The 67,012-nt window shown below is 44.1% G+C and overlaps 2 protein-coding genes across 2 annotated transcripts in view; both read left to right on the forward strand.

Moving 5' to 3' along the window:
* The window catches only part of nr2c1 (nuclear receptor subfamily 2, group C, member 1), a 48,119-nt gene extending 25,976 nt beyond the window's left edge, over positions 1-22,143 (forward strand). Inside the window, exons 8-14 of the mRNA XM_060902956.1 lie at positions 6,874-7,058; positions 12,413-12,554; positions 13,149-13,270; positions 13,480-13,619; positions 14,331-14,468; positions 14,679-14,784; positions 21,555-22,143. Coding sequence (XP_060758939.1) covers positions 6,874-7,058; positions 12,413-12,554; positions 13,149-13,270; positions 13,480-13,619; positions 14,331-14,468; positions 14,679-14,784; positions 21,555-21,729 — 1,008 coding nt within the window. The 3' untranslated portion in view covers positions 21,730-22,143. The remainder of the gene's footprint in view (positions 1-6,873; positions 7,059-12,412; positions 12,555-13,148; positions 13,271-13,479; positions 13,620-14,330; positions 14,469-14,678; positions 14,785-21,554) is intronic.
* An 8,985-nt stretch (positions 22,144-31,128) lies between these two features.
* Positions 31,129-60,110, forward strand: ndufa12 (NADH:ubiquinone oxidoreductase subunit A12). The gene is made up of 4 exons (XM_060903611.1): positions 31,129-31,233; positions 38,792-38,874; positions 42,948-43,035; positions 59,832-60,110. Exons 1-4 carry the CDS (start codon positions 31,145-31,147, stop codon positions 60,010-60,012), a joined length of 441 nt encoding a protein of 146 aa, XP_060759594.1. The 5' UTR covers positions 31,129-31,144; the 3' UTR covers positions 60,013-60,110.
* Positions 60,111-67,012: the final 6,902 nt, after the last annotated feature.

Here is a 67,012-nt window from a genome sequence, read left to right on the forward strand (position 1 = left end):
CTCTGAAAAAACTTGGCGTTTGGATTTCCCGGCATTGGTTTTCGTGACGTCGCGTGCGGGACGCCTCCCTCTGAATCCTACGCCAGCGCTGGTTTGTTTATGAGAAAACGACCTGGTGGTTTTCTGCAAATTTCTTCAACGTTATGGCGTAATTATTAAAATGGTTAACAGATGTATCGTAGGAGGGTGTAGCAACACCAATCTTGATGGGATTAATACTCATCGTTTCCCAAAAGACCGGACAATGAGAGAGAAATGGGAGCGCTTGGTCTACACAGGCTGTGCACTGAAACCGTGCAAAGCTCGCGCAGCCTGCTGGCGCTTCCGCAGGTGACGTCACGAATCTGGCTCCAGACTCCCTTGGGATTTTTCCAGACGCGTTTTGTCATTTTATTTTTTTCTGCTGCAGACAGATGGCCTTCTGGATGAGTGTGTAAAGGGACATTCTTTCATATAAAAAAAACATGAAATTGGTCCAGAATATGCACTTTAAGCTACATTCGGGGTTTTTTGGTGACAAGTTTCCAATAAAAAACATCATCCTAACCAACAGCTAACACGAGTAGAAAACACTGACTTGAAACTTTAGTGTAAGGTTTGTTTCATGTTCATAAAGCATGTAGAAATAGAGATGAAGTAACACTTTTTTCTTTAAATAATGAATTTTTATTTCCATGTTTTCTTTCCAACACAGTTGTAAATTACAATACCAGCCATACAGATAGTTGTAACACGGCATATTCCAGTGGCAGTGTTAATTACATACATAACTAGATAGAACTCGACGCCACCGGCGTCGATGAGGATGCCTCCGCCTGGTAGACTACACACCTTATTAAGTTGTGATTTGGGGATGGACATTTGACCTCACAGTAATCTTGACCTGTGACCTTTTAACCTCAAAATCTAATCAGTTCATCTTTGTCCCAAAGCGCACAAATGGTGAAAGTTTGGTGAAATTCCTTTCATTAGCCTTGGAGATATTGTGTTCACAAGGTTTCCGGACAGACATTTGACCTCACAGTGACCTTGACCTTAGACCTTTCGACCTCAAAATCTAATCATTTCATGTTTGTCCCCAAAGTGCACAAATGGTGAAAGTTTGGTGAAATTCCTTGCATTAGTCTTTGAGATATGGTGTTCACAAAGTTTGGGGATGAACATTTGACCTCACAGTGACTTTGACCTTAGACCTTTCAACCTCAAAATCTAATCAGTTCATGTTTGTCCCCAAATACACAAATGGTGAAAGTTGGGTGAAATTCCTTTCATTTGCCTTGGAGATATTGTGTTCATAAGGTTTTCGGACAGACATTTGACCTCACAGTGACCTTGACCTTAGACCTTTTGATCTCAAAATCTAATCAGTTCATGTTTGTCCCAAAGCGCACAAATGGTGGAAGTTTGGTGAAATTCCTTTCATTAGCCTTTGAGATATCGCGTTCACAAGGTTTTGGGACGGACGCACGCACAACCCGAAAACATAACGCCTCCTGTACCTTAAGGTGGCGGAGGCATAAAAACGTTCACACACAATATACAGTCCTGTGCGAAAGTCTTGGACACCTTTTTTTTTTTCCGTACAAGCTTTGTTATAAAATTTCTGTTTTATGATTTCTACATTATCGAGACATTAGAGTCCAAACGTTCGTTTTCCAGCACAAAATTAAATGTTATGGGGGAAAAAAGTTTGTATCTGAGCAGCATGTTACATAAGAGAGCACTTTTCCGATTAAAAAAGAAAACATAATGAAGGCTGCTGGGTTTTGGGGCAAAATCAAGAAGCGAGTGCGACAGTCAAAGTGTCCAGAAGAACTGTGGCTGGTTCTGGTCCAAAATCGACCCCCCCACCCCCCCTTGACGGTAGAGGAAGTCCGCCACGACCATCCGCGCCCCCGGCCTGTGGATCACCTTGAAGTTAAAGGGCTGGAGTGCCAGATACCAACGGGTGATCCGCGTGTTGGCATCCTTCATGCGGTGGAGCCACTGGAGGGGCGCGTGTTCCGAACAAAGGGTGAAAGGGCATCCCAGCAGGTAGTAGCGGAGGGCGAGGACCGCCTACTTGATGGCTAGGCACTCTTTCTCGATGGTGCTGTAGCACCCCTCACGCACCGACAGCTTTCTGCTGATATACAGCACTGGACGGTCCTCCCCCTCCACCTCCTGGGACAAAACAGACCCCAGCCCTTTGTCCAACGCAGCCGTCTACAACATAAAGGGGAGAGAAAAGTCAGGGGAGTGTAACAGTGCCCCCCACACAGTGCCGCCTTCACCTCCGAGAAAGCCCGCTGGCATTGGTCCGTCCACTGGACCGGATCTGGTGCCCCCTTTTTAGTGAGATCAGTCAGCGGGCTGGTGACGTCCGAATAATTAGGTATAAACCTACGATAGTAGCCAGCCAGCCCCAGGAACTGTCTCACCCCCTTTTTGGTCTTGGGCCTCGGGCAGGCCGCAATCGCTGCTGTCTTGCTAATTTGGGGACTCACCTGCCCATTGCCCAAGTGGAAGCCCAGATACCGTACTTCCACCCGCCCAATCGCACACTTCTTCGGGTTGGCCGTGAGACCTGCTTGCCTCCACGACCTAAGGACGGCCCTTAGGTGTTCTAAATGCCGCGGCCAGTCATTACTATAGATTATGATATCATCTAAGTACGCGGCCGCATAGGTGGCGTGGGGGCGGAGGACCCTGTCCATAAGCCGCTGGAACGTAGCGGGCGCCCCAAACAGCCCAAAAGGAAGTGTAACAAATTGGTGTAAGCCAAACGGTGTGGAAAAGGCCATTTTTTTTCTCGGGATAGTGGAGTCAAGGGGATCTGTCAATAACTCTTTGTCAAATCCAGTGTCAAGTAAAAGCGAGCCGTGCCTAGTCGATCCAGCAACTCGTCAATACGAGGCATTGGGTATGCATCGGATTTAGACACCGCGTTGACTTTTTTCTATAGTCTACACAGAACCGGACCGACCCGTCGGCCTTGGGAACCAAGACCACCGGGCTGCTCCAGTCACTGTGGGACTCCTTGACGATGCCCATTTCGAGCATGGCCTCGAGTTCTTCCCGAACCACTTTTTTCTTGTGTTCGGGTAGCCTGTAAGGGCGGCTGCGCACTACCACCCCTGGGAGCGTCTCGATGTGGTGTTCTATGAGGCCGGTGCGGCCAGGCAGGGGCGAGAACACGTCCGAAAATTCGGTCTGCAACTGGGCAACCCCCGTGAGTTGGGTCGGGGAGAGGTGGTCTCCACAGGGGACTGGAGAGGTATGCAATGTCAGTGTTCCCTTTTGAACCTCCGGCCCCAGCTCCGCCTTCTCTGGAACCACCAACGCCACGGGGACCTCCTCGTTCCAGAGTTTGAGCAGATTGAGGTGGTAAATCTGTAGCGCCCCACCCCTGTCCGTTAGCCTCACCTCAGATGTCCCCGACTCGCCGTGTGACCTCAAAGGGTCCTTGCCACTTAGCGATCAATTTGGAGCTCAATGTGGGCAACAGTACGAGTACTTTATCTCCCGGTGCGAACTCCCTAAGGCGCGTACCCCTGTCGTACAGGCGGGTTTGCCGTTCTTGGGCCTGCCGCAAATTCTCCTGGGTTAGGTGTGTGAGTGTGTGGAGTTTTGCGCACAGGTCAATAACGTATTGAATTTTATTTTTCCTCGGGGAAGGTCCCTCCTCCCAATTTTCTCGCAGTACATCTAGGATGCCGCGCGGCTTACGCCCATATAATAATTTGAACTGGGAGAACCCCATGGAGGCTTGTGGGACCTCTCCCACTGCAAATAACAGGGGTTCGAGCCATTTATCCCAATTGCGTGCGTCCTCGTGAACAAACTTTTTAATTATATTCTTGAGTGTGCGATTGAACCATTTGACTAAACCGTCCGTTTGTGGGTGATAAATGCTGGTGCGGATTTGCTTAATTCCCAATAACCCATACGGTTCGCTCAGTGTGCGTGACACAAACGAGGTGCCTAGATCAGTCAGAATCTCTTTGGGGATTCCGACTCGGGAGATGACGCGGAAGAGTGCCTCTGCAATACTGCGTGCTGAGATATTGCGAAGAGGCACTGCTTCCGGGTATCGCATTGCATAGTCCACCAGAACTAAAATAAAGCGATACCCTCGTGTTGACCGATCTAATGGCCCGACGAGATCCATCCCAATTCTTTCGAACGGGGTCTCGATTAATGGTAGAGGGTGCAAAGGCGCTTTTGGAATGGCCGTTGGGTTTACTAACTGGCATTCGCGGCATGCTGTACACCACCTACGGACATTGCCGCGAATCCCTGGCCAGTAGAACCGGGCCATTATTCGGGCTAGTGTCTTATCCTGCTCCAAGTGTCCAGCCATGGGATTAAAGTGAGCCGCCTGGAATACCAATTCCCGGCGGCTCTTTGGAATCAAAAGCTGTGTAATCGGCTCCTTAATCTGAGTGTCCTGCGTCACTCGGTATAATCTATCTCTCATAATGGAGAAATAGGGGAAGGACGGGGTGGCGTTTGGCTGGAGCGTTTGACCATCGATTACTCTCACTTGGTCAAACACATGCCACAGAGTCTGGTCCCGTGACTGTTCTAATGGGAAATCCGCGAGGGATTGCCCGAGAGAAGGAGGAGTAGCCTGCGGCTCCTCGCTCTGACGCGGAGATGACAAACGGCTCTGTGACAGCTGCTCCCGCCAATGCCACACCGGGACCTCCCCCTGCTGAACTACGGCAGGCCCCACTCTTCACTAAATGCCTCATTAACTCCCGAAATCCTGTCCAATCAGTCCCCAAAATTATCGAGTGGGTAAGGCGAGGATTAACCGCCGCCTTTACACTAAATTTTTTCCCCTCGAAAAAGAATGTGGACTGACACTAAAGGGTAGTTGTGAACATCCCCGTGCGCACACAACACCTTCACCAATTGTGCTCCCCCCAGTGCCTCGTCTTGCACCAGGCTTTGGTGGATTGAGGTCTGATTACATCCAGAGTCCACCAATGCCTGATATGTATCCCCTTGGACACTCACTGGTATGCGATACGCTCCGGCCCGATCGAGGGCGGCTCCTGGCGCGTCGGAGATCCGGACCACTGCGCCCACCTCCATTGCCAAGCACTGCTGCTGGAGGTGCCCCGGCTCCCCACAGTGCCAGCAAACCAGCCCGGGCTTTCTCTCTGCACCGGCGCTCTGGGGCTCACTCACCTGAGGGGGGGAAGAGACAGACACAGAAGCGGGAAACGGGAGGGCACCGTGGGTGCGGTGCGCCGGCTGGGGTGGAGCCAGCCCCCGCCTCCGCGGTGGGGGAACGGGGCGAGGACGAGTCACAGAAGGGGGGGGGGGGAGAGAGGAGAGGGGAGAAGAGGAGATCTGCTGTCCTGCCGTCGGAACAGCCGCCAAATGGTCCTCCGCCAAATGGTCCTCTGCCAGCTCGATGGCCTGATCCAGCGACGCCGGGCGATGGCACTGGACCCACTCCGCGGTCCCTTCGGGTAGTTGGGCGATGAACTGTTTTAGTACCACCAGATCGACGATTCCCACGGCATCACGGTTGTCAGCCCTCAGCCACCGCTAGCAGGCGTCCCGGAGTTGCTGGCCAAACGCGAACAGCCGGCCAATTTCCTCCAGGCGCAGAGCGTGGAAGCGCTGTCGGTGTTGTTCGGGGTGCGCCCCACACGCTGGAGGACGGCCCAGCGGAGGTCTGCGTAGACCAGCCGGCTGTCGGCGGGGAGCTGTAGCACGGCCAGCTGTGCCTTGCCCGTTAGCGGGGGGAGGAGGCGCGCCGCGCGTTGTTTTACCGGCCAGCCCGAGCCCTCTGCTGCCTGCTCAAAGAACGTAAGGAAGGCCTCGGGGTCGTCATGCGGGCCCATCTTCGTTAGGGTGAGATGGGGAGGGCCCGTGGAGGTGGTGGACCCCGCCGACGCGAGGAGGTGCCGGAACGCCTGACGATCTTCCTGCTGCACCAGCACCAGGGCCTCAAACCTTTACTCCTGCTCCTTCCGGAGGGCGACTAGCGCCTGGTGCTGGCTCTGCTGGGCCGTGGCGAGGGTGTGGACCAGGTCCACGAAGGGGGAGGACTCCGTGGGGCTGTTCTTCTCTGTGCTCCGATCCTGGGTTTCGGCACCACTGTTGCAATTCGGACAGGTGGGTGGAGCACAGAAGGACGGCAGGCCAGAACCGAGTTCCCAAAAACTCTTTATTTTGCACTTTTCAGTGTAGTATTCACTCTTCCAGACACACACACACACACACACACACAAGTCATCTGGTTGGGGAGAGAGCTCTCTTCCTCTGCTCTCTCTCTCCTTATATAGGGCCCGTGCCCTATATATCACTGGGGAAGACACACAAACACACGTTAACTGACATCAGGTGCAGTGATTCTGCTACTTACCTTCCCTGACTCCGCCCTCCGGTCACAGACCGACGCTTGACCACGCCCCCGCTGCCGCACAGTTATTGGAATTTCTTTGCTGTTATTTGTTGTATAAACAGATTGAAGAAAAATCCTCAGAGTTTCTTTGTGTACGTGTTTGAGGGGGAAAAAAGATACCAGATTGAAAGACTTGGAAAGGTTTTATCTGTAGGCAAAATCCAGAGCACACAAAAATGGCCGAAATAGCTTCTGACCCCAAGAGTTATAGGAATAATACGATTTCGTTTTGGATAAATTGTTCCTTTAAACCCTAAAATGATGCTGGAATTGAACATGAAATTGCTTCAGTGTGTTTCATTGACATGCTTATGACCTAGTCGTTAATTTTATAACCAGAGAATGGACAAGTCTCTGTTTGTGGTTCTTTCTCAGTGCTATTTATATGAAAGAAATGCCATTGTACTGCATAATCTCGTGCAAAAGTAGTGTCATGAATGTACAAGCTGGTGTGTCTCTTCGTACAGAATGATGAATCTCAGGGCGATCTCAGCACGCTGGCTAACGTGGTCACGTCTCTGGCCCACATGAGCAAAAGCCGTGAGGCGACGGACAGCAGCGCAGACCAATCAGGACTGGAGAGCATGAGCACCGAGTGTGGCTCTGTGACCGACGTCCAGGCGGACGAGCGGAGTTCCAGCGACATCACTCAGTAAGAGCACAGACGAGTCGTACCCTGTAACGAAGGGACGGGAAAACCCTGAGCAGGGTGCTGTTAGTCATCCGTGTGGTGTTTATTATTATTATTATGAAACTTTATTCACATACAATCAGAGGTGGACAGTAACGAAGTACGTTTACTTGAGTACTGTACTTAAGTACACTTTTTGAGTATCTGTACTTGAGTATTTTTTTGGAAACTTATGACTTGAACTTCACTACATTTGAAAGGCAAATATCGTACTTTTCACTCCACTACATTTCTATCAAGGTCCTTGTTACTATGAAGCCGCTTTGAAAGTAGATGTTTTTTGTTTTCTTTGATAAAACCTGTTTGGTTTTTTTGCAGGCGACACTGAGACAGACCATCAGTAATCACTCGGGTCACGTCACGTCCATAGACTGGATAAAATCAAGTTCGATGATTTTTCCGCAGCATTATTTAACACGATCAGTTGATGGCAGAATGGAAGGAGGCGGATTTTCTGGGGAACGCACACACCCATGGCCATAACTAGAACCCATGTTTCAGTTTTCTGAAAGGATTAAAGATTCGTTTCGTTTTAAACGTTTGCTTTGTTTGCCGAAAACAAACCACATCACTACCTATAAAAATTCGCCATCCAACCTGCGGGAGCATATTGACGTATATAAACGTTTTATTCCAAGAGAAAGCTTGCAACGAAGGTGTTTGTGCTTTTAGAGCTAGCGATAACGTTGCAATAGCTACAGTATGCAGTCTGGTTAATCAAATGACTTTCTGTGGATTTTCCCACCAAGGTGCCGTAGCCTTGTCCACGGCTAACGTTAACACACAGCTAGTTAACTTGGACACTGTTAGTTAGCATGTAAAAACAGAGTTACGCTAACATGAATAACGTTAACTTATCTGAAGTCCTTTCAGAAATATGTTTCAGCATAATCTTACCAAATAGACAATGTAGAAATCTTTCTTTTCTAGTAGCGTTAGCTACCCAATATGATTTCGAGTTTGAAAAGAGTTTGCTAGCATGTCAGGTGGAGCTTCACTAACTAGCTAGCTTAACGTTAAACCACCATGATGCCGCAGCATGCGTTCATTTTATGAATTCACGTTTCTGTCTTTGGTAACGGCATTAGGTTTTGTAAGCGTTGTGGCAACAATGCAACGATGCATCAACAGAAAATGTACTTTTAATACTTAAGTATTTTTAAAAGCAAGCACTTCAGTACTTTAAGTAAAAATTTGACTGGAAAACTTTCACTTGTATCAGAGTCACATTAGACCAGTGGGATCCGTACTTTGACTTAAGTAATGAAGTTGGGTACTTTGTCCACCTCTGTCCACAATATATAACATGAGCGAAAAAATTTACTCAAAGTCTTAGTACAGTTATATATCATAGAAAAAGAATTTGCGAACAGTAGTTCCTACAATTATTGATGTAAGGTGCGTGTGGCTGTTGAAATAGTAAAAACGTTCGTGTCAACATCCACCCATGTCAAACTTTTTGTTAGAACAAGAGAATGATACAAATATACATAGTGGCTAAATACACGAGACTTATTTACACACAACTCTATGCATACTTACACTAGCTCATAAACCCTGAGCCTATAACTTATCATAGAGTTTTTAGAGTGTAGAGAAAGAAATGTTTATTGTTGATTGAAAATAAGATATGATTTTAAGGCTGATTTAAATAATGGAAGTGATCCTATGTTTTTGATTCTTGTGGGAATTCCTTCCCAGAGTTTGGAGACGGAAAATTGAAAGGAAAATTTACAATAATTTGTCTCAGCAGGTGGACAAACAGTATTCCCCTTAGCTGAGAATCTGGTGTTGTAAGAATGTTGCTCGTTAGCCATCCTGAGCAGATTTCTAAATATTTTAGGAACTAGGAAGTTATTATTTACAAGTTTATACACTAGTACAGATGTATTTAAGATTCCAAGGATATTATTATTAGTGCTGTCAAAAATGTTGCGTTATTATCACGTTAACTTGACTCAATTTTAACGGCGATAATTTTTTTATCGCGAGATTAACGCTCTGTGACATGATGTAGGTTTTTCATAAGCTTTTGAAACTGCTAGGAACTTGGAACAGAACAGAGACTTTGCTTAGAAAAACGATAGCAGCTAGACTGTAATGCCACGCCCCGCACAGCCAGAGTCCTCTGCCCTCCCCCCAAAGAACCAGCGCGGGCAGCTCGCGCTGCCGCGCCTCGGGACGAAGAGCCACGGTGCTCGGCTTAGGTTTCGTTTTCCCATCGGCGGCTCCAGCCCGACTTTGCAGTGGCTGTGACAAGACGTGTTATACGGAGCCGTAGTAACTCGTCCCCTCACTTTTAATTACCCGAGCGCACGCCTTAACGTAAAGCGTGCGCACGGGTTATAACTCGTGCGCGCGCATTAATATCTCGTGCACACGCCTTAGAAGTCGTTCCCACGCTTTATTTTTTTATTCACCATGTCCCCTCTACGGCTCCGTAGTGTACTGCTCTGCAATTAAAAAAAAAAAAACATTGGTACAAAGCAAGCCCATTCACTTTTTTATGCTGATAAGAGAATTACAATGGTTTTTCATGTGACAAAAATGTGCGATTAAATTGCAATTAATCGCGAGTTAACTATGATAGTCGCGACATTAATCGCAATTAAATATTTTAATCGCTTGACAGCACTAATTATTATATAAAGGAGCAGCATGTTGCCTTGTACTGGCAAAGAAAATATTTCAAATGCGCTTATTTTGTATTGTTGAAATCCTAGTTCGGTTGGATTTATAGGTAACACCCCATGCCAAAATGCCGTAAGATAAATATGGGTAAATTAAAGAAGGATAAACATGTTTTAAAGTCTTCAGATTAACATGTGTACTATCTTAGTTTACAGATGATTCCTATATTTTTGGATATTTTGCGATGGACTACTTTAATTTATTGCTCCCAGCTTGAGTATTTGTCAGTATAGACTCCTACATACCTGATTATAATCCTTTTGTTGAAGGTTTGTTACACAGATATTAACAGGTTTCTTTGCACGGTGACTGAAATATAACATTTGTTTTCTTGAAATTAATAGTCAACTTATTAGCAGCACAATACTCAGTAACTATCTTCAATTCATTAACCACCCTTTCTACAGTGGTGCTTGAAAGTTTGTGAACCCTTTAGAATTTTCTAGATTTCTGCATAAATATGACCGAAAACATCATCAGATTGTCCTAAAAGTAGATAAAGAGAACCCAGTTAAACAAATGAGACAAAAATATTATATTTGGTCATTTATTTATTGAGGAAAATGATCCAATATTACATATCTGTGAGTGGCAAAAGTATGTGAACCTCTAGCAGTTAATTTGAAGGTGAAATTAGAGTCAGGTGTTTTCAATCAATGGGATGACAATCAGGTGTGAGTGGGCACCCTGTTTTATTGAAAGAACAGGGATCTATCAAAGTCTGATCTTCACAACACATGTTTGTGGAAGTGTATCATGGCACGAACAAAGGAGATTTCTGAGGACCTCAGAAAAAGCGTTGTTGATGCTCATCAGGCTGGAAAAGGTTACAAAACCATCTCTAAAGAGTTTGGACTCCACCAATCCACAGTCAGACAGATTGTGTACAAATGGAGGAAATTCAAGACCATTGTTACCCTCCCCAGGAGTGGTCGACCAACAAAGATCACTCCAAGAGCAAGGCGTGTAATAGTCGGCGAGGTCACAAAGGACCCCAGGGTAACTTCTAAACAACTGAAGGCCTCTCTCACATTGGCTAATGTTAATGTTCATGAGTCCACCATCAGGAGAACACTGAACAACACTGGTGTGCATGGCAGGGTTGCAAGGAGAAAGCCACTGCTCTCCAAAAAGAACATTGCTGCTCGTCTACAGTTTGCTAAAGATCACGTGGACAAACCAGAAGGCTATTGGAAAAATATTTTGTGGACGGATGAGACCAAAATAGAACTTTTAGGTTTAAATGAGAAGCGTTATGTTTGGAGAAAGGAAAACACTGCATTCCAGCATAAGAACCTTATCCCATCTGTGAAACATGGTGGTGGTAGTATCATGGTTTGGGCCTGTTTTGCTGCATCTGGGCCAGGATGGCTTGCCATCATTGATGGAACAATGAATTCTGAATTATAGCAGCAAATTCTAAAGGAAAATGTCAGGACATCTGTCCATGAACTGAATCTCAAGAGAAGGTGGGTCATGCAGCAAGACACCGACCCTAAGCACACAAGTCGTTCTACCAAAGAATGGTTCAACATAATAAAGTGAATGTTTTGGAATGGCCAAGTCAAAGTCCTGACCTTAATCCAATGGAAATGTTGTGGAAGGACCTGAAGTGAGCAGTTCATGTGAGGAAACCCACCAACATCCCAGAGTTGAAGCTGTTCTGTACGGAGGAACGGGCTAAAATTCCTCCAAGCCGGCGTGCAGGACTGATCAACAGTTACCGCAAACGTTTAGTTGCAGTTATTGCTGCACAAGGGGGTCACACCAGATACTGAAAGCAAAGGTTCACATACTTTTGCCACTCACAGATATGTAATATTGGATCATTTTACTCAATAAATAAATGACCAAGTATAATAATTTTGTCTCATTTGTTTAACTGGGTTCTCTTTATCTACTTTTAGGACTTGTGGGAAAATCTGATGATGTTTTGGGTCATATTTATGCAGAAATATAGAAAATTCTAAAGGGTTCACAAACTTTCAAGCACCACTGGATGACCGAAGGATCATTATGCAAAGAGAAAATATTTGTGTCGTCTGCAAACAATTTGAATTTCAATTTTTGAGATACATTCGGAGGGTCATTTATATCCAGGGTGTTTCAAACAATTTGATATCATTTCACAATCTAATAACTTTGCCAATTCTCTTTCAATTGACCTCAAAATTTTAACAGCGTGTGTGGAAACCGGTCAGAATTTTATGTTTAATGTATTTTGTTTTTATCTTTTTAGGTATAGAAATACCATTCACTGGAAAAGAAAAGGTGTTTTGTGTGTTAGAGTACGCTCGAGCACAGTCGAACAAGACTGTGCAGCGCGCATTTATGAGAGAATTCTCTAAAAATGCACCAACTGCAGTGCAGATTTGGACACGGCACAAAAAGTTCAAAGAGGAAGGCTGTCTGTCTCTCAGGCGGTGCGCATATTGAAAATTTGTGAAATCGTTTATGGAATCCACATACCTTTTTGAGTTTCTCGTTCAAATAAGCCTGTTCAGTTTCCTTTGCCTAGACTATGTAGTTTCTGGGATATTTACATCTCAAATAATATCTAATTTTTTGAAACACCCTGTATAACAAAAAAAAAAAGTAATGTGTGTGTGTGTGTGTGTCGACAGAGCCTTCGACTCTTTGGCCAAAGTTCTGCAGCCAGAAGATGGGAACGGTTATACTGAAGAGGGGAGCGTTTCTGAAGAGCAGAGCGCCACCATGCTGGAGCTGGAAGGGCCACTGCTTTCTGACATGCATGTGCCTTTTAAGGTCAGGGGTCACCATCTTTCTCTCTCTGTCTCTGTCTCTCTCTCTCTCTCTCTCTCTCTCTCATATAACCAGAAACAAACCTGGAATTGAAACTGGCTGTGAGAGCTTATTGGACAGGTGATGGGAAAAGTTTACCTTTTGGGATTTTTAATTTAATTTTATTTATTTTTTTACTACAAGACTGGACCCAGCCACATCACGGAATGTGATGTAAACCTCATGTGTTACCATAGTGATATATGAGAGAGTATTTTAATTAAAAGTAAAATGAATTAAGCTATTGTAATTAGCGTGTTGTTAACCTGAGATTGAAATGTGTAAAAATATTGAGCTAGGGAGGCGCCGTGGCTCAGTCGACTAAGGCGCCATACCATAAATCCGGGGACCCGGGTTCGATTCCGACCCGAGGTCATTTCCCGATCCCTCCCCGTCTCTCTCTCCAGCTCATTTCCTGTCTCTACACTGTCCTATCCAATAAAGGTGAAAAAAGCCCAAAAAAATCTTTAAAAAAAAAATGTTGAGCTAGAATTTAAAATATAGTCTGTGCCACTAATCATGACTAATGGAAAGGTGTGTGTGTGTGTGTGTGTGTAGCTAATGATGCCCTTGCCTGTGCCGGAGTTTCTTAATTTGAACTACATCTGTGAGTCGGCCTCTCGCCTGCTGTTCCTTTCCATGCACTGGGCGCGCTCCATTCCTGCTTTCCAGGCTCTTGGGTGAGTATGTGTGAGAGAGAGAGTGTGTGTGTGTGTGTGTGTGTGTGTGTGTGCGTGCGTGCATTTATTTCTGTCTTCTGTTGATCATCTCGAATGACTTGTTCCTTAATTTTATCTTCTTTTGTTCATCTGTTTGCCCTCATTCTTTCTTCCTCTGCTACCTCTCTCTCTCTCTCTCTCTCTCTCTCTCTCTCTCTCTCTCTCTGCAGACCGGAGAATGGGATCACTCTGATAAAGGCATGTTGGAATGAGCTGTTTGCTTTAGGCTTGGCTCAGTGTGCTCAGGTCATGAACGTGGAGATGATCCTCAGTGCCATCGTCACTCACCTGCAGAACAGTCTGGAAGAAGGTAAGAGGTCCCACTTCAGCACACCGTACAGTTGGCAGAGTCTCACCGCAAGAAGGTTCCAGGTTCGAACCTCATGGCCGGCGAGGGCCTTTCTGTGTGGAGTTTGCACGCTCTCCCCGTGTCCGCATGGGTTTCCTCCTACAGTTCAAAAACATGTAGATTAGGTAAAAATACCCAGTCACTGGCACAAGCCAGTGTATACTTGGTGCCAGTCCCAAGCCTGGATAGATTGGGGAGGGTTGCGTAAGGAAGGACGCCCAGTGTAAAACCTATGCCAAATCACATATCCGGATTGGGATGATCCACTGTGGCGACCCCGAACAGGATCAGCCGAAAGAAGACGACGTTGTTAAATGGTACAGCGTTTGCACCATCATTGGGGATCATCATCGTCCCCTCGGTCATTGGAGGGAAAACAAGAGATTGATGCACAATGCGAGTGGAGTAAATAGAAGGTCAAAATATTGTGCCACAGTGTGTTGGAGTAGTTTTTCGAACAACACTTCGCAGTTTGGGACCTGACCTGTCTTTGGATTTGTACTGTGTGAATGAACTTAGCACTCCCAAAATATTTAGGTATTTTTAAGATGTCCTCAGTTAATAAAATGCATTGAGCGAGCGATATCTATCTTGTATAATCCTGGTATTTCATTCTGAAGGAAACCCGTATGATGATGGACTGCTGAAAATGTGTGTTTTTGTGCGCGTTAGAGAAACTCTCTGCAGAGAGAGTAAAGCAAGTGATGGAGCACATCTGGCGAATGCAGGAGTTTTGCAACAGCATGAATCGTGTGAACCCTGATGCCTACGAGTACGCCTACCTCAAAGCCACGGTCCTCTTCAGCCCAGGTAACACGCCAAATCTGTGTCAGTCTTCTTCACGGAAGATGGTTTTTATCTTCACACTAAGTTTATCAGTGAAAATGGACGTGTAGGAGCATGTCGAGTGATTGGATACTTTGATGACTTTACGATTGGCTGATCAGAGTCAGCCTTAAACATGAAATAAAGATCGTGGAGAGAAATGAAGAGATGATTGATTTTGTGTGTGTGTGGTAGATTATGCCGGAGTGGACAGCACTCTTCAGATTGAGCGCTTCCAGGAGAAAGCTTACATGGAGCTGCAGGACTACGTCAGCAGGGTGTATCCAGAGGACACTTATCGGTAACTTGCATACTCTGTACTTGTAGTAGAGCGCCTTGTCTAGGTATTCACCCTCTCTTGAACTTTTCCTCAGTTTGTATTGCTATAACCTGGAGCTGAAATGGGGTCATAGGTCATGAATAGGAGGAAAATCTATACAGACTTTTTTAAATAAAAAATTGTTTACAAATAAAAAAACATACAGGTTTATTTAAATTAGTTCCGGTGCAGCTAGATGCTATAAGGAGTCACGGGATTAGACTTAAGCTGGGCATACACTGTGCGATTTTTTTTCAGTCGCGGTATTCAGCTGCTGCTCACACTGTACAAGTGAATCGCAGGGGTAAACAGCACACAGCTTACGATTCCTGTTCTCACATTATACGATCCGATGCTCGGATGCGATGCTCAGGATTTCAAACAGGTTTGATTTTCATCCGATCGATCGGGAGGAGGTCGTGAGGTGTTAATGGCTTGTCGTTACCCCATGTATACTACACGATCCGAGATCCAAAAATCGCACAGTGTATGCCCAGCATCAGACAAAACTTTATTTATCCCCGAAGGGCAATTAGAAGGGCGAAGAGCGGTACATTAAAAGAGCAAGAAAATAAAATCACAAAAAGAATAAAATCACAAAAATGGGTGGAGAAAAAAAAAAACAGCGTATTATGTACAATATACAATGGCAGGCCTGTTGCCAGTAACAAAGTATAAGAAAAATAAATAAATAAATACAATTTTTTGAAAAAGGCAGCAGATAAAATATGGCAAATAAATAAAATGACGCGTGGATAAAATTAAAATGACAATATGATTAGAGTGACATTGTAGTTAAAGTGACAAGGTGATATTGTAATATTGCACATCAGGACATGTGATATTGCACTAGAGTATTGTACAGAAGACTTAAGTTATTGTAACTGTCTTAGACGTCTTAGAGTTCAGGAGGAGAATAACACTTGGAACAAAGGTTGCTCTCATCCTCTGGGTCTTACAGGCCGGACAGCGGAACCTGCGGCCAGATGGCAGCTGCTCAAATGCCGGGAACAAAGCACGAGTCGAGTCCTTAAGAATTCGACGAGCCAGGCCGCTAGCCTGCTGCTCCTACACAGTATTCAGGTGGCGAGCAGGAAGTCCAATAATCTTAGAACACACCTCTTAGATTAGATTAGATTAGATTAGAACTTTATTGATCCCTTTGGGCGGGTTCCCTTAGGGAAATTAAAATTCCAGCAGCATCCTTACAGGATAAACAGAGAATAGAAAATAGAGAAAACTTCTAGATAAATTAAGTATTTACATATTTTTTATATTTGTATATGGGGAAAAAAAAAGTCCAGCAGGAGAGGTATTGCACATTGTCCAGTATTGCTTTTTGTCAGGCTAGGCTACTGCTCCTTCCCTTCCCGTCCTCTGTCCTCCTGTTCCCCCTCCTCCCCCCCAGAGAGGAGTTGTACAGTCTGATGGCGTGAGGGACAAAGGAGTTTTTAAGTCTGTTTGTCCTGCACTTGCGAAGGAGCATTCTGTCTCTGAACAGGCTCCTCTGGTTGCTGATGATGGTGTGCAGAGGGTGACTGGTATCGTCCATGATGTTCAGTAGTTTGTCCATAGTCCTCTTTCAACTGACAAAGGTGGCCCAGGACAGGCAGACTCAGAGATCCTTTGTTGCTGCCGTGGGTGTATTAAAAAAGGGAAAAAAAAGCAACCCCTAGATGCTCCAAATGTCAGTGACCAGGTAAACAGGGCATTCACCAGAGAAACAGAAACTCTGAAGGAGCTGGAGCGATCCACTGCTCAGGTAGAAGCCGTCTACAGGACAAGCATAGCCTGGACGCACAACAAAGTCGGGCTTTACGGAACAGAGAAGTGAAGTCCCATTTTGGACAATGCCAAAAGGAATGTTTGAAAAGATTCTCTGGCCTGACTGAGACTAAAACTCTCTTATTGGCTTTGGTACAAACACTATGTTTAGCAGAAACCCAGTACTGCTAGCCTGGGAAATCCCATGCTGCTTTGCACAATCGTTCCGATCTGAAAAGACAGCATGGAAACTATGGTCTAAAGGCTCGCCTGAGTTAGGGAGCCAATCAGAGAGTGGGGAGGGGTGGAAAGACGGTGACGCGTACTACTCGACAAACGGAAGCTTGTAGTTTATTTGGGACTGTTTACGGATCACATTTAACATGGCGGCGAGCGATACGAACCAAACTTTCGATCAAGCTTTGTCTTGCACAAACGGCAGTAATCGTTCGGTGCCATTGTTTTCCTATTTTTGTTTTGCCTTCTCTTTCTCTTTCCTTCTCTTCTTCGCCTCTTCGTCGCTCTAACTACGTCACCGGGTACAACTGCCATGATTGGCCATGGGCTACGTATACGCCAAATGATAGACATTCACAACGTCCAATAAACGGCCGTTGACAATTGTAAACCACACCTCCCCTACGAGAAATTCAATAGGCGGATTCCAGACCATATTTCACTTGTGATATGGTCTGGTGTTAACCAGACTACAGTACTGCTGTCCATCCGGGGAGCATCATCCTTACAGTGAAGCATGGGGTTGGTGGCATCGTGTTGTCGGGATGCTTTTCATGAAACTGGTTAGGATTGAGGCTAAGATGGGTGGAGTCAAATACAGTGCATTCCCTGCAAGAAATGTGAGACTGGGGTAGAGCTTCACCTTCCAACAGGACAATACGGTTCAGTTTCATGGATGCAAACGGCGCGCCTTTTGGCAGATGCCGCCTTTTTCACGGCTGTCTGAGGGACTTGTGTGAATCGTGCAGATCCGATGAGGGTTTTTTTGGGGGGGGGGCGTTGGAGTGTCTGATTTATAATTTCATCAAAGTAATTTCTGTATTAAAATTACTAAATAAGCAAATGCCGTTACAGTCCATGAAACATAGGAAGTATAAGTATGAGAAGAAAACAGTAAATCAGAAAGCTGTGCGCGTAAAGCCAATTGGCTGCGCGCCATTATCTGCTGCTGGCTGCACTTCACTGCACGCGCAAGGATTTCCATCAGTCCAACGTAAGTTACGTAAGTTATGTAATTGGCTTTACGTGCGCAGCTTTCTGATTTAATGTTTTTTTCTCATACTTATACTTCCTATGTTTCATGGACTGTAACGGCATTTGCTTATTTAGTAATTTTAATACAGAATTTACTTTGATGAAATTATAATCAGACACTCCAACGCCCCCCCCCCCCCCCCCCCCCCCAAAAAAAAAACTCATTGGATCTGCACGATTCACACAAGTCCCCCAGACAGCCGTGAAAAAGGCGGCATCTGCCAAAAGGTGCACCGTTTGCATCCATGAGTTTGAAAAGGAAAATGATTTCCACCCAGACGAGTGTTTTAGCTCCGTGCCGGAAATGAGCTCCGTCTATACTAACACGCCTGAAACCGCATATCACATGAAAAGGGTCACGTGATACGGGTGTGACGAATCAGGGAAGGATATGTCGTGACTGATTAGACCCGATCAGGAAGCGAATGTGGGTGTCTGCATCATCATTTCCAAAATCTTTGTTTCTGCCCATCCAGACTAAATTGCAGCCCTGGAGTAAGCATCTCAGGTGAAAATCCAAACTCAATCCAAATTGCTTGAAACTGTTCTCAGTGAATTCAGAATTGAATGCAGAACACCATACTTTTTACAGAATTAAAATATCTTTATCCGTTCATGAAATGTTACAAATCAAAGATTGAAAAAACGGCTTAATTTTTACAAAACTGCCGTAATATTCTGTATGAGGATCGCGTGGGCCAAAATAAGTAGGTAAAGCTATGAAAACTCACTTCGAAGTCTCCCGTAAATTATAACATCAAAACTAGCAGATGGAAAATTTTGCTGAATCCTTCATCAGAAACGGTGAGAGCGAGAGAACATCCCTATAAAAGTTATCTGACTGATATTCACGAGTAATCCAGTCGGAAACCAATCAGGAGAGAGAGAGAGAGCCTGACCGCTTTCCCATGACTCAAAAAGTACCGGCAGTTTCCCGACGTCCCGCGAGTAGAGAGTGAACTCCTGTTGTACCAACTTAAACCTGCCGTTACTCCAAAGTACTGAACAGATCTTAACCAGATACATTTCTTTGGAAAGCAGAGATTATAAGCTTTTTAATGATAGAAAATATTCAAGAGTTAAGCAATGACAGATTTGGAAACTCAGATGAGCATCCGCATGCACAATTTTCACACCACGGCCAGCGAGCGTCTGATACGCCTACCTGGAGTTTTCAAGATAAAATGATCCCAGCAGCGTTTGGAAAAGTCTCTGTTTTAGGAACTTGAAAACTCCGGAGTAGTGTGGACACCAGGCGTAAATGTAGCAAAAGCGATCCGTTTTAAAACTAAAATGCATTAATGTGGACGTAGTGTAAGTATACTGTTAAAACTACACTGGAATGGTCTAAAACCAAGAATCTGAATGTGTTCAAATGGTTCAGTCAAAACCCTAAAGTCGATCTGACTGAGAATTTATGGCAAGGGTTTCGCTGGTCATTAATGTCGCAGCCAATCAGATCGCGCCGTATCCCAGAAGACTTGCAGCTGTAATCGCAGCCAAAGTTGGCTTTTGCAAGTATCGCCTGAGGGGGTGAATACTTATGCAACCAAAAATGTATGCTTTAAATGACCTCTCTCTCTGTTGCTCTTCATCGCTCTCCTCTCTCTCTCTTCATCGCTCTCCTCTCTCTTCATTGCTCTCCTTCTCTCTCGCTCATTGCTCTTCTCTCTCTCTCTCTCTGTCGCTCTTCATCTCTCTCCTCTGTCACTCTTCATCGCTCTCCTCCTCTCTCTCTGTCGCTCTTCATTGCTCTCCTCCTCTCTCTCTGTCGCTCTTCATTGCTCTCCTCCTCTCTCTCTGTCGCTCTTCATTGCTCTCCTCCTCTCTCTCTGTCACTCTTCATTGCTCTCCTTCTCATCGCTCTCCTTCTGTCTCTTCATTGCTCTCCTTCTCTCTCTCTGTCGCTCTTCATCGCTCTCCTCTCTCTCTCTTTATTGCTCTCCTTCTCTCTGTCACTCTTCATCGCTCTCTCGCTCTTCATCGCTCTCCTCTCTCTTCATTGCTCTCCTTCTCTCTCTGTCACTCTTCATCGCTCTCCTTCTCATCGCTCTTTCTATCGCTCTCTCTCTGTCACTCTTCATTGCTCTCCTTCTCTCTCTATCGCTCTCCTTCTCTCTCTCTCTCTCTTCATCGCTCTCCTTCTCTATCACTCTCCTTCTCTCTCTCTCTTCATCGCTCTCCTTCTCTATCACTCTCCTTCTCTCTATCGCTCTCCTTCTCTCTCTATCGCTCTCCTTCTCTCTCTCTCTCTCTCTCTCTCTCTTCATCGCTCTCCTTCTCTCTCTCTGTCACTCTTCATCGCTCTCCTCTCTCTTCATTGCTCTCCTTCTCTCTCTCACTCTTCATCGCTCTCCTTCTCATCGCTCGCTCTCTCTCTATCACTCTCTCCGTCACTCTTCATCGCTCTCCTTCTCTCTCTCTCCATCGCTCTTCTTCTCTCCATCACTTTCCTTCTCTCTCTGTCTCTCCATCGCTCTCCTCTCTCTATTGCTCTCCTCTCCCCCCTCCATTGCTCTCTCTCCATTGATTTCCTTCTATCGCTCTCCTCTCTATCGATCACTCTCCTTGTCTCTGTCTATTGATTTCCTTCTCTCTCTATCGCTCTCCTCTCTGTCAATCTCCTTCTCTGTCTCTCTCTCGCTCTCTCTCTTTCCCTTTCTCTCTTGCTCCATTGATTTCCTTCTCTCTATCATTCTCCATCTCTCTATCGCTCTCCTTCTCTCTCTCTCCATTGATTTCCTTCTCTCTCTCCCTCTCTCCATTGATTTCCTTCTTTCTCTCTCCATTGATTTCCTTCTCTCTCTCCCTCTCTCCATTGATTTCCTTCTCTCTCTCTCCCTCTCTCTCCATTGATTTCCTTCTCCCTCTCTCCATTGATTTCCTTCTCTCTCTCTATTGATTTCCTTCTCTCTCTCTCTCTCTCCATTGATTTCCTTCTCTCTCTCTATTGATTTCCTTCTCTCTCTCCCTCTCTCCATTGATTTCCTTCTCTCTCTCTCCCTCTCTCTCTCCATTGATTTCCTTCTCTCTCCCTCTCTCCATTGATTTCCTTCTCTCTCTCTCTCTCTCCATTGATTTCCTTCTCTCTCTCTCTCCATTGATTTCCTTTTCTCTCTCTCTCTCTCTCCATTGATTTCCTTCTCTCTCTCTCCATTGATTTCCTTTTCTCTCTCTCTCTCTCTCTCTCCATTGATTTCCTTCTCTCTCTCTCTCCATTGATTTCCTTCTCTCTCTCTCCATTGATTTCCTTCTCTCTCTCTCCATTGATTTCCTTCTCTCTCTCTCTCCATTGATTTCCTTCTCTCTCCCCATTGATTTCCTTCTCTCTCTCTCTCTCTCTCTCTCTCTCTCCATTGATTTCCTTCTCTCTCTCTCTCTCCCCATTGATTTCCTTCTCTCTCTCTCTCCCCATTGATTTCCTTCTCTCTCTCTCTCTCTCCATTGATTTCCTTCTCTCTCTCTCCCCATTGATTTCCTTCTCTCTCTCTCCATTGATTTCCTTCTCTCTCTCTCCCCATTGATTTCCTTCTCTCTCTCTCCATTGATTTCCTTCTCTCTCTCTCCCCATTGATTTCCTTCTCTCTCTCTCCATTGATTTCCTTCTCTCTCTCTCTCTCTCTCCATTGATTTCCTTCTCTCTCTCTCCATTGATTTCCTTCTCTCTCTCTCTCTCTCTCTCTACACTGATTTCCACCCCCCCCCCCCACCCCCAGACTGTCGAAGTTGCTGCTCCGTTTGCCTGCTCTGCGGCTGATGAGTGCCGCCGTGACCGAGGAGCTGTTCTTCGCCGGCCTCATCGGAAACGTCCAAATCGACAGCATCATTCCCTACATCCTCAAAATGGACTCCACCGACTACAACAGCCAATCAGCCGGCACCACAGAGTGACTCGAACCCCGCCCACAAACACTTCAATCAGCCTCAGGGCCACAGGGCCTGCTGACCGACTGCACCATCATCTCGCTGTCCTCAAAGTGACCTTTTGACTCTGATGTACAAAAGGAGCAGCCCGTAAGGCGTTGCCTGTAGACTGTGCATGGACGGAGAAGGTCAATGTTTTACAAGCTGGTGCATGATGAAGACTGAGGATGTTGTCATTTGTATGGATCACAGCCGCACTTTGTTTGTTTGTTTGTTTGTTTCAGATAATGATGCCTTCATGAGAACCGATGTTCTTGATATGGACAGGTTTGGGGAAAGGAAGTGGCTGTAAAATGTGTGAAAGGACTCGAATAAAGCTTTATCATGCTGTATGTATATGAATTGTGTATATAAGTGTAATAAATGTCACTCTTATACAGATATTTACCCTTTTGTTATCGTTGCAGTGTAATCACACTAAAATATGACACTCCCTAAAAGAGTAGCTCTGTGCTGCTAGTGATGAAACATGCCTTGCTGAATCATTCGTGCATCTGAATGAAAGTTTGAAGTAAGGAATAAAACATACAGTAGTGCTTGAAGGTTTGTGAACCCTTTAGAATTTTCTATATTTCTGCATAAATATGACCTAAAACATCAGATTTTCACACAAGTCCTAAAAGTAGATAAAGAGAACCCAGTTAAACAAATGAGACAAAAATATTATACCTGGTCATTTATTTATTGAGGAAAATGATCCAATATTACATATCTGTGAGTGGCAAAAGTATGTGAAGCTTTGCTTTCAGTATCTGGTGTGACCCCCTTGTGCAGCAATAACTGCAACTAAACGTTTGCGGTAACTGTTGATCAGTCCTGCACACCGGCTTGGAGGAATTTTAGCCCATTCCTCCGTACAGAACAGCTTCAACTCTGGGATGTTGGTGGGTTTCCTCACATGAACTGCTCGCTTCAGGTCCTTCCACAACATTTCCATTGGATTAAGATCAGGACTTTGACTTGGCCATTCCAAAACATTCACTTTTATTCTTCTCTAACCATTCTTTGGTAGAACGACTTGTGTGCTTAGGGTCGTTGTCTTGCTGCATGACCCACCTTCTCTTGAGATTCAGTTCATGGACAGATGTCCTGACATTTTCCTTTAAAATTCGCTGGTATAATTCAGAATTCATTGTTCCATCAATGATGGCAAGCCGTCCTGGCCCAGATGCAGCAAAACAGGCCCAAACCATGATACTACCACCACCATGTTTCACAGATGGGATAAGGTTCTTATGCTGGAATGCAGTGTTTTCCTTTCTCCAAACATAACGCTTCTCATTTAAACCAAAAAGTTCTATTTTGGCCTCATCCGTCCACAAAACATTTTTCCAATAGCCTTCTGGCTTGTCCACATGATCTTTAGCAAACTGCAGACGAGCAGAAATGTTGTTTTTGGAGAGCAGTGTCTTTCTCCTTGCAACCCTGCCATGCATACCATTGTTGTTCAGTGTTCTCCTGATGGTGGACTCATGAACATTAACGTTAGCCAGTGTGAGAGAGGCCTTCAGTTGCTTACAAGTTACCCTGGGGTCCTTTGTGACCTCGCCGCCTATTACACGCCTTGCTCTTGGAATGATCTTTGTTGGTCGACCACTCCTGGGGAGGGTAACAATGGTCTTGAATTTCCTCCATTTGTACACAATCTGTCTGACTGTGGATTGGTGGAGTCCAAACTATTTAGAGATGGGTTTGTAACCTTTTCCAGCCTGATGAGCATCAACAACGCTTTTTCTGAGGTCCTCAGAAATCTCCTTTGTTCGTGCCATGATACACTTCCACAAACATGTGTTGTGAAGATCAGACTTTGATAGATCCCTGTTCTTTAAATAAAACAGGGTGCCCACTCACACCTGATTGTCGTCCCATTGATTGAAAACACCTGACTCGAATTTCACCTTCAAATTAACTGCTAATCCTAGAGGTTCACATACTTTTGCCACTCACAGATATGTAATATTGGATCATTTTCCTCAATAAATAAATGAGCAAGTATAATATCTTTTTGTCTCATTTGTTTAACTGGGTTCTCTTTATCTGCTTTTAGGACTTGTGTGAAAAACAGAAATAGAGAAAATTCTCAAGGGTTCACAAACTTTCAAGCACCACGGTATGGAGGAAATAATCAAGAGCAACAGTTTGTCAATAACAGTGTCTCCTAAAGTGTTTTTTTTTCCTCTTATACCACAGCAATTTACAACCTTTTACATTTTATATTTATGTCAGAACAACACATCGTGCTTTTAACCATTTAAAATGGTCCCCATGTCTGCGTGCTGTCAGGAATGTTATAGCAGCTGTACAGTTTTCCCTTTTCCTTTTCTTGAAGTTAATAAGGAAAATAATGTATCTTATGTTCAAGAGAAACAGGAAAGTGTGAAATCCTCTGTCTTGAAGACTCCCATGGATGAAACTTTACTAACAAAGTGCTGATGCACAAGACTCCTTCTGTAAATGTTAAATAAACAGCTATTTTCAGAAAACTTAACCATATCACATGACTATGCTTTTTTTTTTAATCAAACAAGTTGTTACTATAGAAACGATTATGTATATGAAGGAGCGCATTAACAGGCCTACCGTATAAACCTGTGATTTGCCTTGCAGTCTCAACAACTGTCAGGGCTGCTGTTACAGAAAATTAATCAACACCTTCTGACCAATCCGATTCAGGAATTCAGCAGCGATGTGGTGTAAAATAAAGAGTAATATAAATTTTATTTAGTTGTGTTTTGTTAAGATTTTATTTTCCGAATGGATATAGCGGTTCAATTAATTATAATTTTAATTGTATTTCTACCTACAGTATCATCCTAATTTCAGTTCAGCAGCAAATTAAGCATATGGCTGAAAGATTAGCAACCAAACAAAAAACCTGTTTTAAGAGCTAAAACACACACGCGCACAAAAAGAACTAAAAATAACAGCTGTGTAATATGCAGAACGATATTTGTGTCGGGCGGCACGGTGGTGTAGTGGTTAGCGCTGTCGCCTCACAGCAAGAAGGTCCGGGTTCGAGCCCCGTGGCCGGCGAGGGCCTTTCTGTGTGGAGTTAGCATGTTCTCCCCGTGTCCGCGTGGGTTTCCTCCGGGTGCTCCGGTTTCCCCCACAGTCCAAAGACATGCAGGTTAGGTTAACTGGTGGCTCTAAATTGGCCGTAGGTGTGAATGTGAGTGTGAATGGTTGTCTGTGTCTATGTGTCAGCCCTGTGATGACCTGGCGACTTGTCCAGGGTGTACCCCGCCTTTCGCCCGTAGTCAGCTGGGATAGGCTCCAGCTTGCCTGCGACCCTGTAGAACAGGATAAAGCGGCTACAGATAATGAGATGAGATTATTTCAGTTTTTCTTTGTACAGGAAATCATATATCAGACGCTGTCCGGGAAATAAGCCATTGACCGGGAAACATGATCAACCCTGGTTTAAGAGTACTTATCAATATACTTGCACTCAATTTAAACTAAAATCATGTAGTTAAAACAGACAATCATGCCCATTTTGTCAGTTTGTGAAAGTGGGTGTGACGTGTGTAGATGATCTACGTTGTCAATTGTGCTTAGTCTTCGGTCAATAAAAATAGCTCTTGACCAAACTAGAACAATAACATCTGTCTTTTTATTTGCATCCCTCACTGCCAGGGGCGGCACGGTGGTGTAGTGGTTAGCGCTGTCGCCTCACAGCAAGAAGGTCCGGGTTCGAGCCCCGTGGCCAGCGAGGGCCTTTCTGTGTGGAGTTTGCATGTTCTCCCCGTGTCCGTGTGGGTTTCCTCCGGGTGCTCCGGTTTCCCCCACAGTCCAAAGACATGTGGTTAGGTTAATATGGGACGGCCTGGGGCTGAGGTGCCCTTGAGCGAGGCACTGAACCCCCGACTGCTCCCCGGGCGCTGTTAGCATGGCTGCCCACTGCTGTGTGTGTGTGCGCATGTGTGTGTTCACTGCTTCAGGTGGGTTAAATGCAGAGAGGAATTTCACAAGTGTGTGATGAATAAAATTGTTCTTTCTTTCTTTCTGCCCCAGGTTCTGGTCCTTCTTTCATTTAGGCTCCTGAGGCTAATTTACTCTGTTCAATTTTCTTTTTGAATTTGAGCAGTTGAGCTTGAGCTCTCAAATTCAATATCGAACATGTCTCGACTTTGGCTTTAATCTAGTCTGGAGCATTTCCATCGAAAATATGTCTGACACAGTCACCGTGTTCATCACCGATATCAGTGTCAGATTTTCAGCAAAAACAGACAAGACGATGAGACAGATTTTCTGTTTTTTTTTCCTTTCGCTCTTGCAAGCCATCATAAAATGCTATAGGGGGTCCACACAAATGGCACTGTGTGCACACGTGTAAAAAGGATCACACACTGTCAATACTCAGGTGAAATGTCCATCCATAACCTTTGACCTGACAGTTTGTACAGTTCACTGCTGCACATTTTTCTTGTAATTTTTTCTCACCAACTACATAAATAACTTGTCTAGTTTTGTGGAGCTTCCGGTAGCCCAAATGACCGTTCCACGCCGCGATCTGAGTGGTAAGATGGCAGCCATATGGCTTCACACTGATGAACCTGTGAACTCTTCAGATTTTTACGTAGAGCTCATTGGCTGTGAAGCATCCAAGTGGCCATTTTACCACACCCATCGTCTCGTCTCATCTCATTATCTGTAGCCTCTTTATCCTTCTACAGGGTTGCAGGCAAGCTGGAGCCTATCCCAGCTGACTACGGGCGAAAGGCGGGGTACACCCTGGACAAGTCGCCAGGTCATCACAGGGCTGACACATAGACACAGACAACCATTCACACTCACATTCACACCTACGGTCAATTTAGAGTCACCAGTTAACCTAACCTGCATGTCTTTGGACTGTGGGGGAAACCGGAGTACCCGGAGAAAACCCACGCGGACACGGGGAGAACATGCAAACCCCACACAGAAAGGCCCTCGTTGTTGGCTACTGGGCTCGAACCCGGAACCTTCTTGCTGTGAGGCGACAGTGCTAAACACTACACCACCGTGCTGTAACTCTCTGTTCCATCCTTTATTTGATGAGTTTCATTTCATTTTTTCATTCTGTACAATAGAATGTTGTTTTGTTTTTTGTTTTTTAATTGGTGATCTGGAACAGTATATGAGGGTTCACATGCCTCTGGGCAACAGGAAATGACTTTACTTTTGTTGACTCTGACCCACATGTTGTTTCCACCTCTGTATAAACCAGAATTGTTCTGTCATGTTATAATGTACACTTTGTGTTGTTCTCTGTTGTGTATGTATTGTCTATGTAGTTTCTATTTGGTTGAATAATAATAATAATAATAATAATATGTGCAGTAATCTTCCTGAATTATCCATTTTATCATCCATGATGATAAAACGTTGAATACTGTAATACTAGTAGTAGTAGGCGGCATCCGTCAGTCTCGGGAGACTATGGAATTGCATTCAGAGCTGGCGTCCTGAGCAGCGGCGGTTGTGACAGTCCCGCTGGCAGCTCATGCAGATAAAAGCTGTGGCAGTCTGTATTGGTGGTGGTGCTTTCCTGCACTGCCGTTTCTCTTCGTGTTTGTTGGCGAGGATTTCTTCAAGCACCACAAGGCTCTTCCCCACCTCTTTCCTCCACCTCTCTCTGTCTTGCACTACTTGCCTCCAGGCACTTGCATCGATGTTTAGAGCTTTCAAATCCCGCTTCCACACATCCTTATATCTCAGGTGCGGTCTTCCAGTGGGACGCTTGCCTGTTGCTAGTTCGCCATACAGCAGGTCCTTCGGTATTCTGCCATCCTCCATGCGTTCCATGTGCCCTAGCTACTGTACCTCATCCTTTGCTGTTTTAGCAGGCCGTACATACTGGACATACCGGTGCGTTGTAGCACAGCAGTGTTCGTGACGCGGTCTCTCCAGGTGATGCCTAGGATGCGACGGAGGCAGCGCATGTGGAAGGTGTGCAGTTTCCTTTCCTGGTGGGCTTTCAGCATCCAAGACTCACTGCTATATAGGAGAGTGCTGATGATGCATGCTCAGTAGGCATGGATCTTGGTTTTTAGCTTGTTGTTGGTCCATACCTTGGAGGACAGCTTGGACATCGTTGTGGCAGCTTTCCTGATGCACTTTCCCAGTTCAGAGTCCAGAGAGAGAGTGTCTGCTATTGTTGAGCCAAGGTATGTGAAGGTGTTGCCTACATCCAGAGTATGTTTGATTTTGATTTCAGGGATTCCCTCGGCACCCTGAGCCATGATTTGTGTCTTTTTCAAGCTTATGGTGAGGCCAAAGTGGTTGCAGGCACCACTGAAGTGAGTCATCAGGCTCTGTAGCTCTTCAGCTGAATGAGCACTGATGGCAGCGTCATCAGCAAACAGGAAGTCCCGGAGGCATTTCGTCTGGACCTTAGTCTTGGCATGAAGTCTTGAGAGGCTTAACAAGTTTCCGTCACTTCTTGTTCTGAGATAGATGCCCTCTGTGGCAGAGCCAAAAGCGTACTCCAGGAGTACAGAGAAGAAGATGCCAAATAGCATGGGAGCGAGCACGCATCCCTGCTTGACACCACTACGAATCTCGAACGCTTCTGAGACAGAGCCGTCGAAGACCACTGTGGCTTTCATATTCGAATGGAAGGATTCAATGACGCTGAGGACTTTGGGGGGGCATCCAGTCTTTGTGAGGATCTTGAACAGTCCTTCCCTGATGAAAAGGTCAAATGCTTTTGTCAGGTCGATGAAGGCCAGGTACAGTGGACGCTGTTGTTCACGGCACTTTTCCTGCAGCTGGCGTACAAAGAAGATCATGTCAATGGTGGGTCACTTTGCTCTGAACCCGCATTGTGGCTCAGGGTAGACTCGCTCAGCAAGGACCACGAGCCTTTGTAAGGTGACTCTGGCAAACGGTTTTCCTACAATGCTGAGGACGGAGATACCGCGATAATTATTGCAGTCGGAATGGTCGCCTTTGTTCTTATATAGAGCGTCACAATGTTAGCATCCGTCATGTCTCATGAATACTGGACATTATGATTAAAACACGGCGGCACGGTGGTGTAGTGGTTAGCGCTGTCGCCTCACAGCAAGAAGGTCCGGGTTTGAGCCCCGTGGCCGGCGAGGGCCTTTCTGTGCGGAGTTTGCATGTTCTCCCCGTGTCCGCGTGGGTTTCCTCCGGGTGCTCCGGTTTCCCCCACAGTCCAAAGACATGCAGGTTAGGTTAACTGGTGACTCTAAATTGACCGTAGGTGTGAATGTGAGTGTGAATGGTTGTCTGTCTATGTGTCAGCCCTGTGATGACCTGGCGACTTGTCCAGGGTGTACCCCGCCTTTCGCCCGTAGTCAGCTGGGATAGGCTCCAGCTTGCCTGCAACCCTGTAGAACAGGATAAAGCGGCTAGAGATAATGAGATGAGATGAGTTTTTCCTGCCTTAGTCGATTTATTTCCGTTTCACATGCATGCAGCTGTTGTAAAGTTCAGTGTGTGTGTGTGTGTGTGTGTGTGTAGAACTCACTCAAACTGTAGGTTCATTACTACACTCCAGCTCCATGGTGACATTTTGCACAGGACTCGGCTCTTCTGATAACAGAAACAAAGCTACAGTGCTCTCTGCTCTTAATCTCTTCTGTTCTTTCAGGATATATCCTACATGTCGCTTCTTGTTGGTTTTTTTACTGAGTTATGTCTGAGATATTTGCTTGGTGCCCAATCTGGGTTTTCTGTGTCAAATAAGGAAGCTGGTTCACCTGTAAGAAAATCAAATACTTTCATGAAGAAGCTAACTCAAATGCGAGCAGAAATAAAATAAGATTCTTATGCAAGCTCTTCCATACTCACTTCTGACTTTCTATTTTTTTAAATGCAAGTTCTTACCTGAAATAAAATTATCACTACAAACACAGGCATTCACAAACTTCTCTGGAGTTTTCAGGCTTAGCTCCTCTCGTCGTATTCTCTTTAACCATTCATTTCTTCGTTGTTCTTGAAGCATTTGCTTCTTTGTTACTATTTTTCTTGATAGTGGGGAGATGGTAATACCTTTTATCTATTTCTCTATTTGAACAATTAAAAACAGTGCAAAAATGAATCATATTTAAGACAGATTAAGCCTTGCTTACACGAAAGACGGTGTCTGATTGTCCCCCAGGTGAAATTATGACGTGTTGCGTGACGTCATGCGCAAGGGGTCTATAGTGTTCTCACTGCCCTGTTCAGCTCCACAGAGTTATTATTACACCTATTAATAAAAAAAAAAAGGAAATTGCAACAAGTGCACATAGAATCCCAGTGGGACAATAATCCTGCTGCCCCATGTTTGAGGGAGGAGCAGTGGACAGGACAGTTAAGGGGATTACCAAATTGGCATAGTTTAAAAATGATCTGTGGTCACAAGATCTTGTTGAATAAATTTCTGCAATAAAGGCAAAGTATAAGTGCATCATTGTGTCTGTGATGTGCAGAACCAGGGGTTAAATTGGGCCGGTGCTGTCCGGGGCTGAGCCCCGGCACATAAGCTCGGAGCGGATGGCATATGATCACGCACACATCAAAAGCAACAAACCCTTTTCACGATTTTCAGTTCTGAATAATTAAATATCGTTTTATTAATCAATAAACCCATGACTTTTATGAGATAGATCATAGTTTTCCTGATAACAAGACGACCTGTCAAAGCTATTTAGAACAGAACTTGCGATCAGAGATTCTGGTTTCTGGAACACTGCGTGGGTTGCCAATTCCGCTTTTTATAAGCGACTTTGGGGCTTTCTTTTTTTGTGAGCTCACTTTAAAAAAAAAAATCAGAAGTCGTGGTTTGCGGGTTTTGGGGCTTGTGTTTCAGCGTTGTGACTTCTTTATAATTTTCTCCGTACACCGTCTCCCCTTTTACCTGCATACGATCCAATCATTATCATATTTTTTATTATTAAAAACAAAATATCAAATAATACTGAAGAGGGGAAAATAATACTGATCTAAATATGTTGTGTTTTTATTTTTAGACAGTATGTGTTTTGCTAACCCCTGGCACTAACCACTACACCACCGTGCTGCCCGACACACATTTGTTTATACATTAATTTATAGACGCGTGCGTGTATAAATAACATGTCCAGTTTGTGTTTTTCCTCAACATTTAGATGAATAACATGTCCAGTTTTGTGTAACTTCCTCGGCAGAGATCTGACCGAAGCGATCCAGTGTGAGTGGTAATATGGCGGCCAGATCGCGTCACTCTGGTTGACCAATGAGCTCTCCAGATATTACACACATAGATAACAGTGGCCAAACTGCAGAGACTGATGGCGAATGTAACCAATCAATGCACAGAAGATGCGCCCGAACTAGCCAATCCCAGCACACTGAGCGTCATATTATTAGCCAATCAGCGCGCCGGAGGCGGTGTTTGTTCCAGTCCAATATGGCGGTGTATGTTAACTTAGTCCGGAGAGCTGTTGGCCAAATCACGGGTCACGGTGGGGTGAAGGGATTATTCCTGCAGTTCTTCAGGTGGGTCTGGAAACATCAGCGTCCTGTGAATATGTGGAGAAGAAACTGGAGATTGAAAGTCGAAAAATCAGGAGAATTAAATCAGGAAACTGTAATGACCTCTGTGTAGTGTAGTGTAGTTGCTAGCTGTATAGTGTAGCATAGTTGCTAACTGTCTAGTGTAGTTGCTAGCTGTGTAGTGTAGCGTAGTTGCTAGCTGTGTAGTTGCTAGCTGTGTAGCATAGTTGCTAGCTGTGTAGTTGCTAGCTGTGTAGTGTAGCGTAGTTGCTAGCTGTGTAGTTGCTAGCTGTGTAGTTGCTAGCTGTGTAGTTGCTAGCTGTGTAGTGTAGCGTAGTTGCTAGCTGTGTAGTGTAGCGTAGTTGTTAGCTGCGTAGTTGCTAGCTGCGTAGTTGCTAGCTGCGTAGTTGCTAGCTGTATAGTTGCTAGCTGTGTAGTGTAGCGTAGTTGCTAGCTGTGTAGTTGCTAGCTGTGTAGTTGCTAGCTGTGTAGTGTAGCGTAGTTGCTAGCTGTGTAGCTGCTAGCTGTGTAGTTGCTAGCTGTGTAGTGTAGCGTAGTTGTTAGCTGTGTAGTGTAGCGTAGTTGCTAGCTGTGTAGTTGCTAGCTGTGTAGTTGCTAGCTGTGTAGCATAGCGTAGTTGCTAGCTGTGTAGCATAGCGTAGTTGCTAGCTGTGTAGTTGCTAGCTGCGTAGCGTAGTTGCTAGCTGTGTAGTTGCTAGCTGCGTAGCGTAGTTGCTAGCTGTGTAGTTGCTAGCTGCGTAGCGTAGTTGCTAGCTGTGTAGTTGCTAGCTGCGTAGCATAGTTGCTAGCTGTGTAGTTGCTAGCTGCGTAGCATAGTTGCTAGCTGTGTAGTTGCTAGCTGCGTAGCGTAGCGTAGTTGCTAGCTGTGTAGCGTAGTTGCTAGCTGTGTAGTTGCTAGCTGTGTAGTTGCTAGCTGTGTAGCGTAGTTGCTAGCTGTGTAGTTGCTAGCTGTGTAGTTGCTAGCTGTGTAGCGTAGCGTAGTTGCTAGCTGTGTAGCGTAGCGTAGTTGCTAGCTGTGTAGCGTAGCGTAGTTGCTAGCTGCGTAGTTGCTAGCTGCGTAGTTGCTAGCTGCGTAGTTGCTAGCTGCGTAGTTGCTAGCTGCGTAGCGTAGTTGCTAGCTGTGTAGCGTAGCGTAGTTGCTAGCTGTGTAGCGTAGCGTAGTTGCTAGCTGTGTAGTTGCTAGCTGTGTAGCGTAGCGTAGTTGCTAGCTCCGTAGTTGCTAGCTGTGTAGTTGCTAGCTCCGTAGTTGCTAGCTGTGTAGTTGCTAGCTGTGTAGCGTAGCGTAGTTGCTAGCTGCGTAGTTGCTAGCTGTGTAGTTGCTAGCTGTGTAGCGTAGCGTAGTTGCTAGCTGTGTAGTTGCTAGCTGTGTAGTGTAGTGTAGTTGCTAGCTGCGTAGTTGCTAGCTGTATAGTTGCTAGCTGTGTAGCGTAGCGTAGCTGCTAGCTGTGTAGCGTAGCTGCTAGCTGTGTAGCGTAGCTGCTAGCTGTGTAGTGTAGCGTAGTTGCTAGCTGTGTAGCGTAGCTGCTAGCTGTGTTGTGTAGCATAACTGTGTAGTGTAGTTGCTAGCTGTGTAGCATAGCTGCTAGCTGTGTAGCGTGTGTGCGTGTGTGTGCACACCTGACCTCGCCTCACCTGACCTCACCATCATGTCTGTATGAGCATGTTGGACATCCCTTTCCAAAATCACAGGCATTAATATGGACTTGGTTCTCCCTTTCTCCTCCGTAATGTCCTCCACTCTCCTTGAAACCTTTTCGACAACATCTTTGACTTTGTGCTCATTCAGTCAAAGGCGCATTAGTGACGTCAGGTGCTGATGTTGGACGAGAAGGCCTGGTTCACAATCGGCGTTCCAGTTCATGCCAGAGGCGTTCGATAGGGTCAGGGCTCAGTGCATTCAAAGGCATTCGAGTTCTTTCACTGTAACCTCGGCAACCCGAGTCATTAATCATGCTGGAACAGGAAAGAGTCTTCTCCGAACAGTTGGCACAAAGTTGGAAGCATTATTGATAATGATGATAATAATAATAAGTTCAACTTGTATAGCACCTTTTTTGCACCCAAGGTCGCTTTACAAAAAAAAAAAAAGGTAGTCCATCAAAAAGGGTCAGGATGTAATTGCAGTGGTGTAGCTGCCCACAATCCTAACAAAAGGCGCACACAGGTATGTCCCAAACCGCCTGCACGGCCACTGGGCAACACGGAGCGTTGGACAACCCTGATGTTAAAACTAGCAACGAGCTCACTACAGTCCGTAGCGAGGAGCACAGGCATCACCCATGGTGGACCAAGGCCTGAAGGAAACCGCTGTCCAAAACTGGGTCCAGAGCCACGTCACAGCCTGCAGACAAACTGTTCAAACAAAGAACAAAACTCAAACCATACAATCACAAAAAGAAAAACAAAGGGGGGGGGGAAAAATCTTAAAATATCTTTGTATGTTGCAGCCTTAAAGGGCATATTCTGGACCAATTTCGTGGGTTTTTTTTTTATCTGAACGAATGTCCCTTTACACACTCATCCAGAAGGGTAATTTTGCACAAGGCCATCTGTCTACAGCAGAAAAAAATAAAATAACAAAATGCGTCTGGAAAAATCCCAAGGGAGTCTGGAGCCAGATTCGTGACGTCACCTGCGGAAGCGCCAGCAGGCTGCGCGAGCTTTGCACGGTTTCAGTGCACAGCCTGTGTAGACCAAGCGCTCCCATTTCTCTCTCATTGTCCGGTCTTTTGGGAAACGATGAGTACTAATCCCATCAAGATTGGTGTTGCTACACCCTCCTACGATACATCTGTTAACCATTTTAATAATTACGCCATAATGTGGGCGGCACAGTGGTGTAGTGGTTAGCGCTGTCGCCTCACAGCAAGAAGGTCCGGGTTCGAGCCCCGGGGCCGGCGAGGGCCTTTCTGTGTAGAGTTTGCATGTTCTCCCCGTGTCCGCGTGGGTTTCCTCCGGGTGCTCCGGTTTCCCCCACAGTCCAAAGACATGCAGGTTAGGTTAACTGGTGACTCTAAATTGACCGTAGGTGTGAATGTGAGTGCGAATGGTTGTCTGTGTCTATGTGTCAGCCCTGTGATGACCTGGCAACTTGTCCAGGGTGTACCCCGCCTTTCACCCGTAGTCAGCTGGGATAGGCTCCAGCTTGCCTGCGACCCTGTAGAAGGATAAAGCGTCTAGAGATAATGAGATGAGACGTGATAATGTTGAAGAAATTTGCAGAAAACCACCAGGTCGTTTTCTCATAAACAAACCAGCGCTGATGTAGGATTCAGAAGGAGGCGTCCCGCACGCAACGTCATGAAAATCAGTCCCGGGAAATCTGCCAAGTTTTTTCAGAGGCAGAACAATTCGCCCCAAATAGCATGATTTCAACTGAATTTTTCTGGTATTGCGCAAGGGAAAAACATTGCACAGAATGTGACAGATATTTGACCAAAGTTTAATATAAAATAGGAGAATTACACTGATCTTGCTCCTGAATTTACCCGTGATATGCATTTTAATATTACCATTTCCCTTCACTGGAAATGGACCCTGAAAAACAGCCCCAGGTCTTTATTCCTCCTCCAACAGACTTTACTGTTGGCACAGGAGGTAACATTTCTCCCGGCATGTACCAAACCCAGATTCGTCCATCAGACCATCTAGTCAGATAGTAAAGTGTGACTCATCACTCCAGAGAAGACGTTTGCACCGCTCCAGAGTCCAGTGGCGGTGTGCTTTACACCACTCCAGCCGATGCTTGGTGTTGCACACCGTGATCTTTGGCTTGTGTGCAGCTGCTCGGCTGTGGAAACTCCGTCCGTGAAGCTCTCGGCACACGGTTTCACGAGGCAGTGTGGAAGTCTGTAGTGAAGGTTACAACAGAGTAGGAGGTCATTACACACTATGCTCTTCAGCACTCAGCAGCCCTGTTACAGTATGTGAGTTTGCCTGCTTTAATGGTTCATTGTTGAGATGTTATAGTTCAAACACAGCTACAGTGTCTTGCGAAAGTATTCATCCCCCTTGGTGTTTGTCCTGTTTTGTCGCATTACAAGCTGAAATTAAAATGGATTTTTGGAGGGTTAGCACCATTTGATTTACACAACATGCCTACAACTTTAAAGGTGCAAATTGTTTTCTTGTGACACAAACAATAATTAAGATGAAAAAACAGAAATCTGGAGTGTGCCTAAGTATTCACCCCCTTTCGTATGAAACCCCTAAATAAGAGCTGCTCCAACCAATTCACTTCATAAGTCATGTAATTAGTTGATTAAGATCCACCTGTGTGCAATCAAAGTGTCACATGATCTGTCACATGATGTCTGTAGAGATCAACCTGTTCTGGAAGGACCCTGACTCTGCAACACTACTAAGCAACAACATGAAAACCAAGGAGCCTCCAAACAGGTCAGAGACAAAGTTGTGGAGAAGTATGGATCAGGGTTGGGTTATAAAAAATATCCCAAACTTTGAATATCCCAGGGAGCGCCATTAAATCCATTATAGCAAAATGGAAAGAATATGGCACCACTACAAACCTGACAAGAGAAGGACGTCCACCAAAACTCACAGGAGGGCATTAATCAGAGATGCAACAAAGACACCAAAGATGACACTGAAGGAGCTGCAAAGATCCACAGCGGAGATGGGAGGATCTGTCCAAATGACCACTTTAAGCTGTACACTCCACAGAGCAGGGCTTTATGGACTAGTGGCCAGAAGAAAAAAAGTCATTGCTTAAAGAAAACACGTTTGGAGTTTGCCCAGCAGCATGTGGCAGACTCCCCAAACACATGGAAGAAGATTCTCTGGTCAAATGAGACTAATGCAAGTTTACATTAGACCGTATCTGTCTCGTTTTCTTCGCGGATGCACTGTCCGTTTACATTAAAACGCCTGGAAACGCCGGGAAACGGGAATCCGCCAGGGTCCACGTATTCAATCCAGATCGTGTCAGCTCCGGTGCTGTGTAAACATTGAGAATACGCGGATACGCTGTGCTGAGCTCTAGCTGGCGTCTCATTGGACAACGTCACTGTGACATCCACCTTCCTGATTCGCTGGCGTTGGTCATGTGACGCGACTGCTGAAAAATGGCGCGGACTTCCGCCTTGTATCACCTTTCATTAAAGAGTATAAAAGTATGAAAATACTGCAAATACTGATGCAAATACTGCCCATTGTGTAGTTATGATTGTCTTTAGGCTTGCCATCCTTCCACTTGCAAGTGGTAAGTGACGCGCATGCCTGACATGCACTGAGATCACACACACAGCGGCTCAGTCCCGAATCACTGCTCGTGTGCTTCACTCGCGCGCTCTGTGAGCTGCGCAGGGCCGGAGTGCGCACCCTCCAGAGGGCACTCGCTGTTCAGGGCGGAGTGATTTGGAGCACAGGATGCCTGCGGAGCCGAGCATATCCGTGTATTGGCGTTGCTGTGTGCACGCGAATCGTGTATTGGTGTTGCTGTGTGCACGCTAATCGTTTTAAAAACGTTAATCTGATGATCTGCTGATACGGTCTAATGTAAACCCCACCTAAAATTGATCTTTTTGGCCATCATGGGAAATGCCATGTGTGGTGCAAACCCAACACCCTGAGAACCCCATTCCTACAGTGAAGCATGGTGGTGGCAGCATCATACTGTGGGGATGTTTTTCATCCGCAGGGACAGGAAAGCTGGTCAGGACTGAAGGAAAGATGGATGGCATTAAATACAGGGCAATTCTGGAGGAAAACCTGTTTGAGTCGGCCAGAGGTTTGAGACTTGGATGAAGGTTCACGTTCCAGCAGGACAATGACCCTAAACATACTGCTAAAGCTACATTGGAGTGGTTTAAAGGGAAACATTTAAATGTCTTGGAATGGCCTAATCAAAGCCCAGACCTCAATCCAATTGAGAATCTGTGGCAGAACTTGAAGATCGCTGTCCACCAACACAACCCATCTAACTTGAAGGAGTTGGAGCAGTTTTGCCTTGAGGAATGGGCAGCAATCCCAGTGGCTAGATGTGCTAAGCTAATATGCCCCTTTTCCACCAAAGCAGTTCCAGGGCTGGTTCGGGGCCAGTGCTTAGTTTGGAACCGGGTTTTCTGTTTCCACTGACAAAGAACTGGCTCTGGGGCCAGAAAAACCGGTTCCAGGCTAGCACCAACTCTCTGCTGGGCCAGAGGAAAGAACTGCCTACGTCAGTCGGGGGGCGGAGTTGTTAAGACCAACAACAATAATAAGACCGCGAAAGATCGCCATTTTTAAGCGACGAGAAGCAGCGGCTGTACAAACGAAGTCATCCATTATTATTATTATTGTTGTTGCTGCTGCTGCTTCTTCCGTGTTGTTTTTGCTTTGATATTCGCGCCAAGGTTTATCCAAGCGTAGCGACGTAACTGACGTATACAACGACGTAACTGACGTGGCTTCCCTTAGCACCACGAGCTATGGAAAAGCAAACTGGTTCTCAGCTGGCTTGCAAGTTGAACGAGTTGTGAACCAGCACCAGCACTGGCCCCGAACCAGCCCTGGAACTGATTTGGTGGAAAAGGGGTAATAGAGACATACCCCAAGAGACTTGCAGCAAAAGGTGGCTCTACAAAGTATTGACTTTGGACGGTGAATACCTATGCACACTCCAGATTTCTGTTCATCTCATCTCATCTCATCTCATCTCATTATCTGTAGCCGCTTTATCCTGTTCTACAGGGTCGCAGGCAAGCTGGAGCCTATCCCAGCTGACTACGGGCGAAAGGCGGGGTACACCCTGGACAAGTCGCCAGGTCATCACAGGGCTGACACATAGACACAGACAACCATTCACACTCACATTCACACCTACGGTCAATTTAGAGTCACCAGTTAACCTAACCTGCATGTCTTTGGACTGTGGGGGAAACCGGAGCACCCGGAGGAAACCCACGCGGACACGGGGACAACATGCAAACTCCGCACAGAAAGGCCCTCGCCGGCCACGGGGCCCGAACCCGGACCTTCTTGCTGTGAGGCAACAGCGCTAACCACTACACCACCGTGCTGCCCCCAGGTTTCTGTTTTTTATCTTAATTATTGTTTGTGTCCCAAGGGAAAAAAACAACGTGCATCTTTAAAGTTGTAGGCATGTTGTGTAAATCAAATGGTGCTAACTGTCCAAAAATCCATTTTAATTCCTGCTTGTAATGCAACAAAACAGGACAAACACCAAGGGGGACGAATACTTTTTTGCAAGACACCGTATAGATGACCGGGGCCGATCTAGCAGGACACAAATTTCACAAACTGGCTTGTGATGAAGGTGATGTCTTTTGACTGAGCTCTTCAGTCTGACAGCATCTCCTGCCAGTGTTTTGTCTGTGGAGAGTGTGTGGCTGAGGGTTTGATTTGTTGGTAGTGGATGTGCCTGAAACGCCTGAAGTCGGTCGTTAGGAGGGGTGTCCACATACTTTTGGTGTATTAATTATATCATGTGTTGCTAAAATAAGCAACTGTTTGCTTACGCAGCCTGCAAGAGCTCATACAGTCCGGCTGTAGATTTTTATGTATTTTTATTTAATTACAGGGTAAACGATGTGAAAACAGGAGCTCTGGTCGGCGTCGACAAATACGGCAACAAGTACTACGAAGACAAGATGTATTTCTTTGGTAAGCTTCCTAATACATAAATATTTGCTACTATGCTGTTGTGCATAAATATTTGCACCCTGTTTTGAGCTTTCCCATATTTTGTAGTGTAACGTTCTGAATATGCACGTGTCGTGATTATTAAATGGCGTATCACGTTTTTTAGCGTGGATGTTGATGCGTATCATGACACTTGCAGGAGAGATTATGGGGGAAACGCACCATATCTCTAACAGGAGAAACCCAGTTCTGACATAAGTCACAGTGCTGAAATCTCCAGTATGTGACAGGAGTGTAACGATCAGGAGATTTAGAAGGATGCAATGATGGAAATGAATCAAGGTAACGATCATAAATCAATTACGATGGATTATAAATCAGTTCTTATCAAACAAGGACAGATAACATGTGTATTTAAAAAAAAAAAAAGAAGTTTTTCTTTACATCATCAGTCGTGAATTAACATCAGGCTCCAGATTCAGGATAAAGTTGGATAAAAGTCGATCGTATCCGTTATTAAATCGAGTCAGTGTTGTATCAGTGCAGAGTCAGTGATGTCATCAAAAGTCAGATCCCTGCCTTATGAATCTCCAGCAGATTTGATCACTTCCTGACACCCTTATTTATTACTAATAACAGTCTTTATTTTAAAAAAAAAGATACAAGCAAAGCTATTACAGCGTATTAGGGTCATTGTAGGTGCATATATTAAAAAAAAAAACAACGGAGTTGAGGCAGGGGATAATATTGTGAGGGGAGGAACTCAATTTCTGAAATTAGTCATACATTTATGAGGGAAAAAAACCTTCATATTCTCTACGACTATAAAGTCCTTGCTTCCCTCCATCTCTCCCTCCCCCACTGTACTGGCCTTAAAAGAGAACTGAAGTCATTTTTAAACTTGCTTTATTTCTTAATTACCGTGTTATTCAGTTACGTTTTCGGTTTTAGTAACCTTATATCGTGACTCGTATTGGCAGATTATATTCCACTTATCAGGCTTTTCGGTTTTTATTCGTGTTGAATGGAGTCCGTTTGGTCCACGGCAGGCGTCGCTTATCCGCACGATCTTCACGAGACTTGTGCGAGACTTCAAACGTGAAGTGTCAGCGCCGCCATTTTGAAAACTGTTTACGCAGCGGCCAGATCGCCGTATCATTCCAATTTAGAGTAATTTCGAGATTTGCCAGTTTCATCAGTGATGGAGTGTCAGTCCTGTGCGCTGTGGCGTGTACACCTGAAGGTGCGCCGAGTGGACTCCAGCACGCACGCCGTGAACAAGGCGCACCTGAGCTCAATTAAGGAACCGTGTGTTTGCCTATTTAAGGACTGTGCTGATGCATTTGCATCGCAAAGTATTACGATACGCATTACCGAGCCTTTCTACCCGTTGTCTTGATTTCCTGTTTCTCGTCCTCGCTTAGCCTTTGATGTCCTGTTTGCGCCTCGACCGACCCTTTTGCCTGTATTCTCGTTTTTGATCTCGCCTGCCGTTTTGGATCGTTTGCCTGTGTATGTATCGTCTCACTGTGTATATATTCTGCACTTTATTAAACTGTATACTTCTGCACGTACATCTGCCTCCCGCGCGTACGTGACATGGAGATTATTCCATACGACTTCGAATGAGTTGGAAAGACGACAGGATAAGGACGAGTCCGTCACGCTGGTATTTACGTCATTACTGTCGCATGATTAAAACGTGCCAGATCAGGCGGCTGGCGGGTTTTCAAAATAATAAATACATGTATGTATTTTTGTGATAAATACATATTATACTGAGCGCATTTCCCACATAATCCTCACTAAGGTTCCGGACAGCACTACAAAATGGCGTCCGCACTATATAGTGAGTAGGGAGCGATTTCGGACACAGGGAAAACTTCCGGCTTGATGACGTCAGCATTCGAAAGAGGGCGCGCGCGTCTTTTGGCAACGTTGGCAGATGTTGGTCGCTTTGATTTCCGCTGTACGTTTTACTTCCGTCCTACAACGTCTCGCACAGGTCTCAGCGAATCTCGTTTACGGCCGTTGCTTTGACTTATGGACACAGAGCATATTTCAAACACTCATAACTTGTTATAGCAGTGACAAAATAGCTATCAAAAATGCATTCCGATATTTAATAAAATGAGAAATAGAATTTTGATGATAATTTTTGCCTTCAGTTCTCCTTTAATCAGGGATGAAAGTCTTCCGGATTTACTTGGAAATCCGGATATTTGACAAAACTCTTGAAAATCTCCGGTTTCCCGAATGGAGAAATTTATTTTTCGGATTTTTCGCGTTCCTAGACGTGGCGTAATACTTCGCATTGTCCTTGCATGGGCGTGGTCCTTAAATAGCCCAAACATAGTTCATTGATTAAAGACAGGTGTTCTTTGTGAACGGTGCGCGTGCCGGAGCTCGTTAGGCGCACGTGCCGAAGGTGCACCTTCAGGTGCACGTGCTAAGGTGCGCAGGACACACCATTCTGCGTAACACAACCGCACTAGAAGGCATGGTCAAGCTGCCAGTGTAGCTGCAGTCTTTTTAGTTGCGAATTATGAGTATTTCCTCTTGTGTTAATAATTCGCCGTGTCAAAACAAGCAAAACTTTCCTTCTTCTTTCAACGTGAAGAGAGGTAAGCAATTTATTATATATATTTCCATCAAAGTTGCATTTTGTGGTTTCGAAGCTAAGTTTTAGCACCGTTTCTAGAACACATCATCAAGAAAATGTGGAAGAAACAGCAATAATGGAAGAGCCGGTTTCTAAGCTGCCTAAAACTAGCAATGGGAATTGTGACAGTTTGTGTAGGTGGGTGGAGCACAGAAGGACGGCAGGACAGAACTGAGTTCACAAAACTGGCTTTATTCAGCTTTTCAGCCTATGCACACTCTCACACACACTCAGACACCCGCACACACATCAGTCATCTGGTTGGGGAGAGAGCTCTCTCTGCTCTCGCTGTCTCTCCTTAAACAGGGCGCGGTCACTGGGAAGACACACACACACAAACACATTAATTAACATCAGGTGCAGTGATTCTGCCACTTACCTTCCCTGACTCCGCCCTCCTGCCACAGACCAATGCTTGACCACGCCCCCCGCTGCCACAGTAATTTATTTTGTTACATAATGCACTCAGGCTGCCAGTCAGTGTGTGACTGACACACACACACCCACCCTGAAAAATCCTAGCTACGCCCCTGATTTACATGAGAAATGTGGTCTTCATTGGTGTTTAAATTTACAGACAATACGAACTAATGTAAACTATTGGCTTCAACTCGCATAAATATGAATTGGAAATGTTTAGTTCACTTTAGCTTCTGCAAACGCACAACTCGACTAAAAGATTGATAAACGAGGCTCAACGTCCCCAACATTGAAACCTGAAAGCTTTAGAAACTCTAACAGACCTTTACTTTTTAACAGGACTGTTTTGGGATTTTGCTGAGTTCAACTGTCTGATATTTTTCAAAGTAATGAACTGTGTAGCAGGAAAATCACCGCGTTTTCTAAATGCACTCCTGAAAATTACTCATTAACTCGGGGAATTAAATTAGATGTTTTTGACAAGTTAATCATTAATGCACATGAAAGAAAAAGGCTTAAAAGTTATAACTTGTTTTAGTGAAAATAAGTACTAAAATGCACTAGAATGCAGGGGTTTGTGTGTTATGTTATTAAAATTTTTTCAGGGGACGTTGCCCCCACCTTAGTTTGACTTTCAAAAGTTCAGGTTTTTTTCTTTGCTCCACTTTCATCTCTATTTAACACGCTGGCATTCATATTATTGTACAAAACCCTGGTATATCCAGCAGTGTAATGAAATGTGTGTGGTGTTTTTTGCAGTAAAAGATTTGACCCCAGCTTATCCAGGTTATTTCCACCCAGTCCCTCGGGTTGATTAAGCGGTGGAGTAGAACGCCTCAGTAGCGTGGTGTAAATGATCTGAATTGGCCCATCGCTGTGGTGTTGATTTTTAATTTCGTGTTTCCATTTCTCAGGGTCTTCACCATGCTTGTAATTTGCGAATCTGCAGCTTGTATAAATGTAATCCATGACTCCGTCATAACCGGCCTTTCTATTGCTGTCTCTGCTGCAGGCCGTCACCGATGGGTCGTTTACACCACAGAGATGAACGGCAAGAGAACGATGTGGGACGTCGACGGCAGCATGGTGCCTGCAGAATGGTAACATAGCACCAGCCCTCCGTCCGCAACATCCAGCACTTTCTGGAGTTCTCCAGTACTTCATTACATCACACGCTTGTATTTATTTTTGTTTATACAGAATCATGATATACACTCTCTGGGTTTATTATTTTGTTTGAGGCGTCAGACAGCTGTGTATAAGTGAAGAGGAACTGGACACACCGTGTGTTTACACAGAAAGAATCCACACCATGGTGGTGTGATGCAGTACAGCATACAGCAGAGTGCGTTAAGAGCAGTGTGGTGGATTATTTGTTGTTCTGCTTCATACCACAGTGATTCAGAAATGATTTTAGTGTTTATTAATAAATAACACCTTGAGCATTAGTATAGGTAATCGTATGGGGCCGAGTAAAATTAAGGCTTAATTTCACGAGTGATTTCGAAGTTCAAAACTTCGCAATCACGTGTGAAATTGGTCCTTAATTTTACGAGGAACCATACGATTACTTGTTTATAATATATAGGCCCAAATTCATACTTCGGAAGCCATTCAAGTTCGCAACATTTTGTCATTCACGTTTTCTGAACCAATCAGGGCGCGAGACTATCTTGCACGTTTGAATCAGTTTCTAAAGCGTTCCTTGTTTTCGCAAATCTCTCGCTTTTCCCTCGACGACTTTTCGTGATTCTTGAAAAGTAACATCTTTCAGGATCGATCCCGGATATTTCTCTGGTCTCAGATGCCGATCCAATGCTGCTTGCATTACTCTAAGAGCGTCTGGTTCATAGTTTTCCCCATTTTCTTTCCTCACTTCTCCATAAAACTGCGATAGCACCTTGTCTAACTCACAGCATTTATATGCCACTAGAGTCTCGTTTATTTGTCTTTCTGCAGCCCGTTTCTTAAACACGGAAAGCCAAAAATTCGCACTTTTTTGGGGGTGGGGGGGTTATTTTCATTTTCGCTTGCAGCTTTCAATTGGTTTATCATTTCTTCGTCAAATATTAGATTAGATTAGATTCACTTTATTCATCCCACATGGGGGAAATTCACGTGTTACAGTAGCAAGAAAATGTCAAACAGATAACAAATAAAACTGAAAAAGTATAGAAAAATTGCCTTATTGAGAGGCTCGGAAAAATTGCACACTACATGTAGACTCTGTGTATATATACACACATATATATAAAATTTATGTATATAAGTATGCATAAAAATAGTTTAAGGCCTATATTAATTGCACATAATAATTGCATCGATGAGAGATGGCAGAGGTAGTAGTGGTGAAGTAGTGCAAATATAACGACAAACAGGTTATTGTTGCTACGTTACAAGTTGTGGGTGTTCTACAGTCTGACAGCAGCAGGTATGAATGACCTGCGGTATCTCTCCTTCTTACACCATGAGTGTAGCAGTCTCCTACTAAACGAGCTGCTTAAAGCCCCCACAGTCTCATGTAGGGGGTGAGAGGGATTATCCATGATTGAGGTCAGCTTGGCTAACATCCTCCTCTCACCCACCACCTCAATGGAGTCCAGAGGACGGTCCAAGACTGAGCCAGCCCTTCTGACCAGTTTATTAAGTTTCTTCCTGTCCCTCTCTGAACTTCCACAGCCCCAGCAGACCACAGCGTAGAAAATCGCTGATGCTACCACAGAGTCATAAAAAGTCCTAAGCAGTGTCCTGCACACACCAAAAGACCTCAGTCTTCTCAAGAGGTGGAGACGACTTTGGCCCTTCTTGTACAGGACATCTGTGTTGTTAGTCCAGTCCAGCAACTAATCGAAACGTGGCATTGCTGAGTCAGCAGAGTCAGCCATTTTGTTGACAAAATTTGCTACTTTTTGTAACCGTAACCAAGCAATGAACTAGCCAATAGCATTTCAGAAATACGGCCCCGTAACCAAGCAATGAACTAGCCAATAGCATTTCAGAAATACAGCCCCGTAACCAAGCAATGAACTAGCCTATGGAGCACTTGCATGTGACGTCACAGCCGATCCAGATTGTGACAGACGCCATCTTGTCGGTCAAACGCCATATTTCCACCTTCTACTTCTGGTTCTACTTCTACCTTTTCTTCTGGAAAACCCTACTATATACAATTCTACTACAACGGCTGCGGCTACAAGCTCTCCCTACCTGTGCACGTTTTTTATGTTTTTTGTGTGTATTTTTGCGTGTTGTTCGTCTGTACCGGACTTCAATATCCACTACAACCGTATGGACTTACTGGACATTGGTTTCAAGCAGAAAATGACGGTTTGTAGCGATTTCCATCGCATGCACAGCATTCCGGATGAGAAAAAAAAAAACATTCCGGACGAGATAGCGAGACCAGCAGGGTCTCCGTGGATTGTTATTGGAAGCAAAGCGAAGGAGGCGGCGCCGGGAGAGGAAGCAAAAGCGAGGCTGCAGAGCCGGCCTGTTGACTAAGCTCAGAAAACAGCCACTCAAATCTCCACTGCTAAGCCTCTACCTCTCCAACGCCAGATCCATGGTAAACAAGACGGACGATTTGGAATTACAGCTGGAATTACCTTATTCTATTCTATAATCGGCTGGTCAGTGCTATACTCAATACTTAAGTGACTTACCCATCCAGTGAGGATCATTTTCTTGTTTACAAGATGCCACATCTGAGTCGCTGACAAATCCTGAATTTCTGTAAAGATAACTGTCCAGAGATTTATAAGCATGCAGTGCTTCACCACTGAACAGCGAGGGAAAGTTGATGAGGTAATTATACACGTCCGGGTATTCCACCTCTGGCAGTTCCATATCCACTGACACGGTTGTGAAAACTCCGTCCGGTAAGCCATAAGGGTCACTAATCTGTAGATCGTTTATTTTAGACATATATCTAGTTATCTGTTCATTAGAAAAATGAGCCGTGTAGTCCGTCGGTTGAAATTGATCCATTCTGTACACGAGTGCAGCAATATTCAGCTGTGCTGTTGACCGACAAGATGGCGGCTGTGTACTTTCCGATCACGTGACTGCAAGATCTCTATAGCATTTCAGAAATACGGCCCCGTAACCAAGCAATGAACTAGCCAATAGCATTTCAGAAATACAGCCCCGTATTAAGGAAAAAAAGCCCTCCTTGATTGGCCAATCAGAATTGAGTAATTTGGCCCTATGGATTATAATAACGGTTTATAGTTGGATTTAATCTTGGATTTAAAGCTAGACTGCCATTCAGATTTTTCAAGTGTAAATCATAAAAAAAAATTTCCCTGATACCCGATTATTTTTGTTTAGTGGACCGAAACCTACTGAACTCAAATCACAGACTTCCAATTTTATTAGTGTTTTTTTTTAAAAAGAACAATTAATGAATTTAAGGCCACGTGGCCCTAAATTCTCCGCTATTTTTTCCTGCTTCACCATGACCCAATTCAAGATACTACGTCATGCATGATGTGGTGGGCTTTCCCCGTTCGCGCAAGCCATTGTGGGATACAAATTTGAAACAGGAGAGAAAAATGGAGGACGTGAGTGGGCGAATGAAACGTGAAAGACTGACTACAGTAACAGAAAGTGAGAAGAAAAGACGTTATGTTATATACGAATGTCCCATGTCCGAGAAATGATCTGGAGCATGGCCCAGTAGATAGAAAGAAGGAGTCAGCAAAAACTGTTTACCAGTGACCTCCTGGATTACAGAGTGAACCCCCTTCCAGAAAGTCTGGATGCGGTCACATGACCAAACCAAGTGAATAAATGTACTTTTGTGTGTTTTACATTTATAACAAAGGTTAGAAGTGTCAGGGAACATTCTGTGGAGGCGAACAGGTGTGTAATAAGTTCGGTGAAAAAATTTCAAGTTCTGTTCATGTCTAGAGATTGAAGTACATTTAGGAAAAACCCCGCTGCAGACCTTGTCCCAGTCTGATTAAACGTCACCTCCAGATCACGCTCCCACAACAGCCTCAGAGAGTCGTAGCCTGAAGAATCAGAATAAAGTAATGAAGTATAAATCTTGGAAATCAGTCCTTTGGGAGATTTGGCCAAAACTATAGTATTTTCCAGCTCTAACGGTCTCATGCGGATCCCGCCTGTCCTCAAGAGAGACCCGATAAAGTGACGAATTTGGCGATACTTGTAAAAATCCGTGTGGGGATATTAAAACCAGCCCTGATTTGCTCAAATGACTTAAGAGTCGGAGACCAACAGGTCTGTAAAGTTTGACAGGCCCTTAGATGTCCACTCCATCAAACCAATACTCCTAATCTGTGCTGGTAAATCTGGATTCAGAGCCAGGGGAGAACGGAGAGAGATGGCAGGGGGAATAATTAGGTATTTCTTCACATCTCGCCAAACCAGTAATGTGTTATAGACTATTGTTATTCTTGAGATGATTTTTTTTTTTTTAAAGATATTTTTTGGGCTTTTTTCACCTTTATTATTGGATAGGACAGTGTAGAGACAGGAAATGAGCGGGAGAGAGACACGGGGAGGGATCGGGAAATGACCTCGGGCCAGAATCGAACCCGGGTCCCCGGATTTATGGTATGGCGCCTTATCCACCTGAGCCAAGATTCAAGACCCAACCATAAGGAATCTTTCTTGTTCATAAACCAATTTGACATCGTTTTAAGTTGTGCTGACCAATAATATAGTTGTAGATTGGGCAGGGATAAGCATCCCAGATCCTTTGGCTTCGTAAGTATAGAGAACTTAACTCTTTGGTGTTTGTTATTCCAAATATAGCGAGAGATATGAGAGTTCAGTGACTTAAAGAAGGCAGGGGTCAAATAGCACGGGAGATTTTGAAATAGTTCAACCGAGGCAGAATATTCATTTTTATAGTGTTGATTTTTCCCAAGAAGAGAAGTTGGTAAGGAGGCCCATTTTGTCAGCTCATTCTTAACCTTTTGAATTCGGGGTGAGTAATTAGTTTCAAGCAGATTATTTGAATCAGGAGTGACAAAGATACCTAAATATTTGAAACGCCTCTTAGACACTTGAAAAGGAGATTGTATTGACATATCCTGGGGGATATTAAAGGGCGTAGCAACCGACTTCCCTAGGTTAATCTTATGACCCGATAAGGTACTGAATATGGCTATAGGTTTCAAAACTGCTGGGATAGATTTCTCGGGTTTATTCAAATCTAAAAGGACGACATCTGCAAATAAGGAAATAATGTGGTTTTCGTCACCTATCCTAGAGGTTAATTCTGATGACCTCGGCCAAAGGTTCAATAAACAATATAAATAATAAAGGTGACGGGGCGCACCGGGAAGCCATCAGACAGCAGGCCGTTAATAACCGTGGCTATTGAGTCTGAATAGAAAGTTTTAATCATATTAATGACGTTAGAGCCCAGACCGAATTTTTCTAATACCAGAAACAAAAAAGACCATTCCACTCGGTCAGAGGCCTTTTCGGCATCAAGGGAGACCATCAGCGCCGGGTTTTTGAGTATTAAGATACTGAACAACATTAAGAGCACGGCGTACATTGTCTGTACCATATCTTGATTTTTCAAACCCTGCCTGATCTGGGTTTATTATTTTCCGAAGGATGTTTTCTAATCTCCGAGCCAGTACCTTTGCAACAGTTTTGTAGTCCACATTTAGGAGACTAATAGGCCTAAATGATGAACAATCCCAAGGGTTATCATCTTTTTTTAAAAGCAGACTAATGGAAGCGTATCTCCAGGAGGGGGGATGCCATCTCTTAAAATACCATTGATGGCGGGCATAAAAATTGGATGGATCTCTGTCCAGAATTTCTTTAAAAATTCCAGTGGAAACCGCACTAGAAGGCATGGTCAAGCTGCCAGTGTAGCTGCAGGCTTTTTAGTTGCGAATTACAAGTATTTCCTTTTGTGTTAATTCGCCATGTCAAAACAAGCAAACCTTTCCTCCTCCTTTCGACCTGAAGAGAGGTAAGCAATTTATTATACATTTTTGTCCATCAAAGATGCATTTTGTGGTTTCGAAGCGAAGTTTTAGTGCCGTTTCTAGAACACAACATCAAGAAAACATGGAAGAAACAGCAATAATGGAAGAGCCGGTTTCTAAGCTGCCTAAAACTAGCAATGGTAATTTATTTTTTGTTACATACCGTATTTTCTGGACTATAAGCCGCTACTTTTTTCCTAGGTTTTGAACCATGCGGCTTATACAAAGGTGTGGCTATTCTGTGGATTTTTCTTCCACCGCTAGGGGCGCTCTAACCGGAAGTAGAATCAAAAATAAGATAGACGAAAAATCAATGCAAAGAAGAATTAGCAGATCTTTTAGCAGATAGAACACGCACGACAAATGACTAACTGGTAATTATTTTCAAATCCAGCGAAGATGATTAAAGTGACTTGTGGTTTCAAACACAGGAGAAATGAAGGTAAATAAATACCGGTTATTTTCTCTTGGTTCTGTTCCGTTTTAATCAGCAAAGTTGCTGCCGTGTTAAAAGGCACTGTTCGGAAAGAATCTGTTCAGGTACATACATGTACATTTACAGTACAAAATCGTTCTGTACATGCAGTAAATATCTAATTTTTCAACATAGATATCTGCGGCTTATAGCCCGGTGCGGCTTGTATATCTTTTTTTAATTTTTTTTTTAAAAAATAGAGCGGATGCGGCTTATATACAGGTGCGCTCTATAGTCCAGAAAATACGGTAATGCACTCAGGCTGCCAGTCAGTGTGTGACACACACACACACACCCTGAAAAATCCTAGCTACGCCCCTGATTTACATGAGAAATTTGGTCTTCATTGGTGTTTAAATTTACAGACAATACAAACTAATGTAAACTATTGGCTTCAACTCGCATAAATGTGAATTGGAAATGTTTAGTTCACTTTAGCTTCTGCAAACGCACAACTCGACTAAAAGATTGATAAACGAGGCTCAACGTCCCCAACATTGAAACCTGAAAGCTTTAGAAACTCTAACAGACCTTTACTTTTTAACAGGACTGTTTTGGGATTTTGCTGAGTTCAACTGTCTGATATTTTTCAAAGTAATGAACTGTGTAGCAGGAAAATCACCGCGTTTTCTAAATGCACTCCTGAAAATTACTCATTAACTCGGGGAATTAAATTAGATGTTTTTGACATGTTAATCATTAATGTACATGAAAGAAAAAGGCTTAAAAGTTATAACTTGTTTTAGTGAAAATAAGTACTAAAATGCACTAGAATGCAGCGTTTTGCGTGTTATGTTACAATTTTTTCAGGGGATGTTGCCCCCCCCAAATCTTAGTTTGACTTTCAAAAGTTCAGGTTTTTTTTCTTTGCTCCACTTTCATCTCTATCTATACAAAAGGTCTGAACCGAATGTAAAATTTTTTGGGAATTAAAAAAAAAAAAGTCCAGTCTAGAATACGAATTGTGAGGATGTGAATAAGGCTACGTTCACACTGCAGGCTGAAGTGACTCAAATCCGATCTTTTCGCCCATATGTGACCTGTATCCGATCTTTTATTGACAATATGAACGACACAGATCCGATTTTTTCAAATCCGACCCAGGCCGTTTGGATATGTGGTGCTAATTCCGATTCCTATCCGCTCTTTTCATATGCGACTTCAGTCTGAACCGCCAGGTCGCATTCATCCAACTTACACGTCATCAACAAGCCACAAACGTCACTATTCTGCGCTGAAGTAGGCGGCGGGTCTCTCAAAAAAGTTACAACAACATGGCGCATAATCACAGGCGCAGATAGAGGGGGGGACGAGTCATATTTAAATTCACCTCGTTCGGTCCCCCCTACTTATAGGGAGGAAAAAACGTCTATGCTGTCTTTCTTTGCATAAGGCAAACCTCACGGAAAAATCAAAAGACTAATTACCATTCGGTTTATTGAGGTGCACGGCAGTGTATACATAGTTGCAACAACTCACATAAAACAAAACAAAGACTGATATTCGGTTGGTTGAGCTGCGCAGACTGCACAGGTTGCGAGCTCGAGCTTGGTTGCTATGGTTACTAACAACAAGTTTGACAGGCATATCGGGGTTGGGGTTGGTTTGCTGGCAGCTTTGTCCCCCCCAGTTTTTTGTCCCCCCCCCCCCGTTCAAAAAACGTATCTGCGCCCCTGCGCATGACATCAATGCGAGGGACGCTTCGGGCTGTGAAGGTTCTGAATCTTCTCAATGGAAGGACGCAGAGGTTAGGGAGCTGATTTCCATTTTGGGGGGGGATACAGCTATTCAAGCTAGATTGGATGGGTCATACCGCAACCGGGCGGTTTTACTTCCGTAAACACTGGCCATGCTCACTGCGTGTGACGTCGTCGTATCCTGCAATGCGCATGCGGAACACTTTTAGGTCGCTTTTCGTTCATACTGAGGATCACATACAAGTCGCATATATTTGTTAATGTGAACGACCTCACAAAAAAATCGGATTTCACAAAAAAATCGGAATTGAGCATTAAGCCTTGCAGTGTGAACGTAGCGTAAAACATGTCGTCCCTCACTTTAGGATTTAAGTGTCGCCCATATATCTATTAATCCGGTATCTGTGCATAAATCTTTAAGGACGGTAGATGACCTTGGGTTAGACATGTTTGCAGAGGAGGATTTATCCAGAGAAGTGTTCATTATACAGCTAAAATCGCCGGCTAAGAAGCCCAGGCCATTGCAATGATGGCTAAACATCAAAATCATTTGCGACATAAACTGGGGTGAATCATTATTTGGGGCATACATATTGAGAATAGTTATACGTTGTTCAAGAATCAAACCCCTAATCAAAATAAATCTCCCTTCTGAATCTTTTTCTTCATGTGCCAAGATGAAAGGAAGGTTCTTATTTATGAGTATGGCTGTGCCTTTCTTGTTCTGTGAATGGGAGGAGAAGTAAACTTTGCCTACCCAGTCCCTCTAAAGTTTCAGATGTTCTGTATCAGATAGCCTTGTTTCCTGAAGTAATGCTATATCAGATTTTAGTTTTTATGCCTCCGCCACCGTAAGGTGCAGGAGGCATGATGTTTTCGGGTTGTCCGTCCGTGCGTGCGTCCGTCCCGAAACCTTGTGAACGCGATATCTCCAAGGCTAATGAAAGAAATTTCACCAAACTTTCACCATTTGTGTGCTTTGGGACAAACATGAACTGATTAGATTTTGAGATCAAAAGGTCTAAGGTCAAGGTCACTGTGAGGTCAAATGTCTGTCCGAAAACCTTGTGAACACAATATCTCCAAGGCAGATACAAGTAATTTCACCAGGTCAAGATTACTGTGAGGTCAAATGTCCATCCCCAGATCACAACTTAATAAGGCGTGTAGTCTACCGGGCGGAGGCATCCCCATCCACGCCGTTGGCGTTGAGTTCTATCTAGTTTCAAAATATGTTAAAATCTTCTTTCTTTTAATTACATGGCCCAATCCCTGGACATTCCAAGTAGTGAGTCTAAGGCTACATCCACACGACAACGGCAACGAGATTTTTTTTTTAAATATTGCGTCCACATGGGCAACGGATCAGTAAAATTTCAGGTTCATATGGCAACGCAACGCTTGCTGAAAACGATGCAATACACATGCCACACCACTACGTGCGCTGTAAGACGGTCCCATCAGAGACACCAGAACAATAGAAGTAGACGCATGCGCATAAACCCCTTCTTCTGTAGCATCAGACACATAAAGTTTCGATTTTTAATCAGTAGTGTAAAACGAAAGACGCGGAAAGAGGAATGAATGGGGGTAGATGGAGAGAGAGAGAGAGAAGAATGAATGGGGGTAGATGGAAGCCGGTACGCCAACATTCTGATATCCTCCAGAATTCTTTAATGGTCCGGAATAAATTGAATGCTACACGTTGATGGATTACTTTGTTCTTCTACGCCCTTTTTGAGGAATGTATTGTTGGACTTAAACCAACATCTGAAGAAGTGAGATCGCTCCTTTTTTTTTTTTTTCCTATGTTTGCTGGCGGGATTGTTTTTGGAAAGCGCACGGGCGGCGCGCGGTTTGGTACTGCTTCCGCAGTGTTAGGACTAAAGACTCTGCCCTAAGGGCTATTCTCTCACTCTCTCTCTGCACCATTACACAATAAATATTCACAGTGAAAATATTTTGTAAGCGCGTTTCATGAACCGTTATAGGATTTGTTGACAACTCGCATCGAGTTCGTTACACTTCTACCCGGCGTGAAGCACTCACAGTCATGTGGTTGTGACGTCATCGTAAACAAATCCGTTCTACTCATCCAGACGACTTCGCAACGGCGCCGTTGCCAGATTTTTTCACTCTGGAACCCGTTCTCAAAAGATTTCATTTTGGGGCACCCAAAACGCCGGTGCCGTGTGGACGCCAGGCCGAAATGATAAACAATTTTATCAGATTCACCTGAATCCGTTGCCATGTGGACAGGGCCATAGTGAACCAGACATAAGAGCCACAAAGCTAAAAATAATTGAGTGACAGGTACTGAGTGAGGAGGAATTAATCAGGGTGCAAGCAATTATATAAAAGGGTGAACCTGGACTCCGGTCGTGTAACATAAAGAAACTAAAACACACATTTGAACAGCCGCGCTTACCCTCCCCTATCCTGCCCCCAGACGACAGGAAAAAACGCCCCAGAAGTAGTCACTGGGCATTCTAAGCATAGTTCGTATCCTAATTTTACAATTCGATCACAGTAACAACTAAGACACCTGAAACAGTGTCCATACTCCAGGCTGAATGGTGAACACCACTGAGAAACACCCCAGAATGATCTCATCTCATCTCGTTATCTCTAGCCGCTTTATCCTGTTCTACAGGGTCGCAGGCAAGCTGGAGCCTATCCCAACTGACTACGGGAGAAAGGCGGGGTACACCCTGGACAAGTCGCCAGGTCATCACAGGGCTGACACATAGACACAGACAACCATTCACACTCACATTCACACCTACGCTCAATTTAGAGTCACCAGTTAACCTAACCTGCATGTCTTTGGACTGTGGGGGAAACCGGAGCACCCGGAGGAAACCCACGCGGACACGGGGAGAACATGCAAACTCCACACAGAAAGGCCCTCGCCGGCCACGGGGCTCGAACCCGGGACCTTCTTGCTGTGAGGCGACAGCGCTAACCACTACACCAGCGTGCCGCTACCCCAGAATGATGGGTTTCCGAATTCTGCTTTGACCGCAACATTTGCGCAAGGTGTACTTTAAATACAAACTACACACAAGGTGGATACAAGGGTTTATGAACTATTAAAGCTAAATTAAAAAGGTAAGTGCTATATTTGTAAGTAAACATCATGGAAAGGAAAAAGCACTATAGAGTGTGAGATCAAACTGAATACAATACAAAATGATCAGTTTTTATGCATTCTCTGTTGGAAAAGGTGGGGGAGAAGAAGAGAAAAAAGAGGAGGAAAAGGAACTAAAATCACCTTATTTCCAAGAGAGAGAACTACAAATTAAATCAGCTCCGTTGTGTAAACTGTTCTCTCAGAATCCATGTGGTGGTCACAGAAAAGTGCACATTGTTCAGTGGGGACTCAGTGCACATAAGTTCCGACCTTCTCCATTATAAGTGGTAACATTAGGGATGAAGAAATTACTTCATTTAAGAGTATCCAGAAATGCAGCTGCAGACTCGGGTATCAAAAAGGCGAATTTGCCCTTCGTGGAGACACCGGAGGCGTGCTGGGTAGGCAAATCCATGGTATTTATTATGACGAGCCAGCGCTTTCCCCACGGTGTCAAACTCTCGCCACCTTCACAGGACCTCCACGGACAGGTCAGGGTAGAACAGTAGCTGGGAGCCGCCATGGTGGATGTCGCGTTTCTTCATCGCAGCTCAGCACAGCCTCTCTTTGGGAATATCGTAGAAACCAGACCAAGACGCTTCTCAGGGGCTTATCTGGAGCCGGAGCGGGAGCCAGGGCTCGGTGGGCGCGCTCAATCTCCAGCGGGGACTAAAGTCGGTAATGTTGTCTGGAGAAAGTCTGCAAGAGAGATGTTGCCCTCCGTTTTCTCCGGGAGGTTGATAATTTTCAGGTTTTTACATCTGCCACAGTTTTCTAAGTCGTCAGTTTTCAGCTGCAGCTGCTCCACTGTTTTTCCCACGGTGGCTATGCAGGTTCCGTGAGCACTGTGGCTGTCCTCTGTAGCAGAGACCCTCTCCTCAACCTCTTCCAAGCGCTTTTCCAGGTCCATCACTCGATTAGAGAGAGCCGATAAAGAGCTCTCCACCGAGGTGACAGATACTTTTATTTCGTTCAGTGCACCGTCAATAATATCCAGGCGAGCGCCGACTGATTCATCCATGTCGTTCACCCGGGAGGCCGCAGACTTTATTTCAGCTAAGATCTGCTCCATAGTTGCTTGGTCAGTTAGCCTTAGCTCCGAGGTGTGAACATCACCTTGCTTAGCCTCGCTCGGGACACGTGAGGCCGCTTGTTGAGCAGTTTTCTTCTTAACGGCGGAACCCGATGATGAAAAAATCGGAAAGTCCTTGTCGCGTTGCGGTCTAGGCATCTCTAGAGTACAATTCTGCTGATGGTGTTGAGTTTACTTGGAGAAAGTCACGGATTTATTTGAAGCCTGGAGCGGAGAAAAGTCTCAAGCGTCCATCTTGATTCGGATCACGTGACCCATCCAGGCCGTCTAGCTTTAAACATCCAAGAGACGAGGTATTTCCTATAATCACTTACTTTATAGATGATAAAGTTACCAGCACCTCCCCCTCTCTCTCTCTCTCTCCGTCTCTTATTTGCCCTCTCTCTCTCTCATTCTGTCTCTCTCTCATTCTGTCTGTGTCTCTCTCTCTCTCTGTGTCTCTCTCATTCTGTCTCTCTCTCTCTCTAATTCTGTCTCTCTCTCATTCTGTCTCTGTGTCTCTCTCATTCTCTCTCTCGATTTGCCTTCTGTTTCTCTTATTCATGCTCTCTCTCTCTCTGTCTCTCTCTCTCTCTCTGTCTCTCTCTATTTGCCTTCTGTTTCTCTTATTCATGCTTTCTCTCTCTGTCTCCCTTTCAAAAAACACAGCTTGTCATTTTCCAGAGAAACTGGAAAGCATAAACGCTTCTGTCCTGAAGACTTTCTCATGCTGGGAAACTTTGCAAAGCACTGTGACTGTTTTACAAAAAAAAAAAAAGCCCCCCTTTTTTTTTTTTTTTTTTGGTAACCCATTTATTATTCATCTTAGATTATGTGGCATATCCACCATAGATGTTCCTGTGTATGGGCTATTGCTATAGAAACAATAACGTATGACAATGAGCTCAGTATAAACCTGTTCATGTTACAGTTGGAACTACTGTCTTCGTTAGGCATGTAATTGTGTCATGTGACTATAAATTGCGATAGAAATTTGACTATTTGAATCGATTAAATAAAAAATTGAGTATTATGAGGCTGCGTAATCTCTTAGCTTTTCCTTGCTGTAATTGTGGTGTTTAGACAGCAGAGTGCGCAACAGTGTACAATAGCAGGAATGCACGTAACTTCACAGAAGGTGGAAGTAACACAGCTCTAATACAGAAGCATGCACACAGAACAGATCTAAAATGGGAAAGAGTTGTGTGAGCAACTGTACAAATAGATTTAATAAGAAATCGGAGCGCCCTCTCTCTCTCTCTCTCTCTCTCTCTCTCTCTCTTTACAGACTGCTGAAAGATAAAGAAAAGAGAAGCAAATGGAGGGAGTACAAATGTCCATAAGTTTATGAATAAAAGGCGTATTTTAGTTAATAGGCTGTTATATTTTACTCCACCCTTTGTGGGTAAATAATTATTTTTGGTTACTAAGAAAATGAAACAAAAGAGGGGTTTTTTCCCCCTTTTTTTTTTTTTTTTTTTAAACAAAAATAATATTTAAGTTGATTAAGAACGACCTGGCGACTTGTCCAGGGTGTACCCCGCCTTTCGCCCGTAGTCAGCTGGGATAGGCTCCAGCTTGCCTGCAACCCTGTAGAAGGATAAAGCGGCTACAGATAATGAGATGAGATTTAAGAACAAGAAAATGTTGTGGGGGGAGGAATACAATTTTCATTTAATTATTTTTGTCTAAAAAAATATTATGACTGAAATTGAATTGTGTAAATCGTTACATGGCTAGTATTCACTGTGCAGTTATACAAAAATAATGTAGACCTTCTGACCAATCAGATTGGAGAACTCATCCCTGCTGCAGTATGAAGGCTGGTAACTTCTGTTCCATAAGCAAGTGAGCTCCTTTACGAGCTTCAGTAAAAGTTTCCTTTTTCATGTTTTTCCACTGGGGCGGCCCGGTGGTGTAGTGGTTAGCGCTGTCGCCTCACAGCAAGAAGGTCCGGGTTCGAGCCCCGTGGCCGGCGAGGGCCTTTCTGTGTGGAGTTTGCATGTTCTCCCCGTGTCTGCGTGGGTTTCCTCCGGGTGCTCCGGTTTCCCTCACAGTCCAAAGACATGCAGGTTAGGCTAAAGTGCCATTCCACCATTGGATGTATTCTTTGGCATAAAATACAATATATTTTGACAATATATATAAACAGTATCACTAGATAGAGAAATCTTTTAGCTTCAAAATGATATATCAAACATAATTTTTTGACAACGACAAGTATATTAATTTTTGCGACCAAAGTCACCTACCCTTTTAATTTCCACGCGTGATGTCATCGGCAGGTTCCCCTTCTTGTGTACCGTGTGACGTGGCACATATTATCAGCAATGGCGGATAGAACGCGATAAAAATAATACCAATACATCTAGCTAATACCAATAAATCTAGCTAACTGAAAGATTAACTCAAAATTTTTTGCAATTTTTTTGTTCCCCATATACGAGCAGAAATGACTCTCTCACTTTGGGGGTTTCCTGGTCTAAAAATAGACCGACACGTGGTACACAAGAAGGGGAACCTGCCGATGACATCACGTTTCACTACCGCGCGGAAATTAAAAGGGTAGGTGACTTTGGTCGCAAAATTAATATACTTGTCGTTGTCAAAAAATTATGTTTGATATATCCATTTTGAAGCTAAAAGATTTCTCTATCTAGTCATGTTGTCATAAAATATATTGTATTTTATGCCAAAGAATACATCCAATGGTGGAATGGCACTTTAACTGGTGACACTAAATTGACCGTAGGTGTGAATGTGAGTGTGAATGGTTGTCTGTGTCTGTGTGTCAGCCCTGTGATGACCTGGCGACTTGTCCAGGGTGTACCCCGCCTCTCGCCCGTAGTCAGCTGGGATAGGCTCCAGCTTGCCTGCGACCCTGTAGAACATAGGTGGCCAACCCGCGGCTCGCGAGCCGCATGCGGCTCTTTGCCTGGTGTCATGCGGCTCTCACCTTCACGTCCAAGTTGGTGTTCGTTTGTGGTTTTATGTGGGTTTTCGCTTCACTGCAGTTAATTACGGTTATTTTATTAAAGGTGCTTCGCTTGGTTTCATTACGGTATTTTCACATCATGACAAATGCGCAGGTGCGTGAGATGATATGCTAAATTTCAGATCTCAAAATGGCAGGGAAAAAATGCACTTCAAAAAGAAAATATGAAGATGAAAACAGGACGTTTTTAACAGAGTGGGAGGATTTATATTTTTTCATTGAACGTTATGGCAAGCCATTCTGCCTTCTATGTCAGTCGTCATTGTCGCATTTCAAGGCTTCAAATCTTCAGCGTCACTTCAGCTCACTACATGCTAAAATCGACCAGGACTTTCCGAAAGGGAGTGAACTTCGTAAACACAAGTTAATCACGTTAAAAAGTCAATCACAAACGCAGGTACAGCTCTTCAAAAAATGTACAAAACAATCAGAGACAGTAACACGTACTGTTTGAGGAAATTAAATTAGCACTTTGTAATTTCCATTTTCCGACTGACTGTATTTATTTGAATACTTATTTATTTGAATGCAGGTCTTGTGCAGGTCATGCAATTGAGAATTCAAGCTGAATCAAAATGGCTTTTGCATTTTCGATGTTAAACAGGTAACTCCAAAATGCACTAGAATACAGGAAATTGCATCTAAGAAATCCAAAATTTTTCGGGGGAGGCCCCCCGGAACCCCCCCAATGGGGGGAATCCCCACATGTAAACAATGTCTGCCTTTGTGCCCCACCTACAATTTTCTTCACCAGTCGCCACTGTTGAAAATGACTGGCCTGTGGTCTTGGTACTGCAGTAAATGTATCATTATCATGTTGGTGTGGGGCATTGGTTAAGTTGGAGTGTGACATCAATGTGGCTGTGTGTGTGTGTGTGTGTGTGTCCGCGCGCGCAGAAGGAAGGGTAATATTTGTGTGCCCATGTTCATGTGCCGATGTGGCTCTTTGCCGTAACGCAGTAAGAATTGTGGCTCTTGGGCTCCGACTGGTTGGCCACCCCTGCTGTAGAAGGATAAAGCGGCTAGAGATGAGATGAGATATTTTTCCACTCAAATATGCAGAGGGAAACGGAATCAGGTCAAACTGAAAAGAAGCCAAAAGTATTGATTTCACTCTGACACAGACTTGATCAGTTGCAGCCAGTCAGAGCAAACGAGCATTTATTTTTTTTTTCGATCTCCGAAAATAAGCTGTTCTGGAAAGTTCTGTTTGGAGCGTAGCTTTGTTCAGTAGCTGTCACTATGACGACACTGCCACTTGGGCTCCTTTTGAATAAGGAAGTGAGAGAGCTCAGATTTCACATCTAGTTACATTTTCTTGTATTTATTGTAGATGTGTAAATACTGTACGTGGAGATTTCTTTTGTTGTACTTCATGTGGCTTGTTGTTCGGGGGTGACTTTATGTTGCCATGTTGTCGCTGGTTAATGGTTCAATAAACAGTACAGTACAAAAAATAAACCCCACCAAGACCTTTTCACTCAGGATATTTGGCATCAGTACTTAATCCGCTGAACAGCTGCACATGTGAATGTGTGTCTCAGGCACCGGTGGCTGCACTGCATGACTGATGACCCTCCCACAACACATCCTCCAGAGCCCAAGAAGTTTTTGGCGGAAATCCACCAGATCAACGTGAGCGGAACCTCTGCGTGCTACGTCCCGTATTCCACCACTCCGAAGAAAATCCACGAGTGGGTACCACCCAAAGTTGGACAGCAGTGACTCCAAGTTCAGTACAACACATCGTTATCTGTCTGAATCTTGTGTAAATTATAGATGGGATTTATAACTGTAAATGATTAAATCTTTAAAAAAAAACCTCCCCGTGTGTGTGTTTGATCAAAAATCATATTTCAAATGAAGACTGTTCCTTTGTAATGATATTTGTGTTTTTAAGTGGCTTAAGAGTTGACGAGTTCCTGCGTTTTCTTTCCTGACTACAGCTCTAAAGAAACCTGATCTACTGTCTGGATTTATTTTCAAACACAGTAAGAATTACTTCGATATGTCTGAGCCGTATTACAGAACGTGTAATTATGACTCCAACAATTACAACTTAATTTATCTACACAAACAGGATAACTACAGGAATTCATACTTTACCTTATTAGAACTGTGGAACTCGTTCCCATCTCGTACTAAAGCAGTCAATACACTTCATTTGTTTAAAGTGTACGTAATGCTTTAAAATGAATATCATTAGTAACGACCAAGATGAATTAATAAAGCAGGGGGAAAATAATATTTTATTATCAAGCACAAAACTATCAATAAATCGCAGCTAATCTCGCATGACGTCACGCGTGGAACCCGGTTATCTGGGTCATTTCCGTTCGTCTGACCCCGTGCTTGTTTACTCACTGAGATTGGATATTGTTGACGGAATCTTACAAAAGTAACGACGTGAAAGCGCCGAGTTGTGTTCGGATGTTCGAATCCATCTACAACAGGACGTTCAGTTCACAAATTTCTGAGAAATGACACGAATCTAAAGCGACAGTTGGTGAGGTTTGTGTCACCGACTAATAATAATATCTGATTCATCACCACCAGAACGACCACATGGGAATTACTGGAGCAAAAAGAAACCCATTTATTTAATAAATGACATTTGGACAGTTCGTCGATTCCCCCATTATCACCCACTTCATATTTTCTTTCAGTAATTACACTGAATAAGTGTACGTTTTAAAGATTATATTTCTGCATTTATTGAGGTACGTGTCAATATTTTAGAATAAAAATCCACAAACCAATCCGTGTTTCCAATTCTCTCTGGCTGGTGGTGCGCTATCGGTGGTGAGCAGGACTGTCGTGAACTGAATGAACTGGCATCTGTTTCTCGTCTTGGGGCTTGAAAAGATAACCATTCGCTCCGGAATATCTTTAATAATTATCTGCTCCTTCATCCGACATATAAAAATCCCAGTCACTATCAGAACGTGATTCCATATCGAGACTGGTCTAAAAACTGCTGCGCATGGGAATGAAATCGATACCCGGATTGTGACGTGTGACGTCACGCACCGCTTCGGGATCTTCCGGTTCAGTCTCGGCAGATTCCGTGAAAATCGGCTGATTTTATTGATTTTCCATTCATTTATAGCCTTTTGGATCAGCTGTGCTTCGAAAACACACGGTCAATCAACATAATGATTGTTGCTTTGTACAAGGGAAAAATGTCTGGTTTCGAGGCGTTACACAGACTCAGAATCTGGCTGGGATCTTTAATGTAAAATCTGATTTCATCCATTGACCTACAGAATCATTTCACTCATTTGACACACACACACACACGCTGATTTGAATGTAACGGAGAATCTAATTTAAGCTCAGTAACAGAAAGTTAACGGTCTTGGGTTTCTGGTGTTTCCAGTCACTCGTGCACAACCTCAACGATCTCAAACGCCTGTTAGATTTTGCCGTCGAGGACAGGATGAAAGGAGGACAGCTGGAAGATGCGCTCCTCCTTTCTTTGCTAGGTTGCTCATTATGCGTCCTTTGTTCCACACGTTTTAATACTTTCATAGGTGTCTTCTGAGCTCACACACTGTTCCTCACTTTACTGCTGCAGGCCGGGGGGAAAAAAAACAAGGAGTTCTAATAAACTATCAGGATCCACAATAGTCAAAGAATCATGGCCTCCTGAAACGCCTCGATCCACCTGAAAACAGAAAAAAAAACAAGTTGATAAAAGACCAGATGTCTGTGTGCTTGAATTTTGATGACTATCAATTTAAAAAAGAAAAAAAAGAAAGCTGTTTAGCAGTACGGGGATTCTGCAGGACCTCTGCGCAAAAAAGTTCAGCACCCAAGATGTTTTTACTCATCTCGACAGGAGAGGAGGTCAGAAATGAAGATCACGGGATGAAGAACGAGCGCCAACCCGAAGAAAAATTTTGAGTTGAGGGGGTGTTTTGTTTGATGAAAGGTAACCACCGCGTTCTGCATATCTCTCTCTGTCTACAACCCCGATTCCAAAAAAGTTGGGACAAAGTACAAATTGTAAATAAAAACAGAATGCAATGATGTGGAAGTTTCAAAATTCCATATTTTATTCAGAATAGAACATAGATGACATATCAAATGTTTAAAGTGAGAAAATGTATCATTTAAAGAGAAAAATTAGGTGATTTTAAATTTCATGACAACAACACATCTCAAAAAAGTTGGGACAAGGCCATGTTTACCACTGTGAGACATCCCCTTTTCTCTTTACAACAGTCTGTAAACGTCTGGGGACTGAAGAGACAAGTTGCTCAAGTTTAGGGATAGGAATGTTAACCCATTCTTGTCTAATGTAGGATTCGAGTTGCTCAACTGTCTTAGGTCTTTTTTGTCGTATCTTCCGTTTTATGATGCGCCAAATGTTTTCTATGGGTGAAAGATCTGGACTGCAGGCTGGCCAGTTCAGTACCCGGACCCTTCTTCTACGCAGCCATGATGCTGTAATTGATGCAGTATGTGGTTTGGCATTGTCATGTTGGAAAATGCAAGGTCTTCCCTGAAAGAGACGTCGTCTGGATGGGAGCATATGTTGCTCTAGAACCTGGATATACCTTTCAGCATTGATGGTGTCTTTCCAGATGTGTAAGCTGCCCATGCCACACGCACTAATGCAACCCCATACCATCAGAGATGCAGGCTTCTGAACTGAGCGCTGATAACAACTCGGGTCGTCCTTCTCCTCTTTAGTCCGAATGACACGGTGTCCCTGATTTCCATAAAGAACTTCAAATTTTGATTCGTCTGACCACAGAACAGTTTTCCACTTTGCCACAGTCCATTTTAAATGAGCCTTGGCCCAGAGAAGACGTCTGCACTTCTGGATCATGTTTAGATACGGCTTCTTCTTTGAACTACAGAGTTTTAGCTGGCAACGGCGGATGGCACGGTGAATTGTGTTCACAGATAATGTTCTCTGGAAATATTCCTGAGCCCATTTTGTGATTTCCAATACAGAAACATGCCTGTATGTGATGCAGTGCCGTCTAAGGGCCCGAAGATCACGGGCACCCAGTATGGTTTTCCGGCCTTGACCCTTACGCACAGAGATTCTTCCAGATTCTCTGAATCTTTTGATGATATTATGCACTGTAGATGATGATATGTTCAAACTCTTTGCAATTTTACATTGTCGAACTCCTTTCTGATATTGCTCCACTATTTGTCGGCGCAGAATTAGGGGGATTGGTGATCCTCTTCCCATCTTTATTTCTGAGAGCCGCTGCCACTCCAAGATGCTCTTTTTATACCCAGTCATGTTAATGACCTATTGCCAATTGACCTAATGAGTTGCAATTTGGTCCTCCAGCTGTTCCTTTTTTGTACCTTTAACTTTTCCAGCCTCTTATTGCCCCTGTCCCAACTTTTTTGAGATGTGTTGCTGTCATGAAATTTCAAATGAGCCAATATTTGGCATGAAATTTCAAAATGTCTCACTTTCGACATTTGATATGTTGTCTATGTTCTATTGTGAATACAATATCAGTTTTTGAGATTTGTAAATTATTGCATTCCGTTTTTATTTACAATTTGCACTTTGTCCCAACTTTTTTGGAATCGGGGTTGTATCTATCCATCTATCGCTCCATCTCATACGCGCTACAGAGGAAGACTGTCGTGAACTGAATGAACTGGCATCTGTTTTTCATCTTGGGGGCTCGAAAAGATAACCATTTACTCCGGAATATCCTTGATAATCATCAACCCCTTCATCCGATGTATGAGAATCCCAATCGCTATCAGAATTCTCTCCAGAACGTGACTTCATATCGAGACTGGTCTAACCACTGCTGCGCACAGGAACGAAATCGATACCCAAATTGTTACACGTGTGACGTCACACACCGCTTCGGGATCTTCCGGTTCAGTCTCGGCAGATTCTGTGAAAATCAGCTGATCTTTACTGAGTTTCCATTAATTTATAGCCTTTTGGATCAGCTATGGTTCAAAAACACATGGTCAATCAACATAATGATTGTTGCTTTGTAGAAGGGAAAAAGTGTCTGGTTTCGAGGCGTTACACAGACTTGAAGTAAATATAGATACCATATAGCCAATTTTTAATTTGCGCAAGCAGCAGTAGCGTAAAATTGTTTCTCTCACTCAGGATCTTTCTACTTTATTATTCTCCTAACGTTTTTTAGGACACTATTTCTCCTTCAGTTTTCAACCAATCATCATCACCAAATTTCTCATGAAGAACACCTCTGGGCTGAATTACATTGCTATGACTTTTGGTGCTGATCTGGATCACCGAACCAGAATGATCGATGAAAAACTGGATTTTTTTCAATCACTTATCTGTCATAATTTTTTTTTTTTCAAATCTTTTTTTTTTTTTTGTTCAGGGCGCAACTTTTCCTCACTAAGCGTCATTCTCTATTTCTTACCGTTCCGGATCTATAGGGTACGGTGACCAGACGTCCCGGTTTGTAACAGCTAGCACAAATTACTGTGACTTTAGTTGCAGTCTCTGTCTAGTTCTATTTGTAAGTGCAACACTGAGAACGTGTAACCGACTGCACGCTGGTGCCTTCTTACATTTTCTCAGTGCGGTAACTTACCTTAATTAGTTATGAATATTTTTGCGTCTATCATTAATTGCGGCCTCGTTAAAATAATGTATATATTTTCCTATCTCCTAATAGTATTTCTGTAGTTTTTAGATAGTATATCTTATCCTTTTGATAAGTTGGGGTTAGGTTGCAGTTGGGGCGAAATTTCTGTTCCTTTCCCCTGTCACCTTTCGGTTTAATTTGTTCGATGTACATGACCATTTTTGGTATCTGAGTTTCTCAGTATCTTATTGTAAATTTGTGATGAAGCCATGAAATTGAGCTAAATTTTAAGTAGAGCACTTTTTTCTACAGAAAAGCTAAGTACCAGAGTCTTCCACTAATGTCTAACAGGGTTGGAGACACTCTTGGAGGATCCTAGTCCTCTCCATTATATAGTACAGAACGTTGTAAGCTCTTTTATATTGTTAGATTTGTCTACAGTCATGTGAAAAAGAAAGTACACCCTCTTTTAAGTATCAGGACATAATATAAAATCATCTGGTCCTTACCAGGTCTTAAAATTCGGCAAATACAACCTCAGATGACCAATAACACATGACATATTCACGCCATCATTATTTATTTAACACAAAGTAAGCCAAAAATGCAGTAGCAGTGTGTGAAAAATTAAGTACACCCTTACTGCTTCTATAGAAATTATGAAGGCAATTAGCAGCCAGGTGTTGCTGATTAAATGAATTTGATTAATTGATCATCAGCAAGTGTGGCCACCTCTTAAAAAGCAGAAGATTTGGTAGTTTGCTGGTCTGGAACACTCAGGTGTATGTTAACACAATGCCAAGGAGGAAAGACATCAGCAATGATCTTAGAGAAGCAGTTGTTGCTGCACAACAGTCTGGGAGGGGTTATAAGGCCATTTCCAAACAATTTGAAATCCATCATTCTACTGTGAGGAAGATTATTCAGAAGTGGAAAACATTCAAGACAGCTGCCAATCTTCCCAGGAGTGGACGTCCCAGCAAATTTACTCCAAGGTCAGACCATGCAATGCTCAGAGAAATTGCAAATAACCCAAGAACTACATCTAGGACTCTACAGGCCACAGTTAGCATGTTAAAGTTCATCTCATCTCATTATCTGTAGCCGCTTTATCCTGTTCTACAGGGTCGCAGGCAAGCTGGAGCCTATCCCAGCTGACTACGGGCGAAAGGCGGGGTACACCCTGGACAAGTCGCCAGGTCATCACAGGGCTGACACATAGACACAGACAACCATTCACACTCACATTCACACCTACAGCCAATTTAGAGTCACCAGTTAACCTAACCTGCATGTCTTTGGACTGTGGGGGAAACCGGAGCACCCGGAGGAAACCCACGCGGACACGGGGAGAACATGCAAACTCCGCACAGAAAGGCCCTCGCCGGCCACGGGGCTCGAACCCGGACCTTCTTGCTGTGAGGCGACAGCGCTAACCACTACACTACCATGCCGCCCTTGTTAAAGTTCATGACAGGACAATTAGAAAAAGACTGCGTAAGTATGGCTTGTTTGGAAGGGTTGCCAGAAGAAAGTCTCTTCTATCTAAAAAGAACATGGCAGCACAGCTAAGGTTTGCAAAGATGCATCTGAACAAGCCACAAGCCTTCTGGAACAATGTCCTTTGGATGAGACCAAAGTGGAAATGTTTAGCCATAATGCATAGTGACATGTTTGGTGAAAACCAAACACCTCATATCAACTATCAAGCACGGCGGTGGAGGGGTGATGATTTGGGCTTGTTTTGCAGCCACAGGGCCTTGCAGTCATTGAGTCAACCATGAACTCTTCTGTATACCAAAGTATTCTAGAGGCAAATGTGAAGCCATCTGTCCAACAGCTAAAGCTTGGCTGCAATTGGGTCATGCAACAGGACAATGATCCCAAGCACACCAGCAAATCTACAGCAGAATGGCTGAAAAAGAAAAGAATCAAAGTGTTGGAATGGCCAAGTCAAAGTCCAGACCTCAACCCAATTGAAATGCTGTGGCGGGACCTTAAGAGAGCTGTGGATAAGCAAATGCCCTCAAACCTGAATGAACTGAAGCAATGTTGTAAAGAAGAGTGGGCCAAAATTCCTCCACTATATGATGTGAGAGACTGATAAAGTCATACAGAAAACGATTGCTTCAAGTTATTGTTGCAAAAGGTGGTTCTGC

This window comes from Neoarius graeffei, chromosome 21, assembly GCF_027579695.1.
Source record: "Neoarius graeffei isolate fNeoGra1 chromosome 21, fNeoGra1.pri, whole genome shotgun sequence".
Lineage (NCBI taxonomy): Eukaryota > Metazoa > Chordata > Actinopteri > Siluriformes > Ariidae > Neoarius > Neoarius graeffei.

Coding starts and splice junctions, on each gene's coding strand:
- ndufa12 (XM_060903611.1), top strand. CDS start 31,145: ATGGCGGTGTATGTTAACTTAGTCCGGAGAGCTGTTGGCCAAATCACG. Junction 31,234..38,791: donor TTATTCCTGCAGTTCTTCAG/GTGGGTCTGGAA, acceptor ATTTAATTACAG/GGTAAACGATGTGAAAACAG. Junction 43,036..59,831: donor AGCATGGTGCCTGCAGAATG/GTAACATAGCAC, acceptor TGTGTGTCTCAG/GCACCGGTGGCTGCACTGCA.